Here is a 72,089-nt window from a genome sequence, read left to right on the forward strand (position 1 = left end):
TATAGTAAAAGTTCGGATTTATTCGGGGAGAGCTTAAGTCCCGTTCCGTCAAGGAAGGACCGAGAAACCTCTATAGGGCTTCCTGGAGCGCCTGCTCAACGGCCGCCTCCGAACCTCCCGGGCACCGAATTGTGATATTGTCAGAGCGTAGAGCGCATGTTCCACATTCGTTACAGCTGATAATGTCTTAGAAAGCCTGTGCATCGCAATGTTGAATAGAAGGGGAAATTATCGCACCCTGAGGGGGTTCCTCTACGTCCGAGCTGAAATGGTTATGATTTTGATTGTCCTACTCTGATAGCCGCCGTCCTGCCCCTGAGGAAGGATTCCACAAAGGTAAAGAATCTGCCCCCTAGGTTTAGCGCAGAGATTTCTTTGAGAAGGAAGTCGTGAGCCACTGTTTCAAATGCTTTAGACAAATCTAAGGTCAATATGTCTCTTACATCCCTGCTTCTATTGTCAATAACCCGAGTCTTGAGCAGAAGCATTACATCCTGTGCGTAGAGTGAAGGCCTAAGACCAACCATGTTCTACGGGAACAACTCTTCATGCTCTCAAGCACCATTTTTTTCTATAATCACCTGCAGGGGCAAAAGAAAGACCTAAAGTTTTTGCATAAATGTGGCTGTTTTCTCTTACTCTTCCATAGTAATCCAGAATATGAAAAAGTACACTGTTAAGCCACATACTAAGTTGAATTTGGTAGAGTGGAATGATGTTTACTTGCAGTGTTTATGTAATTGTTGGTGCACAGGGAGTGGCCCGATTGTGTAATCGGGAGAGACTAAACCACTGCACGCACATGCCAACTTCATTGCTCTAGCCTTCATATAATGAAAATTTGCCGTGTAAGGCTAGTTTCACAATGAAAGAGGAAGCAATTGCATTCTCATTATTATTTTACAAGCACTAGTCTATAACGTGCTTAGTGTCTGTGTCAAGTTAGATAACCAATTGTTCCGGAACTTGCCAGTACCTGGGACTATTTACCCATTTTGCAATTACAGGAACTGTGTCCGCCATAGCACCTATGCATTATGTGACCAGAATCCTCGAACGTCAAAGCAGGACAAAAAGGGGAGGGGGTTACTTCAGAGATAGGAGCAAGATTCTGCATTTATTCCAAGTTTTGTGTATATGAAAGGAAACTTTTTTTCAAGCTATTCAGGAAATTTTCACTTTGTGTTTTGGCATTATTCCATCTGCTTCCAACACCACATGCATGACAAGCAAGACGACTTGAGGCACTTTGGCTTCTACCACTCGTTAGCCAGTGCACAAGAAGCTTATTGCAGCAGTCATAAGTGGCAGTGCATTCTTGGAGGGGCGAATTCTTAACAGTTCAGAAGGCTTGCCCCTTGTGTCTGCTACATGGCAGCAGTGTTACATTTGAGCTTGGCCTGTTGTGCTGAAGGCCAGTCAGAGTGCTGCGTACATGTGCAGATTTTTGGAAGGTATATGTTTTTTATCGCTTAGTTTTTAATAAAGACATTACAAACAGCATGAACTGTAAAAAAGGAAAATTTTTGTTAAAGGCCTTCTTCACAGCTTAGTGCTGCATTCACCGGGACTTGGAGACAATTTTTATCAGATGCACAACACAAGAATACAATGGACATATTGACTTGGTTGCCACAAGTATGTTAAATTTTAAATTCTGAGGTTTTACATGCCAAAACAACAATCTGATCATGAGGCACGCTGTAGCGGCTGGCTTCGGATTAAATCTGACTACCTGGGGTTTTTTGTGCACCCAGTGCACGGAACACTAGTGTTTTCGCATTTCACCCCCATTGAGATGCGGCTGCCGTGGCCGGGATTCTATCCCACACCGTCTGGCTTTGTAGTGCAATGCCATAGCCACTACACCACCACAGGGGGTCACAAGTATGTAACTTAAAAAGAATATGCACCCTCAGTTTTGGGTTATTGGCCAGTGTACAAAAAGTACTTGGCGAGTATTGACAAAAAATTTTTCGATATTAAAGCAACCAGGATAAAAATAGCATTTCTTAAGAAGCTGAAAATTTAATGCAATTTCTAAAGCGAAATTGCGATTTCATTGCAAGAACTGTCACCGACACTCCTAATCATTGTGATGTTTGAAACAGGAATCCAAAGTGTTTTATGAAAAGCATACAAGAAAATGATTAAAACCCACAATGCCCAAAAAGATATGAACTCTGCACCAACAGATTGCCTATTCAAGTTTTTTACTGCCTGTTAGACGCTGTGCAAGAACATTTTCACACTAAAAACCCAAAATAGATAAGTATCATTTTTAAAATTCAGTCATCGCTTGTCTGGTTTCGCCACTTTAAATTCTTTCGAAGTTAATTTCATTACGGTACAAACTATGTGCCAGGGCAGATGACACGAAAGTAGATCTCAGATTCTCTGCTAATGCTACAGCAGAAAATACTTCATATGGAAGGCATGGTTGCATCTATTTTCGACTAATCCCATGTTTTTCATATGTAGAGCATTAGCAGAAGGGTGAAGTTGTGAATGTTGCAAGGCACACTTCAGCGTTCGAGCGAGATCAAGGAGTTGGGCACGGCAGGGCTTGATGTGAACTGTTGGAGTACTTGTACTCCGTAGCAGTCGTAAAGGGGCATGGCAGCGAAATTGAGGGAGATGCGGAGTAATGAGTCGTATTGATTGACCCTTGAGATGGTCGTGGAGCCTCGAGAAGAATGGTGTCACGCACTCAAGGCAGATCAGTAGGCACGGTGCCACCAGTGTCAAGGGCTGTGGCATCGGGCACCAGAGCGAGTATCCTGCACGGCTGGCATCTTGTGTTTTAGAGAACAGCAGGAAAGTGGTCAAGAGAAGAGGTTGAGCATTTAGTTCTGAAGAGCAGACTGGCAGTCAGCAAGGTCACTGGAGTGTTGTATAGCAGCAGCAGCAGGAGGTTAAATGCATCAAACTTGCAGGATGGTTGCCCACAAGGTGTCTAATGGTCAATGTTAAAGCAGAAGGAGGAGGTGCAAATGTTTTGGCAGCATCTGCCACAACAGAGTGTTAAGGGCTGCACAATAATGCCATTGAAGTAAACTCCTGATCAAAGAAATGACACCAGCGGATCTGTGAAAAAAACTAAATTTTATTGATCTTCGACATTGAACCTGAAACTGAAGAGTGTATTTGAGACTTGGCATTGCAAACATTGCAGCACATTCATCAATTTCGTGTTATGAGTTGGAGTTGTCAAGAAATTCCTTTTTCCACAGAACACTTGGTCTGCCTAATTTTGGTCACAGGTGTATGTTACCTCCAAGCTGTTCCAACAAGGTGTCAAGAGTGCTAGGACAAAACCATGCAAGGTGAGGGCTGAAATACGGTCCAGCAAGCCCTCCAAAGTGCTTGTGGCAGGCAAAGTTGTTTCAGCTGTGCTTTCAGAATGTGTTGCGGAGGGTCAGGGTCCCCCAGGAATCATTGGCACTGCAAGTTGTATAAAATAACTGTGCACAACTTGGCTGCAGAGAGAGGCCATTATGTGCAGGAGCCACAAACCATTTAAGAGAGCCATGCGACAACACAAGCACCCCGCTTTATGTAACCTTTTCTCTTGGCTAGAGCTGTGTTCCTAGTGCAAGGAATGCTCTTTGCATTCTATGCAAGGATATTTGTCTGCAGTGCCCAAGATTGCACTAAATACTTGACCTTTGCAGATAATTTTAATGTGTTTGCCTTACTAATATAGATTGATCACGCAATTGAATTACAGCAAAAGTTTGTGCAACAAATGTTACTGATACCGTACCTCTGCCTTGTCGCTGTGAATGGTAGGTGGAAAAACAAGTGCAGTAGCTGTTAAATGGTGAACTTGTGGCAGGATATAGCAGTACCCGACTAGGCACAGAATTGAAAGTAGCAACTTGCATAGCTGGAAGTGTCAGCTATACAATACAAATTAAGAGACCTGTACCATTAAATATTTTGGAGACTGGCCTTAACACTTAGCATTCAGGCCAGCTCTTCCAGGTTGAGGAAAGAACGAATGACGGATAAAAAGCTGTACAAATACAAAACGGGTATGTTTACTTCATCAAATTTCGCTTCCAATAAAGCACCTACATCGACCAGAAGCTGCAGTAACAATGATGACAAAGTTGCAGCCAGTCAGAAGAGCAGGGTCAGCAAAATCGTGGAAACAGTGAACACGACTCCACTAGAATCATGATCTAGTCCTACCTCGACTGCAATTTTTTTTCCTTTTATGCCACTAAGTGTTGCTGTTTGAGACTGAGTTACTCTTTGTGCAATGCCTTTGTCAACAGCCGAGCACGCAAATAAATATGAACTTGTACAACGTAGTACGAATCTTCCTGCAGACCTTTCACGGCACTCTGGCGCCATCGAATTATACAAAAATAGGTTCAGTCTTCAAAACTCGATATTTTGTTTGCATCTGAAAATGATGGTACAGGTCCTGCGCAAGGGCGAAACCCATGCAAACGAGAACGTGCCCGCACAACCAACTATCTGCACTTAATACATGAGGAATACAAGGTAAAGACAGCGGCAGGGGGGGGGGGGCACACTTGTTCAGAATTTCACTATGTGCACTAAACACTCTTAAAACGTGTGCATTAATTGGGGCTTATCTTGTCCCACCACCATAATCGTAGCACCTAACACTCAAATTATGCGTTTCAATACATCAAAACGGTAACCCATTAATCGCGAGCATGATGTTGCGGTATGGCGATATGGTCTAAGCTAGAGACGGTACACATTCACAAGGGACTGTTCGGCTGAGAATCACAAGCGACGCTTTGGCCCCAGGAATGCTGACAACACACTGCGTCGTTAATTTGAAACGCTTTACTCACCACTTTGCGATTATCAGTTTTTCATATGCCCCCATTGAGACAGAGAAAACACGTCTCACGACTGTAGAGCACGGCAGCGCAACAAATGCAGCAGGCGTGTCAACATTGCGGCTGTGTTTCAAGTTGCGCAGCCGTGCAGCCAGCGTAGCTAGGGGCGAATGGACCTAGTGGCGTATCCGGCGAGGTACCTAGGCAAAGGCGATCCTTATGGAGCAAAAGTGCCCAGATCCGAGGCGCCGCCATGTTTCAAGTTCTCCCGAGCGGCGGCGCCACAGTCGAGGGCCCAGCTGCCCCGGAAAATGAATTACGCCGCTCCGCTACAAAGCCGACTAAGCGGAGCGCGACAGCGTGTTTACTTGGCCTCTTCGTCCTTTTGCAGCCGAGTTGATAGTGCGTCGCTCGCGTCTCGGCAGGACTAGGCAAGACGCGCTTATCAAATGCGAAATCTACGCAGTTCCCTGCAGTATCTCAGAACGTGAAATCTGAGCGGAGCGGAGCGTAAGCGGCGCTCTGCTAAAACTAGACCATAAACGTCACGATCTCATAGGGATTCTTTATCAGTAAACGTCCAATCCATGATGTAGATCACAGGACCAATGCGCTGCAGTGCTTTTTATTGGTTAAGGGTGATGCTACTAGAAAAAATATTGTTTGTACCAGAGGTTTAGAAATTGAGCCAATTAGAGAGTTCGTCAAGCAGATATCGACTATGTTATGAATTTTGTCTAGTTGGCTATATTTATTGAGTTATGTCCTACACAACGGCAAATATAGTGATCCTTGCGGGTGCTTTCTTGTGTATTATACCTTCAAAAAATCTTCGTGCTGTAGCTTATTTAGCTCTTTGTAGAGTGCGAAGTGCCGATATCTATCCTAGCAGGATGTATAATTAGTGGAATTATTAAAAAAAGACTAGTACAGTTCAACCAATTTTTTTCACAGCCCCATGAGAATAACTTTGTGCCCTTGTAATTTTCCTATACTCGCGATATTTAACATACGTACTCCAAGATATGTAGAATGGTAATATCTACTCGAAATCGAAATATTTTCGGCACTCGTCGCGAAAGTATGTTAGGTAATATTTCGTGGGATTGTGAAAAAATTTGTGAAAAAATTGTAGAAATTTTATTGCATAGTTTCAATAATTGTGCATGCTGTTTCGATAGATATCGGCAATTCGCGAGCTACCACGCGCTAAATAAGCTACAGAACGACGCTTTTTGTGAAAATTTCATACAAAAAGAAGTGGCTGCAAAGTTCACTATATTTTGCAGTTGCGTAGGAAATAACTAAAAAAAATATAGCAGCTACACAAAGACTAATGACGTAATTGAAATCTACATAAAAACACAAAGAATGCCAGTATCACTAGCACAATAATAAGAAAAAAGTTCTTTCCTAGAGCATCTCCAGTTAATATGCAAAGTTTACAAGGCGCCTACGTTGCGGTAACCTTTACATCTGCCTATTTTGGTTTTTGTAATCTATACCCGGACAAAGTGTACGTAAAACATTAAAATCTAGCATGGAATATTTGTTGTATAGGTTACTCGTGTTTACAAATTACCATAAAAGTTAACGTTGCAAGCATAGTTCGCTGCTCTGAAGTCACTAATATGCTCGTGTAGGGCCATAAACAGAAGTTGATGAAGGGTACACTATATGTAAACACCTTTCAGAGGACTTTACAGTGAGCTTAATGTACTCTGAATATATATATAACTCCTACCAGGAGTTTTTTTACTGATGGTACCAGCTTAACCCAACAGTTCCATTAGTTCATTGCTCTGAAGATCCTGGGCCTGTGACGAAATACTAAAAAATATATATAACCATCGGTAAGTCAAAAGGTGATTTGGATGCCACAAATGTCTTAGTGGATTTGCCGTGATTATGATTTTGCTACGTGATAATGATTTTGCTATATAATAACATTATTAAGTTTGCTTCGATATTTCAAGAAAGTACTTAGCCTACGCAATCATGAGCGCAACTTGTGCTATGCGGATAACTTATTTCCTTGTTTCGTTAGAGTTCATTTTGCATTGTGCTTACATTTGGCAATACAGAAACACCTATATGTGCTATGCTGAAGTCAGCAACAAGTGATAGACACATCGACGTATGCTATTATTCTTATGTATACATACCTGTCTTCCCTGTAAATCGCAGGGTTATAATTGTCGTGAAGTAAATTTCACAGCTATATGACTCATGTTTTACGGCCACAGCTATAAACTAAAGTGTAGGGCATTGAACTTGATGTTTCCACTCACGTATTAGTTGTTTATAAACGTCACTGTTTAGATAGTAGTCCGTGATTGCTAAAGCTCGGTGCTTGCAAGGGTTAGTCACGTATCATGCTCAAAAACGTTTGATGACAATTAAGGAGGGATCTCTCATATACGTGTGGTTTTCAAATACTGCCAACAATCAGTCTATTGTATATACTTATTGTATACAGACTTGTTCTATATGGTTTTGAAATACTGCCAACAATCAGTCTATTGTATATACTTATTGTATATACAGACTTGTTCTATATATACTTCATATGCATATATAGCAGCAGCGCTGCATGTTAACACAGCTCCGTTACAACTAAACAAACTACAATTACGTTTCACAATAGTACAATTTCCTAACAGGCTAATTTTAGAAGGAGTGATATACAGTAAGCATATTTTAACAGAATATGCAAACTACCCTGCCCACCGCAAAGGTCAAACCCAGCATATAGTGTGCGCACGTGTTCTACAAGCTTTTTTTCTCATTCTGCCGTCTATGTCTTTTCTTTTGTGCCTTTTGGTTTGTGGTGCTCCACTCAGCGAGATAGTTTGTGCCCAACTAAGCGAAGCATAAATGATTTCAAACTGACATAGAAAATTGAGTTCTTGTGTAACATTTAGCAAATCTGATGGCTGATTGTCCATTTCCCGAATGGCATAGCTTGCTGTTTCAGGAGGCAGTCCTTTGATATCAAGTGGGATGAAATTATTAGTTTTTTGCTTGTGTGTCTTATCGACATTCGAACTACACTCTTGCTATTTGACGCGAAAAGGACGAAGTTTCACACATGCACATTCTCCCCTAAAGGGCCCCTCACCAGTACAATAGGCAAATTTGGTTATACGCCTGGAAGAGGTTACATGCACTCTAGGTAGCGTCCTACCGCAATAATTTTCAATTCATTCATCGATAGCCGACATAGAAACCTTTTCAGTGCCGGGAATCCATTATTTCGGGAGGCGAGCCTCACCACCGACATAACACTCTATTCACTTACCCCGTCTAGCCTCCGCAAGCGAAATTCCTTCCTGCGTTCTCCATACCGGAACTCGAGGGTCGCTTGAAGCATAAGTCCACGGGCCGCGCCTTCTTTTTAAATGCGAAGCATTTCTTGGCGAACATGTGCCACTTTTACAGTATTCTATCTATCTATCTATCTATCTATCTATCTATCTATCTATCTATCTATCTATCCTATCTATCTATCTATCTATCTATCTAGCTATCTATCTATCTATCTATCTATATTCTATCTATCTATCTATCTATATCTATCTATCTATCTATCTATCTATCTATCTATCTCGCCGCCTACCTCTTGGTGCTCTCATGGTCGTATCGTTAACTTGGTATTTGCCAAAATTGGCAGTATGACAACACTGTATGACGAACCTAATGATAGGTCATGACATGAATGTCATGATATGCATGCTATTTAGGTCATAAAACAGCCGCCTAAAATGACAATGATGCAGCGAAAAAATATTAACACTCAAAAACCAATTAAATGGCTTCGGACGTGGGTGCTAATGAAGGCAACACTAAAGGATATGGTAGATCATAGTCATGAGCATAACTCAATAAAAACAAAAAAATGACAATGACTCAGCGAAAGCAGATTAGCACTCAGAAACCACTCAATAGGTTCAGACGTGGATACTAAGTGAAGGAAACACTAAAGGATGGTGGATAAGCATAGTCATGACCATGACCAGAAAAATACCATGACTCAGCGAAAAACATTACCACTCAAAAACTAATGGAATGCGTTCGGATGTGGTACTAAGTGAAGGAAAAGGCTAAAGGTTAATGGTTGAAGTCATAGTCATGAGCATGGCTGAGGATTTCGCCTTAAGGTCTCCTAGGCGTTGCTAAAGGGACTCCTGAGGACTCATCACGTGAATGTCATGACATGCGCGTCATGTAGGTCATGAAAGAGCCGCCTACGTCTCGGTTCTCTCATGGTCGTTTCGATAACATGGTAGGCTCCCCGCACACTGCTTCGCATAACATCGATCCCACAGGGCGTGGGATCTGCCGGCTTTTTTTTTAATAGCTTTTTTGCGGCGTGGCACTACTTCCGCTTCCGGAGTTGTGCGCGGGCAGTCTCGTTTCGAGCAGCGCACTATTTTGCGCGCTGTGCAGGAGAACACGGTATAAGTCTGTACTACACGAACACTGAGGCAGACAAGCGTTTCACAGAGCATGATCACGCCGAAACATGGCAAAAAATGACTATTTTCGTCATGCGAAAAGGACTTATTTTCGTCTGCTTGCTCCCAAGTCGTGCGACTGCACGACGTGGCAGCAAGCAGTCACCAGAGCTAGGAGCAATACCAGTCACCAGAGCTAGGAGCCTGGTGACTGGTATTCAAGAAAACCGAGGAAAAATGTTCCGCAAATGCATTGGCGAAATTGTCACAGCTTCTAAGAATGTCACGAAAAGGATGATTTATGTCTATAATTTCGGCCCACTGAGAACTGTAATTTCTTACATAGGCCCAGATACGTTTGGATCGCATGTTACGCGCTCTTTGACAAACTTAATGTATGCATAACTGTCTCTGCGCATTACGCCTTTCACCTCGCTTCGCCAGACACAGAATATTCGTACCACCCTGATGATTGTTTTCTTGACTTTCCTATGGTACCGTAGCTTTTTACGAAGTAAACCGCGCAATTACTTAGAAAACTATGTAGGATAGCGCGCAGGGCCAAACTCTTTGCAGGGAATGAAGGCTTCCAAAGCACATTTTACATTATCAGTCAGCATGCGAACTGCTTTGTTGACGTCTGTGGCACGATACAATTCAGACCAGATGGCATCATTCAAATAGTGGTAAAGACCTAGACAGACACCGTTCGGAAAAACAAATGAGCGAACAGGCTCGCTCGACACATGAATCGCCTCTAGAAGATTGCGAATTCGAGTGGTACATGGCAAATGGTCCAACAGGAAATAAACCGCTAACAGCAACAGAAAACTCAGCAACACAGAAATTAGCCAGAATCAGATCTAAAACATTTCCAGCGGCATTTGGGACCTTGGTAAACTGCGTTAATCCAAGAAAATTCTATAAGAAGAACGGCGCATCACAGCGAGGGGATGATAAAGATACGGATGTCGCGCGTGAAGAATTCCCAGCGATAGACAGAACATTGAAATAGCCAGCTATCGGGATATTATATTTTGCTACATCAATAACTTCAACTAAGTCATTCATGTGCTCAGAAAACTGCACGTTACTTATTTAGGAGGGAAGTAGGCTGCGCAGAGAAACAAATTTTTTGCCGCTTTAGCAGGAATTTCAACCCATACAGATTATAGTTTAATCCCAAGGTCCGCACCCTTTAAAACGCTGAGATTGTTCCACACGGCAATTAGCACACCACCGCTGTATTTAACGCGCGCATCACAACGGCCGGTCACATTTGTGAACTGTGTATTCCGGTGGAAAGTAATTCTTAGTAAGTCGTTGCAAAGCCAAGTTTCAGTTTAGCGTGTAAACATGGTATGAGCAGGCTAGCGCCTTCTCGTAGAAACAGGAGGATTTCGTGCCTAGACCACCAACGTTTTGGTAAAAACGGAGCAATTCATTAATGAGGTTAGAAACAAGTGCGTTATTTGTCGCTGGCGTCCCTGTATGCATCTTGCTGCCGTAGAAAGGCCTGAACAGGGCAATCCTTCGGCCAAATGTTTTCCCGAGTTGATTTCTTAATGACGGATTATTTGGGGTTTATTGGCGCAAGGGCCAGATGTGGCCAAAGAGCGCCAATGTTGTGATATAGGCTGCTATTAGTGGATGAATAATTAATATTAAAGACGTGGATAAAAGATGGCTGTATAGAGGCCTACAAGATGCGTTGAAATGTCCGCAATTATATATGCATTCAAAGTTGACGATGGTACATGTTATGAAGAAACGATGTATTAGAAAGAGTTAGCACTAGTTGCCTCACCAGGGCCCTTAAGCACAAGGACCAGGAGGCATGTGCCATACAGGTCACAACTATCGTGCAGCAGCCTCCGTTAGAGGACGCGCTACGAATCACGTGGGCTTATTACGCCCAATAAGTCGACATCTTGTAAAAATGGTGAACTGATTTATGGTCAAAAATTGGTTCTGCTCCATAGAAAAAAACATACCGGATGACGGGAATGTGGCATCGGTGTCGCTAAAGGAAAGTGCTTATTTCGTTCAGCCTTATTCCCGACACTCCACCAAGACGTGGAGAACGGTCAGCCTCTCACCACACCTTACCTCAAGTGGAGGTTCACCACCAGTCAGCAGGTAAGAATGAGTGCCGTACACATGTCCGATCGCACTCGACAAAGCACACATCAGTTTGTCGCGATTTTGTTACCGAAGGCCAGTTTCGTAGGTGCGGCTTGATAAATGAAGTTTATTGGAGATTTCATGGTCCCAGATGGATTGCCAAAGTTTCTCAGCTTATTACGCAAGAAAGGCTTCAAGTCTGGGGAGGGATTGCTACGGTAGAGTTGCAGGCTCTCGTAGTTATGGATGTGGCAAGTTCGTCTGCAAGCGTATTGCCACTATGCCTCTGGGCCTGGCACCCAACATATTACGATAATTGGTTAGATGCGTACATATTACACAGAGATGAGTAAAGGTAATTGATTATTGGATTTTTATGTTTCCGTAGAGACACTAAAGCTCTTACTACGCTTAGAGAGTCTGTAATATGACAGCTTTTCTGAGTTTAATGCCTTATTTGTTTTACAAGCCGACATTAATGCGTATGCCTCCGCGGAAAGATACTTGTTTCGGGGTGCAATACATCAGATTCTGAGAAAGATGGACCAATTGCTGCATAAGACACGCCGGCATCGGACTTTGATGCATCAGTATAAAATTCTGGGCATGAGTATTTTAATTGAAGTTCTCGGAAGGCATTCTGATGTGTTCCACTGGAGCGCGCTTTGGTACTTCGACAAATGACGTGTCGCATTTTATAATTTGCCACAGCCACGGTGGCAACAGCCTTGCTGGAGCCATCAGTGGGTGCAAATCTAGGTGGCATTCATATCCTCGCTCAACTCCCTCACGTGTAGCGTAAAAGTTTTCCTCATTGAAGGTCGGCTTTGAAATAGCATGGCAGATGTGAAATCGTTACGGTTTATAACACAGGTGTTCAGGATTAGATCGCACTTGGAGGAAATATGTGAAGCTTATATATGTTCTTTGCAGGTGGAGTGACCACTCATTAGGACTCTACGTATAAACTCTGTATAGGGCTTGTCCTGAAGGCGCCTGTGGCCAGCGAATGCCTAAATGGTGAACGGAATCCGAAATCTCAATGCATGTGGAGCGGCAGAGTGATAAACCACAGACCCGTAGTCCAGACGTGACCATATGAGGCTCCTGTACAGGTTCATTAAGCAGCCCCTTTCACTGCCCCATGTCCGTGTGCGCAAGAATTTTAAGAATGTTCATTGTTTTCAAACATTTGGTTTTAAATACTTTATATGTGGAATGAATGTAAGTGTAAAGTCAAGCAAGACACCAAGAAATTTATACTGTGTGTTCAGAGGTAAGCGCTGACCATGGAGCTGGATACTGGGCTCTGGGACAGGGCCCCTCTTCCTTGTAAGAGGATGCAGGAGCTTTTCTGTGGATTGAGCTTGAAGCCGTTCTGATTTGCCCATGTTGAGACTTTGTTCAATCCAAGCTGAACGTGTCGCTCGCAGACTGCGATGTTACATGATTTAAATCCAATCTGCACATCATCAACATATACTGAGTAAAACATACTTTGTGGTATAAACCGAACGTAAAGAGTTCATTTTAACAATAAAAAGGGTACAGCTAAGTACGCCACCCTGCGGTACCCCAGTTTCCTGTGTAAATGGCCTAGAGAGGGCATTACCAATTCTAACTCGGAAAGTTCGGTGTGAGAGATAGCTTTCAATTGTGCTAAGCATGTTGCCACGGATACCCATTCCTGATAAGTCTCTGATAATGCCATAGGGCCCTGTGGTGTCATAGGCCTTTTCCATGTCGAGAAAAACTGACAAGAAGTATTGTTTATGAGCAAATGAATCACGTATGTTTGCTTCAATGCGCACAAGATGTTCGGTTGTGGACCGGCCTTCTCGAAATCCACACTAGTAGGGATCAAGCATGTTGTTTGATTCTAGGAAATGCAAAAGACGGCGATTTATCATTTTTCCAAAAGCTTACATAAGCAGCTTGTAAGTGCTATCGGACGGTAGCTTGTTACCAAGGATGGGTCTTTACCCTGTTTCAAACTGGGACAACGATAGCTTCCTTCCATGCCGCTGGAAGATGTCCGGCTGCCCAAATGTGATTAAGAAGTGCGAGCAATGTTATCTGTGTGTCCGTGTGCATGTTTTGATCATGTCATACATAATACTGTCTGCGCCCGGCGCAGAGCTTTGCAGGCGTTCATGCTGCTTTAAGATCGGCAATGTTGAATGGACGGTTGTATAGTTCCTTTCCTTTGCATTGCGGTCCAGTGTCTTCCGTCTTCTATTTCTTTGTAATTAGGAATGCATGTGTACTAGTGCGCTGAACTAGATACATACTGAAAATGTGTTCCGAGAGCGTCCTGCCTGGTCTTCCAACTTGTTTCCTTGATTATTTACCAAAGGCAGCGGATGCGGTTCCTGTCCCTTTAACCTTTTGAGCGCTTCCATACCTTTCTTTTCTTGGGTATACGACGTATTCCCGACAGAAACCTCTCCCAGCTTGCTCTCCTAGCCTGCCGTCGCGTGCGCCTTCCCTGTGATTTAGATTGTTTGAATTGAAGAAGGTTTTCTGCAGTTGGGTATCGGCGCAGAATGCCCAGGCTTTGTTTTGCTTTTTCCGAGCTTGCATGCAGTCCTCGTTCCACCAGGAACTCGTCTTCCGCATGAACACCCTTTTGTTTGACGGATGACTTTTCTGCAAGCGTCAATAATAAAGCGGTAAAATATAATACAGCATGATCTATACTAAAATTACTTATAAAATATCGTGATAAGTATGCGGATTCTTTAAAACACTTCCAGTCAGCTGCGGCTGGTTTCCAGCGAGGGTCATGCGGAGGGGAGTCATGTTGTTTCAACAAGTCCAGTGCCACTGGGAAGTGGTCACTTCCAAGTGGATCTTTAAGCAGACGCCATTTTAAATCGGGGAAAAGAGAGGGAGAGCCAATTGACAGGTCTATTGAAGAGCAAGAATTATGATAAGATTGTAATATGTTGGTTCCTTTCCATTGAAGAGACACGCACCAGAGTTCAGAAGAAAGTTTTTTGTAAGACGACCTCTTGGGTTGCTTCGGGAATCTCCCCACAACGTGTTATGAGCGTTTAAAATCACCCACAAGTATGTAGGGTTCTGGAAGCTGATGAACAAGATTATAAAACTCAGTTTTTCCGAGAATATAGTGTGGGGGTATGTATATAGAACATACAGTGACCAATTTATTAAAAAGAATTGCCCGAATTGACACTGCCTCAAGGGCCGTCTGAAGGGGTACATGTTGACAAGCTACGGACTTGTCTACAACTATTGCTACACCACCGGACGACGCAAGAGCATCGTCTCGGGCTTTCCTGAAAATGGCGTATTGCCGGAGAAAAGTTAGATTGTGTAGATTAAGGTATGTCTCTTGAACACACAGCGCCTTAGGATTAAACCTGTGTAGAATTTCTTTGACGTCATCGAGGTTGTGTAGGAGTCCTCTGACGTTCCAGTGTATTATTTGTGTATTCATGTTGAAAGCGTTTTTTTGCGCTGCGCGCTCAAGAGACTAACTTAACTTGCAGAGCCCTTGTCGGGCCCTGTGATGCGGGCTTTTTCTTTTTTGGAGCAATCGCGAGATTCTCGTGGCTCCTTAGGCACTGAAGGCGCCGTCTGGCCGGTTGTTGTGTCCATCGCCTCTTGCGAGGCGCTGGACACGCGCTCTTGCGAGCGGTTGGTTTGACGGGAAGGCCTCGCCTCGAGGGACGAGGCCCTGGAGGCCACCAGCCCAAAGGTCGATGGCCCCTTCTTGTGAGTTGGTGGAGCAGCGCTAGCTGCAGCCGCCGAGGGGGCGGATGGCGTCACTGCCGGCTCGCTGCTTGCGGGCCGGGCAGGCGCCGGAAGCCGTTGTGTCGCTGCCTCCTGACGCGCCACATCAGCAAAGGTGTTCTTGGGCAGGTATGATACCCGCCTACGTGCCTCCTTGAATGTGATATTTTCTTTTGACTTTAATAGTAACAATTTCTTTCTCTTTCTTCCATGACAGGCATGACCGTGAGTATGCGGCGTGCTCACCATCACAGTTGACACAATGTGGAGTGTTATTGCAGGTTCGGAGGAATGTTCTTTGGCACTGTACTTAGCACAAGTTTGCCGGCCTCGGCAGTTCTGTGAACTGTGCCCGAATCGCTGGCACTTGAAACACCTCAGAGGATTTGGCACGTATGGCCTAACACGAAGTTTGATGCACCCGGCCTCGATGGACTCGGGCAGGACACTTGAACCGAAAGTAAGTGCTAGGTGCTTGGTCTTAATTTCTTTGCCGTCCGCGCCTCATTTGAATTCTTTTAACGCTTATCACATTCTGCTCACTGAAGCCCTCCAAGAGTTCAGCCTCGGTTAGCTCCATTAAGTCATCTGAGACAACGCCACGGATGGTGTCATAGTACGATGTGGGGCTACTGTCACTTGGGCGTCCCCAAATGATACTAGATTGGGCAGTTTCTCATATTGCTTCACATCACGGAGCTCCAAGAGGGGATCCCCGCCTGCCATCCTGGATGATTTATAGCCTGGTCCAAAATATTAGTCAAAGACTTTGAGACAAGGAAAGGTGACATTGTTCGTACCGATTTGTCTGAGGTTTCAGAGTGAATAACATGAAATCGGGGGAAGTTCTGCGTTTCGCATCCAAAAAACTGGAAGACATCTTCGGTGCGCCCTCGTTTCAGACGGCGATCAGGGAGTGGGGGGAATGAACGTTCCATAAGTATAGGTGAATGTTTCGGCAGCAGCGCCAGCCACCCACCATGGAGCCCAACGAGGGGACGCTGCAATACCTGGAAAAGATAGGTCCTGGAAACGCCAGCTGTACACCGCCACTATAACCAAATATGAGATATCCAAGGTTGGCTACCCACACAAGGTTAACCCTAGCTGCCTGGGAAATTGGAAGTAAAAGGAAGTGAAAAGAAGACAGGATAGATTGAAAGTGAGAGAGAAAGACGAAGATTAAAGAGGAGGACAGGAAAAGGCAACTGCCGATTTCCCCTGGGTGGGTCAGCCCAGGGGTGCCGTCTACGTGAAGCAGAGGCCGAAGAGGTATGTTGCCTCTGCCGGGGGGCCTTAAAGGTCCGAACACCCGGCATCGGCTCAACCCCCAGGATCCCCCTTTCCCCAGACACGGCTCAGCCGCGCAAGGCTACACGCGGGAGGGTCCAACCCTCATGTGCTCGGGTCCGTGGTGGCGCAACTCACCAAACGCCTGCTTGCGCAGACGCCCCTGCGGGGGAGTTGATTTCTTGGAAGACGTTCTCGTTCACTGTGACCCGGAAGGAAGCGTAGCTATCGTGCTTCGCTTTGAGCTTTAGGCAGTCGACATTGCTGCTGTCAACAACTTTTTCCAGCGTAGCACAGATTTCCTCGCAAGCCTGTCGAAGGGGCCAAGTGCGACACGAAAATCGAACGCCTTTCCGGCGCAGAAACCAGCGTGCTGGAAGTACTTGCCCCCAGCGACGGCTTCGTCCTCGTCCTGGGCCGGAACGGAGTTGCTTGTAAGCCAGGTCGTGCATTTGCTTCCCGCCAGGGCCCACCCGCAGGAGCAAGTGCCGATTTGACGCTGGGCTGTTGTTCACGTGCCGATGCGAAGCCGGTGGAGATGACCGGTTGACTTGCGACGTGTGACCGAAGGGTCGTTAGTGAGACGCCAAGGAGGCCACTCGTTTCGTCACCTTGCTGCTGCATGGATTTGCGCAATAGCTCTGTGTTGCTCTTATATACCTGTCAGACGGGACACTTTTCACCGAGGCTGAGCCTGGCCGTGGTCGAATTTCTTAACCATGAGTGGCTCTGTTTCACAGTTAGCACAAAGGAGCGAGTTGAGAATTTGGAATCCAACCAGGATATTTTGTGATTATAAATACCTTGTGTAACACTTTCCTTTTACGAATATTTTACTTTGCTATGGTCTTGTAAATTATGAATTCTAGACAAAATCATTGCTTCAGTGTTTTTATACCACTCCAGTCTTCTTCACCAAGCTAAAGTCTCTGGCAGCCTAGGTAACGTTTTGTAGTTCATAAAACAGGCACGATAAGCTAGTGGCACTCAATGGGGTGCTCTTACTGAATATTGCCCAATTCATTTATAATGACGCCTGGTTGTGTCCAGAGGTCTCATATGCTACGTGACAGATACAACATCGTCAAGTGGTCTGCAGCTGCTGAGCGTTGAAGGTCAGTGGTTACGTGGAGATTAATGTGGCACACAATGCTCATAATCTTCATTCCGTAACCTTCAATATAAGTGCCAGGCTTTGACTTGTGTTGTTTGATAACACTAACCTTTTAGACCTGTCACGTCTGGCCGTGGTGTTATTGAACAAGCGCTTATATGCCCTTTGCGCGGGCACATTTAAAAACTTTTCGGATACGATCCTAAGTTGTCCTTTTTCTGTCTTTCAGGCAACGCAAAAGTAGCGGGACACGTTGACACAGTAGAAGCACAGCAGTATCTGAAGGAGACTCGAAAATAATGCGACTCCACGCATTGCTCAGTTTCATTACTTTGAGCTCAACTCAATTTTCATTAGAGGTAGGTGTAAATCTTTTAACTAGGAACTATACTTGCCAACACAACCTATCAGAAAAGGTCTAAAACTGAAAAAGAGATATGCTCCTATGCCGTGAATTCGCAAATTCTTTCTTACCAAAAATTGAGTAAACGTTACGCCAGAGCCCAGCTCACGTTGACTGTCAACGGTAATGTCATTAGCATTCAAGCAATGTAGTGACGCATCGTATTGCTGAAGTGAAGTTTATTAAAAATTCTCTAGTGGTTATTCTGGGAATGGCCTTGCTTCGGCTATATGCAACATTTACTGTCTTCTGCATCAGCTTACTGTGGCACAGCATTCGCTCACGAAGGTCGCGCTTAAGCTTGGCGGAATAACGAAGAGTGAATAGCGTCGATGGAACGCTGAAGGCATCGTGAGGACGATGGGACAAGGAGAATGAGACAGGGTTTCTCAAGTTATGGTGATGGTAACACAACATCGGCATGACGACGACACGAAGACAACGGCGTGGCGGCAATAGCGGGAAAACGACGACCTGACTACCGTGGGATGACACCGTAAGGTTGCATGACTGTTGTACGACAAGGAATGCATGACCACGCCGTAGTGACAGTGATGGCATGACAACTGTATGAGGTCAATGGGATGACGACGACTGTCTCACCAAAACTGTCAGACGACTATGGCGTGACAACAAGGGTGTGACGACCAACAACATGACGAGAGTGGGATGGTGAAACTAAAGTGATGGCGGTAGAATGGCCAAGAATGCATGTCAGGTGACATTATGACTACAATGGTGGCCACGACGACATGACAACGGCGTGTTGACCATGGACAATAACATGACAATGGTGGCATAATCACGATTGAACGATAAATGTATGATTGCGCCAGTATGGCGAAGAAGGAATGAGGTCAATGAAACCATGAAGCCAGTAGAAAGATGACATCATGATAACAATGTGATGAAGTTTCTGAAGCGAGTAAGATGGTAAAACGGCAGCGTCACCACAACGGCATGACGAAAATAATATGACGCCGACTTCGCGACGACGCCAGCATGACGAGATCGTGATGAGGAAGCTTTAATGACGGCAATGGTACGACCACTACCATAATACGACGACGCTATGACAACGAACGCATGATGACATGCTATGACGACGATGACATGACAACTGTAAGAGGACAATGGGACGACTACGAGTGTATTGCGACGATGGCGTGACCACGACGGCATGATGATAGTAGGATGACAAAGCAGGAATGACGATGATTGAACGGCAACGAGGGTATGAGAACTTCATGGCACAAACTATTAGACACCCTAGGCCCCTGGGTGACGACGGCATGACAACAGTCAGAAGCCAAAGCTGTAATAACGAAGATGGAACGACCATGACTACATATTTAGTAGCTCAAGCTGGTAGACAACTTGGGTCACTGGGTTCGCGTAGGAGGCTAGACAGACAGACAGCTATACAGATAGATACATAGATAGATATGTAGCACCCACCGACGCCGCGAATGCGGGGACGTCGGCGGTCTCAGTAGGCGCCGTGGACGTCATCATCATAATCATCAGACCATATTTATGTCTACTGCAGCACGAATTGTTTCCTTGCGATATCCAATCATCCCCGTCTTGCGCTGGCTGATTCCAACTTGCGTCTGCAAATTTCCTAACTTCATCACCTCACCTAGTTTTCTGCCGTCCTCGACTGCGCTTCCCTTCTCTTGGTATCCATCCTGTTGCTCTAATGGTCCATCGGTTATCCTTTATACGCGTTACATGGCCGGCCCAGCTCCATTTTTTTATCCTAATGTCAATTAGAATATCGGCTATCCCCATTTGCGCTCCGATCCACACCGCTCTCTTCCTGTCGCTTAACGTTAGGCCTAACATTTATCGTTCCACCACTCTTTGTGCGGTCCTTAACTTGTTTTCGAGCTTTTTTGTTAACCTCCAAGTTTCTGCCCCATATATTAGCACCGGTGGAATGCAATGATTCTACAATTTTTTTTCAACGATAGTGGTAAGCTACCAGTCAGGATTTGGCAATGTCTGCTGTATGCACTATAACACAATATTATTCTTCTGTAAATGTCCTTCTAGTAATGACATGAGTATGATCCATCGTAGAATATCTCTTCCTGAAGCGAGCTTGTTATCTTGGTTGACTGAATTCAAGTGTTCACCTTATTCTATTGGAAATTATCTTTGTGAATATTTTATACAATACTGAATGCAAGCTAATGGGTCTTTATTCTTTATCGAAGAATTACCCCGCATTGCCCGAATGCGTTATAGTAGGGGGGTTACAGGAGGGGAAAAAAGAAATCTTCACTCGTACAGCACACTTGCCCTTCACACAGCTCATTCCACTGCAAAATAGTTTTGACAAAAAAGCAATCCACAAGCAAGTTTGTCCTGGCACGGTACTCGCGGATTTTAAAAGAATGGTCATTACGCCTAGAAACCTAATGTGGTTGCTTCAAATATCATTCACAGCTAATTCCAGTCTTATTCTTAAATATGAGATGTAAAAACTTCAGTCTCAACTTTTTCCGTCGAGAGGAAAGCAGTTCTCAATTCAATTCGTGTTTCATTTCAGTACAACTTTCTCTTCGCCCATACAGCCCCAGGACGAACCTAGCAGCTCGGTTTTGTATTCTTTCCAGTTGATGAATCAAGTTTATTTGCGCGGGGTCCCAGATGGCACAGATGTATTCTAAAATCGGTCTCACAGATGTTAAGTAAGCAGTTTTCTTTAGTTTGGCTGTGAACATTTCAAATTCCTCTGAATCTAATTGAGTGCACGACCAGCTTTTACAATGACATCGTCCACATGAGCAGACCATGAGTAGTCAGATGACAACGTGACACCTAGATACTTGTATGTAGGTGTATGTAGGTGCATGTATATGTACTTGCACATAGATTAAATAAAGGAACATCGAGATAGTTGTAGCACACCGCTTTAGTACACGTGGAGATATACCACCTGGAGCGTTTGCTCTGTTTTCATCTATGTTCTTTAGGAGTGCTTCGATGCCTCTAACGCTTAATTCAACTTGTTCCATTAAAGAAAGTGTGTTGCATGGGGTGTAGGGCTATGGTTGCATTCAGGTAGGAAGACAGATTGAAAGTATGTATTCAAGTATGTATCCAAGCACGTTGTCTTTTCGGTATCGTCTGTACTTAGTTGTTACCCGCCGTGGTTGCTCAGTGGCTATGGAGTTGGGCTGCTGAGCATGAAGTCGCGGGGTCGAATCCCGGCCATGGCGGCCGCATTTCGATGGGGACGAAATGCGGAAACACCCATGTCCTTAGGTTTAGGGGCACGTTAAAGAACCCCAGGTGCTCCAAATTTCCGGAGTCCCCCACTACGGCATGCCTCATAATCAGATCGTGGTTTTGGCACGTAAAACCCCATAATGAAAAAAATGTACTTAGTTGTTGATTACAAACAATTTCCTTTATTCCTACAAAATCTGATCCGCATTCTTTTAACTTCCAAAAATGTTTAGGATTAGTTTTCATTCTGTCATTCAGTGTCTTAAAGTACTCTTTCTTCGTATTTTTTATAGCAAACGTACACTCCCGTGTTACCTCAGATAACTTATTTATGTGATTAATACTTGTAGTTATGTTGTATCCATTAAATGCTCTCTTTATTTTTTAATTATTCTGAGAATACGCGAATTCAGCCAGGGTAGGGTTTCTTACGTTTTTTGAGACTGCTGAAATCGATTCTCGGAACACATTTGTCCGTGAGCTCAAGCAGTTTATCTTTAAATAGCCGGCATAATTCATTAATGTCGTAATCCTCAGCAAGACATTCAAAAACCGGCAAGTGATCGAGGAGCTCCTGAGATGTACTAGAATAATCACCTTTTTCGAAGGAAAAAACTCCCTTGATGTGGGTGATGTTGATCTGTTAATATCTGTTTGAATGTTTGCGACGATAGCATGATGATCGCTTATTCCTGGTATTATATGAACCGAGGTAATAAAGTTAGGTGAGCTGCAGAACAAAAGGTCCAGAATGTTACTATTCCAAGTTGAAGCATTGACATACTGCAATAGTCCGAAGGTGTTTACAATGTTTTTCATTTCTAAGTTATTACGGCTGTCAACTTTGCATACACAATTGCCTTCTAGCCATTCCAGGTCAGGTAAGCTAAAATCACCCGCAAACAAAATAGGCTGCCGAGATGCCTCCGAAACAATGTCATAATAATATTGTAACGGTTTTAAATCTGCATTCGGTGGTCGGTAGAATGATCCAAGAGCGTACGAGGAGTTATCAGGTAGGGTGACTGAGCACCAAATTGATTCAACATCGTCGGTATCAATATCTAGCATAAATGACTTAAGAGAAGAGTGAATGAACAAAAACACCCCTCCACCGAGGAGAGGGTTGTCCTTCCGATAAGCAATGAATTCTTTCGGGAATACTTGACTATCCGCGATATACGGGTTCAGCCACGATTCTGTGCCCAAAACGATGTCAGCCTTAACGGACTCTATCAAACCAGCGAATTCATCGACTTTGTTGATTATACTTCCAAAGCTTACTACGACAACAACGAGGTCACGGCATATTGCTTCTTTTTATTTCTATTGCATCAATTTTTCCTGAATGGAACAACTTCATTATTTTGTTTTGTCCCACGTGAAGGTCTTTCAGTTAATAACGAGTTTGTCGAAGTTTAGCTTTACGTTGTTATTGCTGTCCGCTTCTTTAACTTTTGCGTATTCCCACAGACGCTTCCGTATATCTCAGATCTCGGATGAATAATCCTGATCCACACTGTAGGGTGCCCCCTTGAACTAATTAGAACTTGACAGGACGTCCTGTTTATCCTTATATGAAGCACAATTTACTAGGACTGGCCTTTTGAACCTATCGTTCTAACGACCCACATGGTGTGCCCTTTGTATCGAATTCAGTTCGATCCCCAGGTCAGCGTTGCATATCATCATCACCAGCCTATATTTATTTCCACTGCAGGACGAAGGCCTCTCCCTGTGATCTCCAATTACCCATGTCTTGCGCTAGGTGATTCCCATTTGTGCCTGCAAATTGCCTTTGCAAATACTTTTAACCAAGTTTTCTGATTGAAACCACGTTGCAGAATGGTTTCCGTCGCCTATTCCATAGAAGACAAGATTAAGCCTGCGACTTCTGTTTCAGAGATCGACGTTTTAAAGACGATAGTCTTTCTTGGGGAACTTAAACGCTGAAAATTTGGTCTGTCCGTCTGTCTGTCTGTCTGTTTGTCTGTCTGTCACCCGATTTAGCCACCCGGCCAAAGTTGGACCACTTGCTTACCGCCCACACTACTTAAACTGGTACGGCTGTGCATACTTGTGAACGTTATCGATCACAAAGTAAATATTACGCATATCTGAGGCGCAACATCACTAGGTAAGTATTAGGAGGTGTGTTCCTTTAATATAAAATACATAGATACGTAACTCTAAAGACCCTAGTTTCTTAAGCTGCGCTGAAAATGCCATGCTATGCGCGCCTACGAACGACGTTCCCCGACTGCGCGCCGACGAGCGTCCTCTGCCATGGAGAGAGAGAGAGAGAGAGAGAAACACTTTATTTTCATGTTGGGTGGGGTGGTGAAAAAGCCCTCAGTCCAGAGCCTCGCTTGCGGCATTCTTCAGTGCAGCACCGATAAACGCCGCAAGGTACCGTTGGTCGTCGGTGCTGGTGGCTTCTGTCAGCCACCCGGCATGGGGTTTAAGGGAAATATTTGTAGGGGCAGGCAGGGGAGGTGGGGGCGGTCCACAGGACCAGAGGATATGGGATGTGTTCGGGTGTTCGCCACAGTGTCGGCAGGGTGGGGATCCTCAGGTAATAGCCCGCGGAGGAGGTGCATTCGAGCTGGCGTAGGGAGTGTTTCACTCTGGGCCTGACGGATGAGTACACCCTGATCACGGGTGAGCTCTTTGCTAAGCTTAGGAAACTTTCGCCTTGCATCTTGATAAGGCCGCAGAAGCAGAGGAGCCCACCTTGTCGTCTGGGCTGGTTGCGGAATGTCGGGCGCCTGGTTCAGAGTGTCGCAGGCGAGCTGATTAGCTCTTTCATTTCCCGGCATCCCGTCGTGACCAGGTATCCAGATGATTTCTAAAGGCTCCTGTAGGTGCTCTTGCATAAGTGCGGAAATGTACGCCGGGACATCGTTGTGCAACAATTTTCTGCAAGCCGCCATGGAGTCGGTAAATATGATTCGTGGGTAGGCTGAGTTGCTAGGGGGCATATGTTTGATCGCTATTGCGATGGCCGTCAGCTCCGCTAAGGTCGTATCTGTCTCTGGAAGTACCGCCGTCTGTATAGTTTGGAGGTTATTATTCACGACTGCTATAGCGGAGCCATATTCCCCAACGCTAGCATCAGCGTAGAAGTAGATGCCCTCAGTGTATCTTGCCGTATACTTCTTGAAGTAGGCAACTCTCTGGCGTCTCCTCTCCTTGTCTCGTTCGGGATTCATGTGGCGAGGCAGTGGAGCTATGGTAAGGAGTTCCAGTTGTTTTGGTGGTATTGGGCGCGTGTCCACAGTACGCGAAGCTCGTGGATGGTGACCGATGCTATGGAGGATGTGCCTGCCTTGACTTGTGTGCTGCAAACGGAGTTCTTGGCGACGGCGATGAATACTGATTAGTTCCGCCACCGTGTTATGGGCACCCATGTCAAGGAGGAGCTTAGTGCTGGCACTAAACGGTATGCCGATGGCCAGCTTTGTCGCCTTTCGGATGAGAGCATCAAGCCGATTGATATCTTGTTGGCGGAGATTGGTATAGGGCAGATGGTACCGCAGGCGCGACATAATTAGTGCGTTTCGTAGTTGCAGCATATCAGCCTCCTTCACTCCATTGGTTCGGTTGGAGACCCTACGCATCATGTGCAGCACCCGCTCTCCCTGCCTGAGCAAGTGCTGCACCGTCGCAGCCGGACCTCCATCTTTCTGGATATGGAGACCGAGTATTTTAATGCAGTTCGGTTGAGAAATCGACACGCCGTCGTTTACAATTTGTATTGTGGGCGGCTGCCATCTTTTTTGGTAAACCAGTAGCAACTGAGATTTTTCCGGCGCACATCTAAGGCCAATGGTCTGAGCAGCCTCATGTACCCTGTTCATTGCTTGTTGGAGAGTTTCTTGGATGTGTCCTGGCGAGCCCCTCTTGATCCAGATGGTAATGTCATCTGCGTAGATCGCATATTTGATGTCGGGGATGTCTTGCAGTGCTCTATGGATCACGCACATGGCAAGATTAAAGAGTGTGGGCGAGATCACTGAACCCTGCGGGATACCTCTCTGCGGATGGGGATACTGTTGTGAGGTGGTGTCGCCTACTTGTTGTTGTGAGGTGGTGTCGCCTACTGCTTTGTTGACGTCTGTGGCACGATACAATTCAGACCAGATGGCATCATTCAAATAGTGGTAAAGACCTAGACAGACACCGTTCGGAAAAACAAATGAGCGAACAGGCTCGCTCGACACATGAATCGCCTCTAGAAAGATTGCGAATTCGAGTGGTACATGCAAATGGTCAACAGGAAATAAACCGCTAACAGCAACAGAAAACTCAGCAACACAGAAATTAGCCAGAATCAGATCTAAAACATTTCCAGCGGCATTTGGGACCTTGGTAAACTGCGTTAATCCAAGAAATTCTATAAAGAAGAACGGCGCATCACAGCGAGGGGATGATAAAGATACGGATGTCGCGCGTGAAGAATTCCCAGCGATAGACAGAACATTGAAATAGCCAGCTATCGGGATATTATATTTTGCTACATCAATAACTTCAACTAAGTCATTCATGTGCTCAGAAAACTGCACGTTACTTATGTTAGGAGGGAAGTAGGCTGCGCAGAGAAACAAATTTTTGCCGCTTTTAGCAGGAATTTCAACCCATACAGATTATAGTTTAATCCCAAGGTCCGCACCCTTTAAAACGCTGAGATTGTTCCACACGGCAATTAGCACACCACCGCTGTATTTAACGCGCGCATCACACACGCGGTCACATTTGTGAACTGTGTATTCCGGTGGAAAGTAATTCTTAGTAAGTCGTTGCAAAGCCAAGTTTCAGTTTAGCGTGTAACATGGTATGAGCAGGCTAGCGCCTTCTCGTAGAAACAGGAGGATTTCGTGCCTAGACCACCAACGTTTTGGTAAAAAACGGAGCAATTCATTAATGAGGTTAGAAAACAAGTTGCGTTATTTTGTCGCTGGCGTCCCTGTATGCATCTTGCCTGCCGTAGAAAGGCCTGAACAGGCAATCCTTCGGCCAAATGTTTTCCCGAGTTGATTTCTTAATGACGATGATTATTGGGGTTTATTGGCGCAAGGGCCAGATGTGGCCAAAGAGCGCCAATGTTGTGATAATAGGCTGCTATTAGTGGATGAATAATTAATATTAAGACGTGGATAAAAGATGGCTGTATAGAGGCCTAAAAGATGCGTTGAAATGTCCGCAATTATATATGCATTCAAAGTTGACGATGGTACATGTTATGAAGAAACGATGTATTAGAAAGAGTTAGCACTAGTGCCTCACCAGGGCCCTTAAGCACAAGGACCAGGAGGCATGTGCCATACAGGTCACAACTATCGTAGCAGCAGCCTCCGTTAAGAGGACGCGCTACGAATCACGTGGGCTTATAACGCCCAATAAGTCGACATCTTGTAAAAATGGTGAAACTGATTTATGGTCAAAAATTGGTTCTGCTCCAAGAAACAATACCGGATGAAGGGGAATGTGGCATCGGTGTGCTAAAGGAAAGTGCTTATTTCGTTCAGCCTCTATTTCCCGACACTCCACCAAGACGTGGAGAACGGTCAGCCTCTCACCACACCTACCTCAGAGTGGAGGTTCACCACCAGTCAGCAGGTAAGAATGAGTGCCGTACACATGTCCTATTCGCACTCGACAAAGCACAACATCAGTTTGTCGCGATTTTGTTACCGAAGGCCAGTTTCGTAGGTGCGGCTTGATTAAATGAAGTTTATTGGAGATTTCATGGTCCCAGATGGATTGCCAAAAGTTTCTCAGCTTATTACGCAAGAAAGGCTTCAAGTCTGTGGGAGGGATTGCTACGGTAGAGTTGCAGGCTCTCGTAGTTATGGATGTGGCAAGTTCGTCTGCAAGCGTATTGCCCACTATGCCTCTGTGCCCTGGCACCCAACATATTACGATATATTGGTTAGATGCGTACATATTACACAGAGATGAGTAAAGGTAATTGATTATTGGATTTTTATGTTTCCGTAGAGACACTAAAGCTCTTACTACGCTTAGAGAGTCTGTAAATATGACAGCTTTTCTGAGTTTTAATGCCTTTATTTGTTTTACAGCCGACATTAATGCGTATGCCTCCGCGGAAAAGATACTTGTTTCGGGGTGCAATACATCAGATTCTGAGAAAGATGGACCAATTGCTGCATAAGACACGCCGGCATCGGACTTTGATGCATCAGTATAAAATTCTGGGCATGAGTATTTTAATTGAAGTTCTCGGAAGTGCATTCTGATGTGTTCCACTGGAGCGCGCTTTGTAACTTCGACAAATGACGTGTCGCATTTTATAATTTGCCACAGCCACGGTGGCAACAGCCTTGCTGGAGCCATCAGTGGGTGCAAATCTAGGGTGGCATTCATATCCTCGCTCAACTCCCTCACGTGTAGCGTAAAAGGTTTTCTCATTGAAGGTCGGCTTTGAAATAGCATGGCAGATGTGAAATCGTTAACGGTTTTATAACACAGGTGTTCAGGATTAGATCGCACTTGGAGGAAATATGTGAAGCTTATATATGTTCTTTGCAGGTGGAGTGACCACTCATTAGACTCTACGTATAAACTCTGTATAGGGCTTGTCCTGAAGGCGCCTGTGGCCAGGCGAATGCCTAAATGGTGAACGGAATCCGAAATCTTCAATGCATTTGGAGCGGCAGAGTGATAAACCACAGACCCGTAGTCCAGACGTGACCATATGAGGCTCCTGTACAGGTTCATTAAGCAGCCCCTTTCACTGCCCCATGTCGTGTGCGCAAGAATTTTAAGAATGTTCATTGTTTTCAAACATTTGGTTTTTAAATACTTTATATGTGGAATGAATGTAAGTGTAAAGTCAAGCAAGACACCAAGAAATTTATACTGTGTGTTCAGAGGTAAGCGCTGACCATGGAGCTGGATACTGGGCTCTGGGACAGGGCCCCTCTTCCTTGTAAAGAGGATGCAGGAGCTTTTCTGTGGATTGAGCTTGAAGCCGTTCTGATTTGCCCATGTTGAGACTTTGTTCAATCCAAGCTGAACGTGTCGCTCGCAGACTGCGATGTTACATGATTTAAATCCAATCTGCACATCATCAACATATACTGAGTAAAACATACTTTGTGGTATAACCGAACGTAAAGAGTTCATTTTAACAATAAAAAGGGTACAGCTAAGTACGCCACCCTGCGGTACCCCAGTTTCCTGTGTAAATGGCCTAGAGAGGGCATTACCAATTCTAACTCGGAAAGTTCGGTGTGAGAGATAGCTTTCAATTGTGCTAAGCATGTTGCCACGGATACCCATTCCTGATAAGTCTCTGATAATGCCATAGGGCCCTGTGGTGTCATAGGCCTTTTCCATGTCGAGAAAAACTGACAAGAAGTATTGTTTATGAGCAAATGAATCACGTATGTTTGCTTCAATGCGCACAAGATGTTCGGTTGTGGACCGGCCTTCTCGAAATCCACACTAGTAGGGATCAAGCATGTTGTTTGATTCTAGGAAATGCAAAAGACGGCGATTTATCATTTTTTCCAAAAGCTTACATAAGCAGCTTGTAAGTGCTATCGGACGGTAGCTTGTTACCAAGGATGGGTCTTTACCCTGTTTCAAAACTGGGACAACGATAGCTTCCTTCCATGCCGCTGGAAGATGTCCGGCTGCCCAAATGTGATTAAGAAGTGCGAGCAATGTTATCTGTGTGTCCGTGTGCATGTTTTGATCATGTCATACATAATCCTGTCTGCGCCCGGCGCAGAGCTTTTGCAGGCGTTCAATGCTGCTTTAAGATCGGCAATGTTGAATGGACGGTTGTATAGTTCCTTTCCTTTGCATTTGCGGTCCAGTGTCTTCCGTTCTTCTATTTCTTTGTAATTAAGGAATGCATGTGTATAGTGCGCGGAACTAGATACATACTGAAAATGTGTTCCGAGAGCGTCTGCCTGGTCTTCCAACTTGTTTCCTTGATTATTTACCAAAGGCAGCGGATGCGGTTCCTGTCCCTTTAACCTTTTGAGCGCATTCCATACTTTCTTTTCTTGGGTATACGAACTTATTCCCGACAGAAACCTCTCCCAGCTTGCTCTCCTAGCCTGCCGTCGCGTGCGCCTTCCCTGTGATTTAGATTGTTTGAATTGAAGAAGGTTTTCTGCAGTTGGGTATCGGCGCAGAATGCCCCAGGCTTTGTTTTGCTTTTTCCGAGCTTGCATGCAGTCCTCGTTCCACCAGGGAACTCGTCTTCCGCATGAACACCCTTTTGTTTGACGGATGAACTTTTCTGCAGCGTCAATAATAAAAGCGGTAAAATATAATACAGCATGATCTATACTAAAATTACTTATAAAATATCGTGATAAGTATGCGGATTCTTTAAAACACTTCCAGTCAGCTGCGGCTGGTTTCCAGCGAGGGTCATGCGGAGGGGAGTCATGTTGTTTCAACAAGTCCAGTGCCACTGGGAAGTGGTCACTTCCAAGTGGATCTTTAAGCAGACGCCATTTTAAATCGGGGAAAAGAGAGGGAGAGCCAATTGACAGGTCTATTGAAGAGCAAGAATTATGATAAAGATTGTAATATGTTGGTTCCTTTCCATTGAAGAGACACGCACCAGAGTTCAGAAGAAAGTTTTTTGTAAGACGACCTCTTGGGTTGCTTCGGGAATCTCCCCACAACGTGTTATGAGCGTTAAAATCACCCACAAGTATGTAGGGTTCTGGAAGCTGATGAACAAGATTATAAAACTCAGTTTTTCCGAGAATATAGTGTGGGGGTATGTATATAGAACATACAGTGACCAATTTATTAAAAAGAATTGCCCGAATTGACACTGCCTCAAGGGCCGTCTGAAGGGGTACATGTTGACAAGCTACGGACTTGTCTACAACTATTGCTACACCACCGGACGACGCAAGAGCATCGTCTCGGGCTTTCCTGAAAATGGCGTATTGCCGGAGAAAGTTAGATTGTGTAGATTTAAGGTATGTCTCTTGAACACACAGCGCCTTAGGATTAAACCTGTGTAGAATTTCTTTGACGTCATCGAGGTTGTGTAGGAGTCCTCTGACGTTCCAGTGTATTATTTGTGTATTCATGTTGAAAGCGTTTTTTTGCGCTGCGCGCTCAAGAGACTAACTTAACTTGCAGAGCCCTTGTCGGGCCCTGTGATGCGGGCTTTTTCTTTTTTGGAGCAATCGCGAGATTCTCGTGGCTCCTTAGGCACTGAAGGCGCCGTCTGGCCGGTTGTTGTGTCCATCGCCTCTTGCGAGGCGCTGGACGCGCGCTCTTGCGAGCGGTTGGTTTGACGGGAAGGCCTCGCCTCGAGGGACGAGGCCCTGGAGGCCACCAGCCCAAAGGTCGATGGCCCCTTCTTGTGAGTTGGTGGAGCAGCGCTAGCTGCAGCCGCCGAGGGGGCGGATGGCGTCACTGCCGGCTCGCTGCTTGCGGGCCGGGCAGGCGCCGGAAGCCGTTGTGTCGCTGCCTCCTGACGCGCCACATCAGCAAAGGTGTTCTTGGGCAGGTATGATACCCGCCTACGTGCCTCCTTGAATGTGATATTTTCTTTTGACTTTAATAGTAACAATTTCTTTCTCTTTCTTCCATGACAGGCATGACCGTGAGTATGCGGCGTGCTCACCATCACAGTTGACACAATGTGGAGTGTTATTGCAGGTTTCGGAGGAATGTTCTTTGGCACTGTACTTAGCACAAGTTTGCCGGCCTCGGCAGTTCTGTGAACTGTGCCCGAATCGCTGGCACTTGAAACACCTCAGAGGATTTGGCACGTATGGCCTAACACGAAGTTTGATGCACCCGGCCTCGATGGACTCGGGCAGGACACTTGAACCGAAAGTAAGTGCTAGGTGCTTGGTCTTAATTTCTTTGCCGTCGCGCCTCATTTGAATTCTTTTAACGCTTATCACATTCTGCTCACTGAAGCCCTCCAAGAGTTCAGCCTCGGTTAGCTCCATTAAGTCATCTGAGACAACGCCACGGATGGTGTTCATAGTACGATGTGGGGCTACTGTCACTTGGGCGTCCCCAAATGATACTAGATTGGGCAGTTTCTCATATTGCTTCACATCACGGAGCTCCAAGAGGGGATCCCCGCCTGCCATCCTGGATGATTTATAGCCTGGTCCAAAAATATTAGTCAAAGACTTTGAGACAAGGAAAGGTGACATTGTTCGTACCGATTTGTCTGAGGTTTCAGAGTGAATAACATGAAATCGGGGGAAGTTCTGCGTTTCGCATCCAAAAAACTGGAAGACATCTTCGGTGCGCCCTCGTTTCAGACGGCGATCAGGGAGTGGGGGGAATGAACGTTCCATAAGTATAGGTGAATGTTTCGGCAGCAGCGCCAGCCACCCACCATGGAGCCCAACGAGGGGACGCTGCAATACCTGGAAAAGATAGGTCCTGGAAACGCCAGCTGTACACCGCCACTATAACCAAATATGAGATATCCAAGGTTGGCTACCCACACAAGGTTAACCCTAGCTGCCTGGGAAATTGGAAGTAAAAGGAAGTGAAAAGAAGACAGGATAGATTGAAAGTGAGAGAGAAAGACGAAGATTAAAGAGGAGGACAGGAAAAGGCAACTGCCGATTTCCCCTGGGTGGGTCAGCCCAGGGGTGCCGTCTACGTGAAGCAGAGGCCGAAGAGGTATGTTGCCTCTGCCGGGGGGCCTTAAAGGTCCGAACACCCGGCATCGGCTCAACCCCCAGGATCCCCCTTTCCCCAGACACGGCTCAGCCGCGCAAGGCTACACGCGGGAGGGTCCAACCCTCATGTGCTCGGGTCCGTGGTGGCGCAACTCACCAAACGCCTGCTTGCGCAGACGCCCCTGCGGGGGAGTTGATTTCTTGGAAGACGTTCTCGTTCACTGTGACCCGGAAGGAAGCGTAGCTATCGTGCTTCGCTTTGAGCTTTAGGCAGTCGACATTGCTGCTGTCAACAACTTTTTCCAGCGTAGCACAGATTTCCTCGCAAGCCTGTCGAAGGGGCCAAGTGCGACACGAAAATCGAACGCCTTTCCGGCGCAGAAACCAGCGTGCTGGAAGTACTTGCCCCCAGCGACGGCTTCGTCCTCGTCCTGGGCCGGAACGGAGTTGCTTGTAAGCCAGGTCGTGCATTTGCTTCCCGCCAGGGCCCACCCGCAGGAGCAAGTGCCGATTTGACGCTGGGCTGTTGTTCACGTGCCGATGCGAAGCCGGTGGAGATGACCGGTTGACTTGCGACGTGTGACCGAAGGGTCGTTAGTGAAGACGCCAAAGGAGGCCACTCGTTTCGTCACCTTGCTGCTGCATGGATTTGCGCAATAGCTCTGTGTTGCTCTTATATACCTGTCAGACGGGACACTTTTCACCGAGGCTGAGCCTGGCCGTGGTCGAATTTCTTAACCATGAGTGGCTCTGTTTCACAGTTAGCACAAAGGAGCGAGTTGAGAATTTGGAATCCAACCAGGATATTTTGTGATTATAAATACCTTGTGTAACACTTTCCTTTTACGAATATTTTACTTTGCTATGGTCTTGTAAATTATGAATTCTAGACAAAATCATTGCTTCAGTGTTTTTATACCACTCCAGTCTTCTTCACCAAGCTAAAGTCTCTGGCAGCCTAGGTAACGTTTTGTAGTTCATAAAACAGGCACGATAAGCTAGTGGCACTCAATGGGGTGCTCTTACTGAATATTGCCCAATTCATTTATAATGACGCCTGGTTGTGTCCAGAGGTCTCATATGCTACGTGACAGATACAACATCGTCAAGTGGTCTGCAGCTGCTGAGCGTTGAAGGTCAGTGGTTACGTGGAGATTAATGTGGCACACAATGCTCATAATCTTCATTCCGTAACCTTCAATATAAGTGCCAGGCTTTGACTTGTGTTTGTTTGATAACACTAACCTTTTAGACCTGTCACGTCTGGCCGTGGTGTTATTGAACAAGCGCTTATATGCCCTTTGCGCGGGCACATTTAAAAACTTTTCGGATACGATCCTAAGTTGTCCCTCTTTTTCTTTCTTTCAGGCAACGCAAAAGTAGCGGGACACGTTGACACAGTAGAAGCACAGCAGTATCTGAAGGAGACTCGAAAATAATGCGACTCCACGCATTGCTCAGTTTCATTACTTTGAGCTCAACTCAATTTTTCATTAGAGGTAGGTGTAAATCTTTTAACTAGGAACTATACTTGCCAACACAACCTATCAGAAAAGGTCTAAAACTGAAAAAGAGATATGCTCCTATGCCGTGAATTCGCAAATTCTTTCTTACCAAAAATTGAGTAAACGTTACGCCAGAGCCCAGCTCACGTTGACTGTCAACGGTAATGTCATTAGCATTCAAGCAATGTAGTGACGCATCGTATTGCTGAAGTGAAGTTTATTAAAATTCTCTAGTGGTTATTCTGGGAATGGCCTTGCTTCGGCTATATGCAACATTTACTGTCTTCTGCATCAGCTTACTGTGGCACAGCATTCGCTCACGAAGGTCGCGCTTAAGCTTGGCGGAATAACGAAGAGTGAATAGCGTCGATGGAACGCTGAAGGCATCGTGAGGACGATGGGACAAGGAGAATGAGACAGGGTTTCTCAAGTTATGGTGATGGTAACACAACATCGGCATGACGACGACACGAAGACAACGGCGTGGCGGCAATAGCGGGAAAACGACGACCTGACTACCGTGGGATGACACCGTAAGGTTGCATGACTGTTGTACGACAAGGAATGCATGACCACGCCGTAGTGACAGTGATGGCATGACAACTGTATGAGGTCAATGGGATGACGACGACTGTCTCACCAAAACTGTCAGACGACTATGGCGTGACAACAAGGGTGTGACGACAACAACATGACGAGAGTGGGATGGTGAAACTAAAGTGATGGCGGTAGAATGGCCAAGAATGCATGTCAGGTGACATTATGACTACAATGGTGGCCACGACGACATGACAACGGCGTGTTGACCATGGACAATAACATGACAATGGTGGCATAATCACGATTGAACGATAAATGTATGATTGCGCCAGTATGGCGAAGAAGGAATGAGGTCAATGAAACCATGAAGCCAGTAGAAAGATGACATCATGATAACAATGTGATGAAGTTTCTGAAGCGAGTAAGATGGTAAAACGGCAGCGTCACCACAACGGCATGACGAAAATAATATGACGCCGACTTCGCGACGACGCCAGCATGACGAGATCGTGATGAGGAAGCTTTAATGACGGCAATGGTACGACCACTACCATAATACGACGACGCTATGACAACGAACGCATGATGACATGCTATGACGACGATGACATGACAACTGTAAGAGGACAATGGGACGACTACGAGTGTATTGCGACGATGGCGTGACCACGACGGCATGATGATAGTAGGATGACAAAGCAGGAATGACGATGATTGAACGGCAACGAGGGTATGAGAACTTCATGGCACAAACTATTAGACACCCTAGGCCCCTGGGTGACGACGGCATGACAACAGTCAGAAGCCAAAGCTGTAATAACGAAGATGGAACGACCATGACTACATATTTAGTAGCTCAAGCTGGTAGACAACTTGGGTCACTGGGTTCGCGTAGGAGGCTAGACAGACAGACAGCTATACAGATAGATACATAGATAGATATGTAGCACCCACCGACGCCGCGAATGCGGGGACGTCGGCGGTCTCAGTAGGCGCCGTGGACGTCATCATCATAATCATCAGACCATATTTATGTCTACTGCAGCACGAATTGTTTCCTTGCGATATCCAATCATCCCCGTCTTGCGCTGGCTGATTCCAACTTGCGTCTGCAAATTTCCTAACTTCATCACCTCACCTAGTTTTCTGCCGTCCTCGACTGCGCTTCCCTTCTCTTGGTATCCATCCTGTTGCTCTAATGGTCCATCGGTTATCCTTTATACGCGTTACATGGCCGGCCCAGCTCCATTTTTTTATCCTAATGTCAATTAGAATATCGGCTATCCCCATTTGCGCTCCGATCCACACCGCTCTCTTCCTGTCGCTTAACGTTAGGCCTAACATTTATCGTTCCACCACTCTTTGTGCGGTCCTTAACTTGTTTTCGAGCTTTTTTGTTAACCTCCAAGTTTCTGCCCCATATATTAGCACCGGTGGAATGCAATGATTCTACAATTTTTTTTCAACGATAGTGGTAAGCTACCAGTCAGGATTTGGCAATGTCTGCTGTATGCACTATAACACAATATTATTCTTCTGTAAATGTCCTTCTAGTAATGACATGAGTATGATCCATCGTAGAATATCTCTTCCTGAAGCGAGCTTGTTATCTTGGTTGACTGAATTCAAGTGTTCACCTTATTCTATTGGAAATTATCTTTGTGAATATTTTATACAATACTGAATGCAAGCTAATGGGTCTTTATTCTTTATCGAAGAATTACCCCGCATTGCCCGAATGCGTTATAGTAGGGGGGTTACAGGAGGGGAAAAAAGAAATCTTCACTCGTACAGCACACTTGCCCTTCACACAGCTCATTCCACTGCAAAATAGTTTTGACAAAAAAGCAATCCACAAGCAAGTTTGTCCTGGCACGGTACTCGCGGATTTTAAAAGAATGGTCATTACGCCTAGAAACCTAATGTGGTTGCTTCAAATATCATTCACAGCTAATTCCAGTCTTATTCTTAAATATGAGATGTAAAAACTTCAGTCTCAACTTTTTCCGTCGAGAGGAAAGCAGTTCTCAATTCAATTCGTGTTTCATTTCAGTACAACTTTCTCTTCGCCCATACAGCCCCAGGACGAACCTAGCAGCTCGGTTTTGTATTCTTTCCAGTTGATGAATCAAGTTTATTTGCGCGGGGTCCCAGATGGCACAGATGTATTCTAAAATCGGTCTCACAGATGTTAAGTAAGCAGTTTTCTTTAGTTTGGCTGTGAACATTTCAAATTCCTCTGAATCTAATTGAGTGCACGACCAGCTTTTACAATGACATCGTCCACATGAGCAGACCATGAGTAGTCAGATGACAACGTGACACCTAGATACTTGTATGTAGGTGTATGTAGGTGCATGTATATGTACTTGCACATAGATTAAATAAAGGAACATCGAGATAGTTGTAGCACACCGCTTTAGTACACGTGGAGATATACCACCTGGAGCGTTTGCTCTGTTTTCATCTATGTTCTTTAGGAGTGCTTCGATGCCTCTAACGCTTAATTCAACTTGTTCCATTAAAGAAAGTGTGTTGCATGGGGTGTAGGGCTATGGTTGCATTCAGGTAGGAAGACAGATTGAAAGTATGTATTCAAGTATGTATCCAAGCACGTTGTCTTTTCGGTATCGTCTGTACTTAGTTGTTACCCGCCGTGGTTGCTCAGTGGCTATGGAGTTGGGCTGCTGAGCATGAAGTCGCGGGGTCGAATCCCGGCCATGGCGGCCGCATTTCGATGGGGACGAAATGCGGAAACACCCATGTCCTTAGGTTTAGGGGCACGTTAAAGAACCCCAGGTGCTCCAAATTTCCGGAGTCCCCCACTACGGCATGCCTCATAATCAGATCGTGGTTTTGGCACGTAAAACCCCATAATGAAAAAAATGTACTTAGTTGTTGATTACAAACAATTTCCTTTATTCCTACAAAATCTGATCCGCATTCTTTTAACTTCCAAAAATGTTTAGGATTAGTTTTCATTCTGTCATTCAGTGTCTTAAAGTACTCTTTCTTCGTATTTTTTATAGCAAACGTACACTCCCGTGTTACCTCAGATAACTTATTTATGTGATTAATACTTGTAGTTATGTTGTATCCATTAAATGCTCTCTTTATTTTTTAATTATTCTGAGAATACGCGAATTCAGCCAGGGTAGGGTTTCTTACGTTTTTTGAGACTGCTGAAATCGATTCTCGGAACACATTTGTCCGTGAGCTCAAGCAGTTTATCTTTAAATAGCCGGCATAATTCATTAATGTCGTAATCCTCAGCAAGACATTCAAAAACCGGCAAGTGATCGAGGAGCTCCTGAGATGTACTAGAATAATCACCTTTTTCGAAGGAAAAAACTCCCTTGATGTGGGTGATGTTGATCTGTTAATATCTGTTTGAATGTTTGCGACGATAGCATGATGATCGCTTATTCCTGGTATTATATGAACCGAGGTAATAAAGTTAGGTGAGCTGCAGAACAAAAGGTCCAGAATGTTACTATTCCAAGTTGAAGCATTGACATACTGCAATAGTCCGAAGGTGTTTACAATGTTTTTCATTTCTAAGTTATTACGGCTGTCAACTTTGCATACACAATTGCCTTCTAGCCATTCCAGGTCAGGTAAGCTAAATCACCCGCAAACAAAATAGGCTGCCGAGATGCCTCCGAAACAATGTCATAATAATATTGTAACGGTTTTAAATCTGCATTCGGTGGTCGGTAGAATGATCCAAGAGCGTACGAGGAGTTATCAGGTAGGGTGACTGAGCACCAAATTGATTCAACATCGTCGGTATCAATATCTAGCATAAATGACTTAAGAGAAGAGTGAATGAACAAAAACACCCCTCCACCGAGGAGAGGGTTGTCCTTCCGATAAGCAATGAATTCTTTCGGGAATACTTGACTATCCGCGATATACGGGTTCAGCCACGATTCTGTGCCCAAAACGATGTCAGCCTTAACGGACTCTATCAAACCAGCGAATTCATCGACTTTGTTGATTATACTTCCAAAGCTTACTACGACAACAACGAGGTCACGGCATATTGCTTCTTTTTATTTCTATTGCATCAATTTTTCCTGAATGGAACAACTTCATTATTTTGTTTTGTCCCACGTGAAGGTCTTTCAGTTAATAACGAGTTTGTCGAAGTTTAGCTTTACGTTGTTATTGCTGTCCGCTTCTTTAACTTTTGCGTATTCCCACAGACGCTTCCGTATATCTCAGATCTCGGATGAATAATCCTGATCCACACTGTAGGGTGCCCCTTGAACTAATTAGAACTTGACAGGACGTCCTGTTTATCCTTATATGAAGCACAATTTACTAGGACTGGCCTTTTGAACCTATCGTTCTAACGACCACATGGTGTGCCCTTTGTATCGAATTCAGTTCGATCCCCAGGTCAGCGTTGCATATCATCATCACCAGCCTATATTTATTTCCACTGCAGGACGAAGGCCTCTCCCTGTGATCTCCAATTACCCATGTCTTGCGCTAGGTGATTCCCATTTGTGCCTGCAAATTGCCTTTGCAAATACTTTTAACCAAGTTTTCTGATTGAAACCACGTTGCAGAATGGTTTCCGTCGCCTATTCCATAGAAGACAAGATTAAGCCTGCGACTTCTGTTTCAGAGATCGACGTTTTAAAGACGATAGTCTTTCTTGGGGAACTTAAACGCTGAAAATTTGGTCTGTCCGTCTGTCTGTCTGTCTGTTTGTCTGTCTGTCACCCGATTTAGCCACCCGGCCAAAGTTGGACCACTTGCTTACCGCCCACACTACTTAAACTGGTACGGCTGTGCATACTTGTGAACGTTATCGATCACAAAGTAAATATTACGCATATCTGAGGCGCAACATCACTAGGTAAGTATTAGGAGGTGTGTTCCTTTAATATAAAATACATAGATACGTAACTCTAAAGACCCTAGTTTCTTAAGCTGCGCTGAAAATGCCATGCTATGCGCGCCTACGAACGACGTTCCCCGACTGCGCGCCGACGAGCGTCCTCTGCCATGGAGAGAGAGAGAGAGAGAAACACTTTATTTTCATGTTGGGTGGGGTGGTGAAAAAGCCCTCAGTCCAGAGCCTCGCTTGCGGCATTCTTCAGTGCAGCACCGATAAACGCCGCAAGGTACCGTTGGTCGTCGGTGCTGGTGGCTTCTGTCAGCCACCCGGCATGGGGTTTAAGGGAAATATTTGTAGGGGCAGGCAGGGGAGGTGGGGGCGGTCCACAGGACCAGAGGATATGGGATGTGTTCGGGTGTTCGCCACAGTGTCGGCAGGGTGGGGATCCTCAGGTAATAGCCCGCGGAGGAGGTGCATTCGAGCTGGCGTAGGGAGTGTTTCACTCTGGGCCTGACGGATGAGTACACCCTGATCACGGGTGAGCTCTTTGCTAAGCTTAGGAAACTTTCGCCTTGCATCTTGATAAGGCCGCAGAAGCAGAGGAGCCCACCTTGTCGTCTGGGCTGGTTGCGGAATGTCGGGCGCCTGGTTCAGAGTGTCGCAGGCGAGCTGATTAGCTCTTTCATTTCCCGGCATCCCGTCGTGACCAGGTATCCAGATGATTTCTAAAGGCTCCTGTAGGTGCTCTTGCATAAGTGCGGAAATGTACGCCGGGACATCGTTGTGCAACAATTTTCTGCAAGCCGCCATGGAGTCGGTAAATATGATTCGTGGGTAGGCTGAGTTGCTAGGGGGCATATGTTTGATCGCTATTGCGATGGCCGTCAGCTCCGCTAAGGTCGTATCTGTCTCTGGAAGTACCGCCGTCTGTATAGTTTGGAGGTTATTATTCACGACTGCTATAGCGGAGCCATATTCCCCAACGCTAGCATCAGCGTAGAAGTAGATGCCCTCAGTGTATCTTGCCGTATACTTCTTGAAGTAGGCAACTCTCTGGCGTCTCCTCTCCTTGTCTCGTTCGGGATTCATGTGGCGAGGCAGTGGAGCTATGGTAAGGAGTTCCAGTTGTTTTGGTGGTATTGGGCGCGTGTCCACAGTACGCGAAGCTCGTGGATGGTGACCGATGCTATGGAGGATGTGCCTGCCTTGACTTGTGTGCTGCAAACGGAGTTCTTGGCGACGGCGATGAATACTGATTAGTTCCGCCACCGTGTTATGGGCACCCATGTCAAGGAGGAGCTTAGTGCTGGCACTAAACGGTATGCCGATGGCCAGCTTTGTCGCCTTTCGGATGAGAGCATCAAGCCGATTGATATCTTGTTGGCGGAGATTGGTATAGGGCAGATGGTACCGCAGGCGCGACATAATTAGTGCGTTTCGTAGTTGCAGCATATCAGCCTCCTTCACTCCATTGGTTCGGTTGGAGACCCTACGCATCATGTGCAGCACCCGCTCTCCCTGCCTGAGCAAGTGCTGCACCGTCGCAGCCGGACCTCCATCTTTCTGGATATGGAGACCGAGTATTTTAATGCAGTTCGGTTGAGAAATCGACACGCCGTCGTTTACAATTTGTATTGTGGGCGGCTGCCATCTTTTTTGGTAAACCAGTAGCAACTGAGATTTTTCCGGCGCACATCTAAGGCCAATGGTCTGAGCAGCCTCATGTACCCTGTTCATTGCTTGTTGGAGAGTTTCTTGGATGTGTCCTGGCGAGCCCCTCTTGATCCAGATGGTAATGTCATCTGCGTAGATCGCATATTTGATGTCGGGGATGTCTTGCAGTGCTCTATGGATCACGCACATGGCAAGATTAAAGAGTGTGGGCGAGATCACTGAACCCTGCGGGATACCTCTCTGCGGATGGGGATACTGTTGTGAGGTGGTGTCGCCTACTCGTAGCGTGTATGTGCGACTCCGTAGGAAGTCCCTTATATAATTATAAAGCTTTGTCCCGCAGCCAGTAGCTTCGAGCTCTTGCAGTATAGCATCGTGGTCAACATAATCAAAAGCTTTCTTGAGATCGATAGCAAGAATGGCTTTAAGTTGAGCGCTGCTTGTTTCCTTCGTGATTTCTTCGTGGAGCTGCAGCAGGACATCTTGAGTAGATAAGTGATGCCTGTATCCAATCAAATTATAGGGTAGGTGTTGGCGTTTCTCAAGGTGACTAAGAAGTCTGTTAAGCACGATACGCTCCATCAGCTTACCGACGCATGATGTTAGCGATATTGGACGCAGATTCGCTATGGCTTGGGGCTTGCCAGGCTTTGGAATGAAAATGATGCTGGCTGTCTTCCATTCTTCTGGCAAGCAGCCCGTGTCCCATATATTGTTCATTTGCTGAAGTAAGTACGCATGATCGGCTTCTGTAAGGTTGCGAAGCTGTGTTGTCGTAATTAGATCTGGTCCTGGTGCTTTATTCGGCTTTGCTTCTGCTAGGGCACGCTGTAATTCCGCCATTGTGATGGGGCCAATGAGGCTCTCATTTTCTGGCTCTGCGCTTGCGTAGTCTGCATATTGTGGTTGAGCTCGATCCGCAACGTGTGTTGCTCTAAGCTCGTCGAATAGTTCGTCGGTCTGCTCAAATGTTTCTAGCAGCTTGCGGAGCTTATGGGACGTTTCCGTTTTTGTCTGGGTTGGGTCAATGAGTGATCGGATGAGGTTCCATGTGGAGCTCATATTCAGTGTGCCGTTGAGCTTGTTGCACGTATCGTGCCACTGCTCACGAGTGAGGTGTTCAGTGTAGTCGACGATCTCCTCGTTGACCTTATTAATGCGTGAGCGTAGTTTCCGATTGAGCTTATTTCTTTTCCATCTCTTAATGAGGGCATGCCGTGCTTCCCAGAGATGAAGGAGATGTTTATCCGTGCTGGGTTGTTCCCATTTCTCTATGATCTCCTTCGTGTGAGTCTGGATTCGTTGCCGGAGCATCTCTACCCAATCTTTCAGGTTCATGTCTTGGAAGTCTTCATGTTGCTTGCGGAACTCATCCCAGTCCGTGAGGCGATGTTTGCGCTGGCGCTTTGGGAATCCTTTGACTTGCAGAAATATCTGTATGAGGGTGTGGTCACTCGTTAACGTATCGTGCGTGTTAACCCATTGCGCTGACAGTCGTCCTTTAATGAAGGCGAGATCGGGCATGGTATCTCTTTCTACGGAGTTTCCGTGCCGCGTTGGGGAGTCGGTCTCGTTAAGTAGAGTTAGCTGGGCCTGTTGCATGTGGTGTAGTAGCGCGGATCCTTTGGGGAGTTTTTGTGTATCCCCATGACGTGTGTGGTGCGTTGAAATCGCCTGCTATTAGATGATCGAAATATTTCGTTGGCCGCAGATTCGCAACCTCCTTGAAGAAGTCTACTTTCTGTTTGGGCGGGCTATAGATATTCGTGATAAATAGCTGGGGGTGTGCCTTCCTCTTGTCTATCTTAGTTGGGAAGACGCGTACCGTGAGGCTCTGTTCCGTGCTGTGGACAATATTTGCCGCTATATCTTTGCGAATCAGAATGGCCAGTGTCGAATTATGGCTATACGTCGTATAGCCTGTAACGTGAGGTGGTTGGTTAGTTTCTTGGAGAAGGAGAATGTCTGGTCGACGATCTTGAGCGGCAATGTACTGCGTGAGAAGGCCGCGTTTTCGAGGAATCCCTCTACAGTTCCACTGCCACACCACCAGATTTTGCGCCATTGTTCTATTGATGATTCTGCGGAGTGCCCGCTGTAGGGTAAGGAGTGGGTCGCGTTACGCTGGTAGATCGACGTGCTTTGGGTCGATCGCACTCTTCAGGGCGCGGTAATGCGGCCATCGCAGCATGTACTTGTTTGGAGACCATTGCCTCAGCCTGGTTGCTTAGTAGCTCGTTGAACAGGGATCGCATTTGGCTCATTATTTGTTGAGTATATGTTTTTAGCGCCGCTTCAACTTGGGCAGCAACCTGTTCAGCTATCTTGGCCTCTAGATTGGTTTGCATTTCTTTCATTTCGTCCTTTAGTTGCTGAAATTGGGCTTCAAGGTTTTGTAAGGCTGTGCTATGGTATTTAGCCTTTTTCATCGCTGGTTGCAGGGACGCTGGCTCTACTTGTGCAAGGGGTTGTGCTGTGTCACTTAATAGTGTGGCTTCAGGTGGGTGTGCTTCTGCTTGCATGTCCATTTCCTCGGTAGGCTCTAGTGATTGTGAAGCTAGTGTTGACGTTCGAATTGATCTGCGAGTTGAAGTAGGGCGTTCTTATAATCCCTGGCTACTTTCTGAGCTCGTGACTGAACTTTAGATGCAGAGGTGAGGGTGAGGGAAGGGAAGGTGCCGGATGACTGACTCACGTTTTGCTGGATTGTGGGTTGCTCTTGTTGTTGGCCTCGGGTCTGGCTGTGATCCGGAGACTGGTTGCGTCCTCCGGGCCTGCTGCGGTCCCCGGACTGGACGCGGCTCCCGGACTTGCTGTAGTTCCCAGACTGGCTGGGGACCCCGAACTGGCCGTGGCCCCTGGATAGGCTGCGGCCCCTGGATCGGCTGCGGCCCCTGGATGGACTGCGGCCCCTGGATGGACAGCGGCCCCGGGACTGTTGACGGCTTCTGTCTGTCGATATGTTGTCGGAGTTCCGTTTTGGGCTTGGGCTTCGGCTTGCGATGGTGACTGTGTTCGTTTGTTTGTCGTCCTCACGTTGTTGTAAACGCTTCAGGTAGGCCGCCTCTCTGACCGCTTTATCAGCTGCTTGTCGCACTTCACAAGTCGGGTCGTCGGCCTTGTGGTCCTTGCCACAATTAGGGCAGCCGGGTTTGCAGTCATGATCATCTACAGGATCCCCGACCGTTTTTCCACATGTTCTGCACCTTGGTTTTCCACTGTCACGGCAGACGTCTGATCTGTGGCCTATAGCAAAGCATGTTGAGCAAAATTGCGCCTTGGGTCGGTGAGGGACGCAGCGGTATACACCTCCGCCGAAGATGACCTGGCGTGGTACATGCGAGCCCTTGAAAGTTATGATTGCAGTGGATGTTTTACCCATCATACGAGCCGCAATAATTTCATAATTGGGGGCTCGGAGTTCTCGCATCAGTTCTTCGGTTGGGGTGTTCAGTTCCACGTTGTGAATTACTCCTCTGGACGAGTTGTGGGGCGATGCGATATAGATGTGGACTGGGTAAGTTTTGCCATTAAGGGTGGTTTCGTTAATACGCTGGAGCTTTTCCGTCGCCGAAGGGTCATCACTGCTTATTATAGCCAAGTTCTTTTCATTTTTGATGTCTACTGTAGCGGCGCGAGCCTCTGTAGCGGTCAGGGCCGCTGAGACGCTCAGCGCGTCGTGAAGCGTTCGTGGGCTCCATTGAGGTAGGAAAAGGCCAGTTGGCGGACGCAAAATAAGCGTTGCAACGTGCTGCGTACCTTGGGAACGTTTTGATGCTCGGGTAGTCCATCCATCAGCGTCGGTGACAAATTTTGGAGCCATTGTTGCCTGCAGGAGTCCGGGCCTTTGGCTTACTTGACGGAAGGCGTACACTCCCAGCGTTTAGGGCTAGCTGGGCGCCCTGCCAGGTCCGTGACAAAACTACTGAAACTCACAATATGTTGGTCCGATCAGAACAGAAATTGGCCAGGAGGTTCGGATAACGTACTAGACGAGCTGACCTGTGTCTGAGAGCTGGGCCTTGTTGAATAATTTGGCATTCAGGTCTTTCCTCCGGAGCGATGCGAAGGCACGTCAAAGGGCGCGAGGGCGCGTCGCTTCGAAGCCCTCTGCCATGGAGGAAGGAAACCCTCTGCACAAGCTCATGTTTCCCGATGTATTGCCAGATGGCGTCCATGTCTCACGCAGCGCCTCCTCAATTTTATCAATGCCAGCCAGATGCGGCCGATTCAACATAAGGGAAGCGCTGTCTGAGGCAGGGCAAAACATAAATGGCCGCTTGATGAAATAATGCGGTAAAATGAAATCTGTTCAAACAAACCTCCATTGCATTTATCATGCCAGGACGGAAATGGTACGAGAACAGCATCACGGGTGGCCGCGGATCAGACCAGCACTCATGTAGTACAGCCGGCAGAAGACTATCGTCTTTCGACGACATTTGCAGCGAAGCACGCAGATACGCGGCAATTTTTTGTTTCGCACGTCATATACTTGTTGTTCAAGTAATGTTATTCAATTTGCTCGATCCGACACTAATTTAATTATTGTTTCAACCCCTTCCTCGGTTACACCATGCCCACTGTCGCGGCCGCTGGATAAAAAAAAAAAAAAAAAAAAAAAAAAAAAAGGTGCGGCCTGTCACGCGCATCGAAAAAGGTGTGATCCGCCGCGGCGCCACACGCCGGGGTCTGTTGTCTGGCATCGTCATGGCAAATGCGTTAGGAACGCGCTTGGAACGCCGTCGCGCGTGCAAGCCGAAGCGTTCCATCCCCCTCAGCTAGCGCCGTTCGGCGCAACCAAGCGGCCGACAATCCAACTACGGCCGTCACGTTCGCTCCCATAGCAGCGCGCCCGACGCGGCAGGCCGCACTTTTTTTTTTATCCAGCGGCCGTGCCACTGTTTACTTCCCCCAGCATGACCTCGTGTTTGGCTAACCTGGTATCGATGGTATCAAGCTTGGTCATGATTGTTACCTGACCAGTCTGTATACCTTTAAGAACCTCAATTGGTGCTTCGGTGAGAGGTCCAGTATTAAGCTCGACATCGCCCGATAGTTACAAAAGACGAATCAAGTAGAACACTCGATTCACAAAGAGGCGGAAATTTCGACACGACAATCGTGCGCACATTCGTCTGCGATGATGCGCAGTAGCACTTATCATGGGGGGAGCCGGCAACGCACATAGCGGACCATGAAGTTGCATTGGATAGTAAGTACTAACCCGCATAACCAACAGTGGTGTTAGCTGCATGTCAGCCAGCGTGCCGGCTCCGAATCGCGTGAAGCCAAAGTGCTGCGCGTTTAAGTAGGTTAGGCTGATGTCACTTGGTCCTCGATGCTCAACAATGACTGGTAGGTCGTCGTCGACGAGCGCCTCATCCAAACGGTGATGTAAACAGGTGATAACTGGCAATCCGCTGTTGAACTTGGTTGTCGCCGTGGCCCATATCATTTCGCTTGATGAAGACGGTTTCGGCGATAGCGGGAGGAGTGCCAACACCACCTAGATAGCACAAGGCCTAAGCACTCTCCAATCCATGAAGTCATGCTACCTAGCCTGTCTGCCATAGAATCTAATGGGGATGCTCCCGCATAAGCAACAGTGATTTTGACGTCACCGTTTTTGTCACACCATCCTTGGCAAGGGAAATTTCGGGCCAGGTAGCATGACATCATTGATCGGAGTGTGCAGGCCTTGTGCTATCCGGGTGGTGTTGGCAGTGCCCGCTCGCCATCTGCGTCGAGCAGGATCGTTGATCCGATTGCGATAAGGACCTGCAAAACCAACAGTGGTGTTAGCTGCATTTCAGCCAGCGTGCCGGATCCGAATATATAATGCTTCAATTCTTTAACGTTTCCTCTCTAATGGATTAGTATAGTGTTGGCGTTCTTCGAGCTCTCTGCATGGCACTCTTGAAGTCGTGAGGCATTGCGTATAAAGGGCCGCAAGTTTTTCAAGCGTGATCTCACCTCCATATTTGATTAAATCGACTGTTATTCCATCTTATCCAGCACCTGTTCCACGGGTCATGTCTTGCAAGGCCCTTCTAACTTTATCGCTAGTTATCGAAGAGCCGCTGTATCTTTTTCATCTACTTCGAATGAAAGTAGCTTGGCTGCACTGAATACTGTACAACCCGTATATAATTCTTGGTACTGGATGGCACCAAGAATTGGTACCATCTTAGTACCGGCTGCAAAAGACCAGGCGAATAAAGATGGGCGGCGCATGCTCGATACACAAGCATAACCAACAGTGGTGTTAGCTGCATGTCAGCCAGCGCGCCGGCTCCGAATCCCACGAAGCCAAAATGCTGCGCGCTTAAGTAGGTTTGGCTGATGTCACGTGGTCCTCGATGCTCAACAATGAGCAGCCGCTGTCCGGTTCTATAAGCCTGCAACGCTGGACCTCTTCTCCTGGTGCTCAGCTGTGACCATTAGGTTCCCGCTGAATGGTGACTCCGGACTAAGAGATGGCAGACCCCAGCAACCTACCGCCCTCAGGCAACCTTCCGCCTGACGCTGCTTCACGCCCACAAGACATCGCAACCCTCTAACTCTACCTGCTCACGTTCTGGCGCAAAAACTTGGAGGTTTAGTTCGCCCAGGTGGAAGCCTTCTTCGATCTGCACTACATTACCTCGGAGACTTCTCGGTTTCGCCACTTACTTTGCGTGTCCCCAGCTGGCTCGTTGGCGCCCCTAAGGTTTCTCTCATGCTCGCGCTCGGCACGCGCTCGCGCCACTGCTCCCGCGTTCGTCGTCTTCTTCCAGAGCAAGCTGCGTTGCCGCTCATCATTCCAGCGCAGAATTTCACTTCCCTTCTGTCGTCGTAATGGTGAGGCCGCGTTATGAGCCATTGCTTAAGGGGGTATGAGCCATTCCTTTCCATCCGTTACGGACATGTTTAATTTTGAAGCAATTTAATTTCGAAGAATCGCAAGCGGCAATGGGCGGGCGAACGCTGCTAACCACGCCGCCGCGCAAACTCGAGACATCGAACGCAAGCGGCAACGGTAGTCTGCGGGCATACCGTTAGTGACTTTGTGCTCTCTGTCGCAGCCGAACGTGTGTGTAACCTCATTAAGAAACACAAAGACGTAAATAATATTTCAGAAATACTTTAATGAACCGTCGGGATTAACCCAGCCAGATACACCGAGGCCGCACGTTTGAGCGTCGCTGGTTAGCGGTGATTTTTTTTTTTCGTGAGTTCTCCGCTGTATTTTTTTAATGACTATGCTTCAAGATTGTCACGTCCTGTAGTTTCTTTCCTCCATGCCGGCATGCCAGCCCGCAGGGGAACGATGACGTCAAGATCGCAGCGCCACTCGAGGGACTTCTCGAAAATTTTTAGTCCTCACGTGACTCGCATTCGTCATGACCCTTTCGACCAATCCTGGTTTTCAATAATTGACTAGCACCAAAATTGCAGTTAGACGTGTATGGAGTATGCCTGGTGCTCCCTGAAAAAAATTGTCTAGGAGCGTTTTTTGGGATTATTTTTACCTCCAGATAACACGCAGCCGGCGATGTTCAAGTTAATATAATATACGTAGTTCGAGGTGTTTTAAATTGCTCACTTTATTTCACCTCAGGATTATGACACTGTATTTTATTTAAAAATCAAATGCAGTGTTAATGCAACAACACGTTCCAATGTTCGAAGTGTAACTGGAACGCGTTCCTTTCGCATTAAAGGAACTTGTAACGGGAACTCGTTTCAAAATTGTGTAGGAACGAGGAACGAGCTTGCGTTCCTGTTTTAGAGGAACGTGCACAACACTGACGTCGGGACATATCAGTACATAAGTATTCAAGAAAACCTACACATTCCAGCGTGCAGGTTAGTGAATATAGCGACTATGTTTTCAAAGCAAAAACAGAAATAGTCCATCGAAAGTTTCTAAAAAGAAAAGCAAGGCTAATAATAATTTTATTCTTGTATTCAATGAGTACAGTAATTTGAGCAGCTTGAAAACCTGTGGTGATAGGTAAACGTTTCCTCCTGCTTCATTCATTTTTCGGAAAGCGGCAATCGTTCTTAAGGTTGGGGATAATAAAACGCTCCGGGTTGTGACAACCATGAACAAACTTGTGATCGCATGGCCAGTTCCAGTTTCCTAAAGCCCATATTGGCACCCAGTAAGTACATCGTGGTTTGCCTAAAAGTGCAACGGAGGAGGTGTATGAGAATTGGCAAGAAATGCATATGATATATAGCCGTACACGTATGGTAGGTAACATAACATGAAATTAAAATATTGGATCTCGCATAATTTGGTCGGTGACCATTTTTCACCATACTATCCCTCTTATATAGTTATCGTTCGGCGCATCACGCGCCTACGTTACACAACGATTGTTGAGTGTTGTCACCAATTCTTGGTAGAAAAAACACCTAATGATTGCCCGCGCAACACCAGGACGGTCGCATATTATGAAATGTAAGTGATTGCCTAATTGTTGTAGCATGTACCGTGATACCTGCATAAATAACGGACGGACTGGACCCGTCCGTTACCCGCCGCATTGGCTGGGTTAGCTAAGGCATTGCGCTGTTGAGCACGAGGTTACCGGATGGAATCCCGGCCGCGGTGGCCGCATTTCGATGGAGGCGAAATGCAAAAACGCCCGTGTGCTTGTGTTGTACCCAGGTGGTGTAAATTATTCCGGAGCCCTCCACTACGGAGTGCCTCATAATCAGAACTGCTTTTGGCACGTAAAACCCCAGAATGAAGAGAGAATGACCAGTCCGTTCAGATTAAGACTGGCTACTGTGCCTGTCACTATCGTAGTTTCTCTGTGTGTGGCTTGAATCTGTGGGCAGAAGTTTCTTCAATAAAATGTTGTATTCTAAAATCACCATTTCACAGTGCTTGTTTATTTACAGTCACGACAACGCGACAATACTCGTTCATCGATAATGTGATAATGTCAGAGTTTTTTATCGATAATGGCTGGACTCAGAGATGCCTAGACGAAGAAGAATCGACCTGACCTCCTGACTGCTCATCTCGACGCCGTTCAGGACGCGCACGCCACGCTCCGCCACCAGCTTGTCGAGCCCGAGGTCAGGGTGCTGCTGTTTGATGTCTGCGATCACGTTGGACAGGTTTTATAAACCGCGGTTCGCCCTTTTCATGTAGTCCACCACGTACGCGGCGCACGAGTACGTGCCCTCAGTGAGCTGAATGTCCATGTTCGATCGTAATACAGAGGCGATCCAGGGGCTGAAGGCGTTCACAAACTTTTGGCACGGCTCCAATTTCAGAAACATGGTCGGCCTGTTGACCTCCGCCTTCAAGACCCTGAGGCAGACCTCTTCGTAGCGGCTGCCGTTGCGGGTCAAAACGTCCTCTAAGGAGTCGTAGTCAACTTCCTCGAGCCATTGGCGCCTGTCCTGGAACACTGCGCGCAGCACCTCAGGATCGATCGTGTTACCAAAGTGCTTCAGCGTGGGCGTGAGCGCGTGCGTCTTCCTTGTTGGCCAAAACAGTGCGTGCAATCCGCACACATTCATGAGCCAATTGCGCTTGTATCAAGTGAAATTGTGTTGAGCAATTTCGCACCACTCCTGCTCGAGGAGATTAGTGTCTAGGATCATGAGCGAATCGACTAAGGTGACTAAATGGGGCACGTTGTCGCCGAGCTCCTCTTTGGGCGCCTCGTAGAGCTAAATGAGCATGTGCGCATGGACCCTCCTTCTGTGCTGAATCTAAATTCGCTTGAAGTAGTCTATGACTCGGTGCTTTCCAGAAGGGCCCAGGTATTTATCAACTGCGGCACCTTTATGATGGTGTCAACCAGCTTATCAAAGTAGAGGGCACACACGACATCGTGGTTGTTCACTATTTCCACTTTGCCGAAAGCGTGCATTTCGGCGAACGCGTGGCGGTGCTCCTCCAGGGGCTCCTTGATGCTCTCGATGACTATCAGGAGGCGCCCGTCGTGCAACTGGAACATGGAAGAGGGTAGGCTGTCCGAGCTGCCGATTCATGGTGAAAATGCCTCGCTTGTTGCGTACAGGTACAGACAGAGTTTGGGTTTCCTCGAAAGAAGGCAAAAACCGATTTCACGCACTCCTCGGCGAAGCGTTCGTGTTTCAGCAGCTTCTACGTTATGTTTATCGTCAAATCGCAGTTCCGGGAGGTGACGGCGAGCCCCGTGCGAATGTGGAACCACAGAACCTTCATCACCATGACAAGGACGTGGCATGGCACGACACCGAGGTGGTCTTTGGCTCTGGGCGATGTCGAAGACCGTAGGGCCACATCCTGACAGATGCGCCGCGGCAGCCCCGGGTACATCGGGGGAAAGAACAGTTCTGTGTATTCGTCGTACAGAAGGCTCTGGCGGGCACCTTGTTCTCACCGGGGCTGATGTCAAGGTAGCGCGTCTCGTTCACATCAACGTCCACTGCTGCAGTGTTTACAGGTGGTTCACTTGTAGGGGATCGTTGATGCAGACCTAGTCTAATCCCTGGGCTCTTTCCGCTTCTTCGGGGTGCGCCAGCTCAATTAGGCATAGGTTGATTGTCCCCTCCAGCATCGTGATATTGTAGGGCACCTACAGGGGCGTCCGGCAGAGGTAATATCCCTTGCGCGCCATACCGGAGACGTAGACGGATTTGAGAATCATCTTCCTTAGATTGATAAAGAGGGAGAGAGATTTATTTGAGGAAAGGCAGAGAGGTCGGTTTGAGCGTTAGTTTGATCTGGCCTGCTACTCTACACTGGGAAAGGGGGGGGGGGGAGAAAAAGAGCCATGAATGATGATGATAAGATAAGCAGGTGCGTATATACATGTCCGTCAGGTTGAGGTCATACTAGAGTCGTGCGTCGAGTACAGCGGCTTGAAGGAAGGCTATAGTCGCTCAGACGACCAAAGCTGCGCTGTTGGCGTCAGGCCAAGGACTTAATACAACCTCGTCAGATATTGGTCTTTTAGCCACTCGTTGAATAGTACAAATAAGGCTCTGCCGTTCTGGCGCGTACGCTGGGCATGAGCGAAATATGTGTTCAAGTTTTTCTGGCGCTTGGCAGTGATCGCAGTTGGGACCAATGTCACTACAGCCGATGATATGCGTATAACGCCTCGTGAGTGCAACGCCAAGACAAATCCGGCGTATCACACTCATTATACTCAACTTCAGTTTATGAGGTATGCGGATGTTCATTTCTGGGTCCCATCTGTGCAATCGACTGTGTCGTCAATCTGGATTGGTCCAGTGCTGAAGCGTAGAGTTGCTCATAACGCACCGAAGCAGAGCATTCGTGTCTGTTTGTGAGAACGCAATGCTTACTTCTCGCGCATTATTTACAGCAATTTTAGCTTCAGCGTCCGCTTGTTAATTTCCTATCATGCCACAGAGTGCAGGTATCCACTGAAAGGTGACATGGTGGCCGCTTTTTGTCGCAATGTCGAGAAGCTTTGCGATTTCGAGAGCTAAAATTTAATAAGGGCCTTGTCCCATAGCAAACTCAATGGCTTGAAGAGCCGGTTTGGCGTGGCAAAATAAAGTCCATGTGCGAGGACGCTCTTCTGCAAGGAATCGTATTGCCTCGCGGATAGCAACAAGTACTGCGGCAGTTGAAGTGGACTTGTGGTGTAATTTAAACCGTCGAGTGATGGTGATTTTCGGGATGACAAAGGCTGCGGCGGAAGCCCATGGGGTAACAGACTGATTGGTATACACGGGTGAAGTACCACCGTATATTGTAAAAATGTGCGATAGGTTAAGTTGCTTAAGGCCAATGAATGAAACACATAACTTCCTCGTAATCCCAGTGATTTGTAGTTTAACAAGTGGTTAGGCAGGACCCACGGAGGTGCTTTAGGAATGCATGGTAAAGAGAATCTAAATGACAGAATGTTCTCATGACGCAGTGTAGTTCTTGAAAAACTGCAGTTTGGGTGTGTGGCAGGGAGTAATGATAGGGGGTGTTGCCTATGTCGGGTCAACAAGCGTGGGTCCACTCGAAGAAGTTCGCAGAGCATATATACATTGATGGGATAAGCCCGAGCTTCCGCGATGGTTGCATTGGTTGAGGTGCAGCGTGGTAGGCCGAAGAATTTGCGCAATCCTTGAGCTTGTATGCTCTCTAACGTCCGCACACAGCTGGGCCTCATGTTCGAGAGCACCGGCATGTTGTATCTTATACAGCCTACGATCACGGCTTGGTACAATTGAAGAAGAGACGATTCCGACGGGCGCTATCTTGCTCCTGCCACCACCCGAATCACACGGACAAAACTCTTCAGCTTTGACTTCAGTGCAGTGACGTGCCTTGACCAGGATAGTTCACGGTCTATGGTTACACCGAGGAACTTGTGGTGTGTTACGTAAGGTATCACTTCCTTTAGCGACTATCGGGTATTTACTCATTTGTTTGCGCGTGAATGCAAGCACTGCACATTTTTTCAATGGAAAAGTGTGAGGCCTTGACGTCCTAAGTACTTGGCTGGGATTTTCACTGCACGTTGCAGACACGCAGGCAGTTGCGGACGCGTAGCACCAGATGCCCATATGCATATGTCGTCGGCATATGCGCTAATCTTTACTGTTTTGGGAAGCTCAGACGAAAGTCCAATCAATGTGACATTGAAGAGAGTCAGACAGAAAACTCCTCATTGGGGAACACCTCGGTGAATATTATGTTGACTGATGTCTCCATCGCTTGTCGACATATATACGGCGGCACGACCATTCAGATAACTAACGATCTAATCATGTAGTCAGCCACCAATGCCTAAGTCTTCTAGCGCATCAATGATCGCCTAATGAAGAACATTGTCATAGGTGCCCTTAATGTCAAGGAAAACTGCCCCCACTAATCTGCATTGACTTGTTTCTTGTTGAACATTGGAGATCAAGTTTACGACACCGTCAATGGCAGATCGGCCTCTTCTAAACCCATGCATAAGTAGGAGAAAGCAGTTATTGCTTTCAAAGAACCACTCTAATCTTGACCGTACCATCCGTTCCATTACTCTGCCGACGTAGTTGGCTAAGGCGATCGGCCTGTAGGAGGAAAGTTTATTAGGTCACTTCCCTGGTTTGAGCAATGCAATATTGCCGCTGCTTTTCCAATTGGCTGGAACATTTCCTGACTCCCACGAGATATTATAATAGGACAACAGGATATGTCGTGCTTCTGTGCCAAGATGACGGAGCGCAGAGTACGTGATTCCGTCTGGACCTGGAGCCGATGAGCGTCGGGAAACAGAAATTGCAGCTTCAAGTTTTCGCGTCGTAAAAGACACCTCGAGACGCTCATCAGGTGACGGGAGCGCAATGCTGGTAAGAGCTTCAATTTCGGTATTAGAGGTAGCCACTACAAGTTTACAGTAGTCATTGGCCACATCCAATTGGCTCCGGCCTTGATGTAGAGCCACGGCACGGAATTGGTGGCTTTGTTGTGGAGTCGTCTGCCGGCTTCGTACTACCAGCTAGTTCTTAGATAAAGGTTGTCTTGGGTCCAGAGAGCCGCAGAACGTCCGCCAGCGCTGCCTGTCAAGCTTGTCCAGATGCCTAAGAACGTGTCGTTATGCTTGGCGACTGGCTGAATGGTTTGACGGAGACTTCGTTTTTCTGTCTCGTCGTTCTGTGCGGTGGCGGATTGCACGAAGAGGCTCGTATTGCGAATCGATCGCTGATCTCCGCATCGGTAGGTCAACTTGTCTCGCTGTGTCACGCAGAGAGGTCTTCAACCTCATATGGTGTAGTCGTGCACTAACATCTACTTTTGATAGATGTCTTGAATAAAGTCCAGTCTGTTTGGTGTGTGCATCGTGAGGCTGAGCGGCGGAACCAGCTAAATTGAATGTATGTTAGGAGGTGGTCACTTCCATGAGTTTCTACATCCGTGGACCAACATGCAGTTGACAGAAGGATTCTGGGCACAAAAGTAAGGACAAGGCAGGTGCTGTAAGAAGTTCCACGAATGAATGTAGGTGACCCGTCATTGAGCACATTTAGTCCCTGATTACACATGAAGTCGGCCATATCTCTGACACAACAGTTCACTGCAGCGCTACCCCATAGGGTATGATGTGCGTTAAAGTCACCAATCACAACATGCGGACCTTGTGCGGCTTGCAGCACAGACATCAGGTAGGAGCAGTCAATCTTTGCTCTTGGGTGGATGTATCCTCCAATTACAGAGATCGTTCGCCTTTTGTGTGTTATAGTGAGGCATACGTAATCATTGGTAGTATGCGGTGTGATGTCATGTTTAAAGTACGTCAGAACGCGGCGTATACAAACCAGTACTCTGCTTGCACGTTGGGTGCTGCGAGACCATTCCTGGATATACCCGAGATACGGAACCTAGCATCCATGTCCGTCGTCTGAGACATTGCAATAGAGACAATTTTGTGCACCTCTACCGGAACACTGACAACTTGTTCCACGATTCCCTGCTGACCACTGTGCATGATGCGGCAGATGCGCATAAAAACGGATACGTGGGGGCACAAGTTGTTCGCGGATGCCGTTTAGCAGAGGCAGGTGTGCCGGCTTCGACGGATGCGTAAACCCATTGAACTGAAATAGGCACAATATCTTGGCCTTAATCAAACTACCAAACCACCTAGCACACAACTCTAACCGGGGACACGTCCTCGTCAGCAAACTCGGGCGCCATAAGAGGAAAGAACTGTTCTTGAACCGGGGACACATCCTACGCGAACCACAGCCGCTCACACACAAGGCACGACGTACGGAACGTGTCATTCAGGAAATGTCGCTCGAAGTAGTAGTCTGCACCGGAGAGAGCAGCGGCCTCGAGATCGGGTCGAGTTGTGACGCCCGGGAACAGGATGTCAGGAGGCCCCGGTCACTGAAGTCTTGGTAGCTGGCATCAGGAACCCGACGGCCCGTCTTCAGCTCCCGGTCCGGTGACCGACCTTCTCCTGGCATCGCTTGCTTGAACTCCCCTCTCTTCTGCCAGTGCGGCTCGCTTTTCTGCCACTCTAGCCGATTTGGATTTCCCTGATTGCCCACTGAAAACACCGTGGTTTCTTTCGATTGTACCCTTTTCCTTTTATTTTGTCTTCTTGCGTGCGCGTTCTTGTGCCTGACGAATTTGATGCCGTAGTCTTTCACCTATAGCACGGAATTAGCCGGCGCGTGCGCACTCTTTGTCGTGTTCTTCTTTTCCTCTCCCGACTACCGCACTGTCCTGCGGGCTACACACACCACAAATATCCATAGAGAGATAGCGGTCTCGACATTCCTTTGCAGGCACTATCACGATGTAGGCTAATCGTGACGGCAGCTATATTGCTGTTACTCATAGCATCTAGATCAGTCGATATGGTGAACTGCTGACTGCATAAGGGGCAGCTATCACGGAATAATTTGGCAATAAGTGTCATATCAGCTGATTTCAAAGAGCATGGTGGAACACAGGGAGTTCTGCGAGAAAAGTAGACAGCATTACCAGTTGACCGCGGCGAGCACAGGAAGAGCAATAACACACACCGTTCTTTCGTTCGTTGGACTTGCTTTTTGAGCCTACAAATTCTGTTACTGAGCGTCTGAGACGCGGGGATATGTACAGCGACGGGATCTCCGCTCGTAAAGTGCACTTAAAGTACTCAGTGCCTGAAGCGAAATATATTGCTGTTAAATATAGCACGTTACCCCGTGGTGGAAAATTCATCATGGAAAACTTAAATTGATTAGCAATGCGGCCTAGAGCACTGCACGGGCCGATTTTTGCAGCCCGGGCCCGGCCCGGGTCCGTTTTTACATTGGGCGGCCCGCCCGAGCCCGATCAAAACTTTTATGGCGAGACCCGGGCCCGGCCCGGGCCAGGAAATAATTTACGTTACCCGCCCGGCCCGGCCCGCCACCCCTTTACCTTAAGCCCGAGCCCGGCCCGAGCCCGGCCCGAGCCCGACTCGAAACCGGTCAGAACCCGGCCCGAGACTGAAAAATACACGTTTTTCAGAGTTGAGAAGCCCGAGAATAACTCGTAGAAAGCCCGAGCCCGGCCCGGGCCCGCGTCAAAAAACCCGAGCCCGGCCCAGGCCCTGGGTCAAAAAGCACACGCCCTGCTCGAGCCCGGCCCGAGCCCGAAAGCCCTGGCCCGTGCAGTGCTCTAATGCGACCTCAAGGCACATTTTCAGTGCCTATTTTTCGAAAGTAGACCTAGGCTCATAGTCTCTACAAAAGGGGACTCCTTGAGTGCCGGATGACTTCTGTTCTGCAGTTGCAACAAACCGTCCAGAACTAAAGCAAATCTTGGGGTTTGACGTGCCAAAGCCACAACATGATTATGAGGCACGCCGTAGTGGAGGACCCCGAATTGTTTTGGCTACCAGGGATCTAATTACACGAACATTTTTTTATGTCGCCCCCATCGATTTGCAGCCGCCGTGGCCGGGATAGAACGCGTGACCTCGAGCTCAGCAGTGCAACGTCATGCCACTAAGCTATCACGCCAGGTGCTGTATAAGTAATTTGGGAAGTTTATTGATGCGAAGGTGCCATATGGCTCATTGAACGAAAAAGCAGGCGTCCACCGTCTGTGGCGGCGAAATGGCACCTAAATTCCCAGTGGCTGCGACGCTACGGCAGCAGATTAGGAGAAAGGGAATACCTGGCGTGGCAGTAGCGCGCATCAGGTGTTGCGTGAGGGGAGAGGGCATCGCCGCGACCCTGTCACCCTCGCTCTCGCTCTCGAAAGCCTGTGTTATCAGCGCCATTCTTGCACGTGCAACTCTCGCCTGCGCTCTAACTGTGCCTCGGTAAGGCGAAATCAAAACAAGCCAAGCGTCTCAAGGCGAGAGCGTGCCTGCGAGGAGTTCATAACTGGTGGGAACACTCAGCGACGTTCATTTGGACATTAATGCTTTCGCATTGACATCTCAAATGAATTGTTTTGATGCCCTCGGATTTTATTGAAAAATGTTATGTGTAATCATATTTTCCTCTGATGGTTCCAAGCCTGTGTTGATTAATCATATAGTCAAATTAAAGCAATGAGGGTCGCTTTTGGCTTTGTTTCATTGCAAGTCTTGTTTTTGATATCGCCGCAGAGCACCCTGACCTTTAGGAAAAGTTGAGATGGCCGGCTCTCGCAACTTGTTAAGTTCAAAAGTAAGGAGTTTAAAGTTGTTGCTTCATTGTAGTTTATTCATATTTCTGGTCATGTTTGATTATTAGGAAACCGTCCAAAGATAAAAACTGTCGTATTCCATAGAAGAAGCCTTATCGGGGACATTTATTAGTCTTCAGTGACTCTTGCCGTCTTTGGGCACTTAGGAGGGAACAGCTGTATCTTGCATGTACACGATACTTCAAGCTATGTATCGAAAGTACAGATACTGATGCATGTCTTTCCGAATGTATCAAGATACAGGTACAAGGTACCGAATAATATCTGAAGATATGCATGTATTTTCGGTACTGCTAGGCCTGGTGCATAGTAAAAGTAGCCATGTCACAGTTGCGTAACCAACAAACTGCCGTAGTGCCGCCTTCTTTCGTGCACCAGGTGGAAGCCGCTGATTTGATATTTAGGTGGTGATCCACCGAGGGGCTGTTTCGGAGACACACTTTTGTGATAGCCTCGCCTTTAAGGGAATAATATTTTAGTAGTCTGAAATGTGCGCTTTGCATCATTGCATAGGTATGATGGGAAACGCACATTGCAACAACGAAAGCATATCTAGAAATCGATACCAGTGACTAAGATTAAAGCTTAGTATCCGAAATTTAAAGCTAGGTTGATTCTGTAAAAGTGGTGTCTAAGCGTATTTTCTACTGCTATAATGTGGAAATATGAAAAAAAGCGTACGTAAATAAATTTCGCTCACGTAACATAAAGTGTGGTAAACGAAATTTCAACTTTTGACTGCCATATTACTTCTTATGCTGAAGACTATCATGCCCTGGGTCGATAGCTTGTGTACTTCGTTGGTATAAATATCAGGGTTTTCCTTCTCGAAAGTTTTCCAGGAATAAAATTATTAAATTGATTTTATTTCAAAAATGTTTTTGACATTTTATGTTTCACTACTTTTCAGACTGGTCATCTGTGCAGGTGAAGAGAAAGCAGTGTGCTCATTTGTTGATAAAGTAAGCGTTTTACGTGAAGTGAAAGAAAGCAATACAAAAATACCTTGTAGTCGACATGTGATTCCTTGTGACATTCACATTAGATTTTTTAGAAAAAATAGTTCTTAAAACCCAATGAGATAATCACGAACTTACCTTCTACCGGGTTTCCATGTCCAATAACAAGACAGAGAGAGTTCGCGTGCAAAACTCGAATGGTTTCGTTCAATGGTCGCAAGATTCCTACCGGTCCTGCGAATTGTAATAAAAATGAAACATAACGAAAACTCTGTTGGCCCCTCCACTGGGGTGGAAGTGAAAGGCCAGTGAAGCTGTACAATGGTGGGAATTGTGTATTTACAATTGTGACTATTAAGATGTGATGGTGTATTTGGTTATTTGAACGATTAAAAAAGGAGAAATATTTATGATCCGGTGGTTTTCATTTATGTAGTGATCACAGGGACCATGGCCTTATGACAACACCGCTTAGAAGTCTTCTAGGTGGTGTTGCTTATGGTCGCTATGGTGCACCGACATAGGGAGTACGGCAAAGGTTGGCCCGTTCTTCATGAACACGTCCCCAACGCCGCGCGCGTTCGATGCGAACGCGGGCAAAACGGCGCCGCCGTCGACAACACTTGTGCGCGTTGTTTGTGTGACCGCACACAACCGCTGTCAAAACGCTGGCTACTTGACGGAACAGCCAAACCCCGTTGTCGACACTATTAGAGGAGAGGCGGGCGAGAGCCCAAAGAGAGTCAGCAGCACAGGCGGCAGAGGCTGGCAGGGCTGCGCGCATGCGCCGCAGTGGGAGAGCGGGCGTGCACATGCACAGTCTAGGGTGCCTAGATGCCCTCCTCGCCCACCGCTCCCTTTCCATTGGGAAGTCGCGTTTACTCTCCACCGTGCATTCGCTCCCGCTCCCAACACCCCTTTCCTGTCCAATCAATAAAATGTTTTTCTCTCTCTCTCTCTCCCGCTGAAAGCACGCGTCCCTCGCCCTCGCGCGCTTTCACTCGCACATAAGTCGCGTTTGCTCTCCGCCGTGCTTACTCGCACATACAGCATACAGCCAATGAGAGTATTTTTTTAGGGGCGAAGCTCCTTAGGGTGTGGGTCTGTCCCTCCTCTGTAGTAGTAGTCGTCGTAGTAGGTAGCCACGTCTACTATTATGAGAAAAAAAAATTCCGAGAGTTGTGGCCGTAGCGGAATCGAACCAGGGACCCCTCGCTTCTGAACGCGTGGCGCTAACCACTACGCCACGAAGCGTACATGGACAGACACACCTAGATGGCAATAAATACCCAACATTAACGAAAGACTGCGCGTTTCTAACGCGTTTGTGCTAGCGCGTTACGGCCCGTGCAAGAAGCTGGTGTAAGACGCTGTGGTCTCTCCGCCTTACCCCCGTATTCATAAACGCTGATGGCGTCGGCAAACGCGGTGCACGTTCCGGCATGTGTAAACGGCTGCGTAAGACGCTGTGGCCTCTTCCCCTTAGAGTACTGCACGTTTCTAACGCGTTTGTGCTAGCGTCCCCTTAAGCGGGAGATGGTGCAATTATAATAAAGGGCGCTGTTATAAAATAGGAATGACGTCACATATGGCGCGTGTCATTGGTGGAAGTCAATCGTTCGATTTAGTGCGGCGAGACTGGGCGAATTACACGGAAGATTCACGGTTTACCGATGATTCCCTCCGGAGCTTCGCCCACTCATCATCATTCACGCCGTGGATATGCGGTGTTTTTTTCTATTGCCGGACGCGACCATCGAAGAGTGAGTCCTTAACACCGTCGCTGCAAATGTCATCAGAGTCACGGAACGGAAATCCTAAAAAAAGGCGTTTTCAGCCAAAGTGACATGACTTCGCAGTCCAAGCTGAGGTGGGCAATTCATGGAAAGGGAATTTAGGGCATTTGCCTCGCAATTAGTCGTTATACCTCGCTTTATCTAAGCAATTACCTAAGTGGCTATCTTCTGCAGCGGTAGGTGTTCCACTGCAGCCAGTATTCTTGCAGGTTGCTTGCTAATGACGAGCGATAAATGGGAATTCGAGCTCGGCCTCTCTGTGGTTATCAGTCACTTGATTACATGCTCAGCCAAATTATAAAAGGGAGGTTCGGAGACTTTAATAAGAATTTTTTCAAGATAATGTAAGACTTTGGGTACAGCTTTGAAACTAATTTCGAAAGCCTTCTTGAGGCAAGAACTGTACGCGCAATGGTAAGTCGGAAAAGTAAGGAGCACATGCACGAGTGACCCGCGTCAACAAGACGAGAGGGACACCGGAGAAATGACTGACAGATCTTATCTATACGTTTACTAGTATGCATTGGCGTCCTCCGCGTTGGTGTCACTGAAGGTCGGAGCTGAACAGACTTGCCGCGCCAGCAGATTTTTACACACGCATTTGCTCCTTTAGTCACTTATGCGCCGTAACTGACTCATCACTTAGGCAGCGGGATCAAAACCCAACCTCTGCAGTCGCACTTTGATAAGGGCAATAAGCAGAAACGTCCGGGTACCGCGCACGTAGTTCCCGTTGAATAGTCCTAGGTGTTCAAAATTATTCCGTAGTTCCTTACTACGGCTCCTTACTACGCATTGTATTATCACTTGGGCACTTAAAGCCACTGTTCTAACCACACAATTGAAGTGTAATAAAATTAATCTGCCAACCTCCACTAGGGCGTCTCTCACAACCAAATATAGTTTCAGGGTACAAAGCACACAGCCTAATTGGATACATATAAAGAAATAATGAGGTACGCCGAGCGCACCGCGCATACAAGGTAAGAAAGATCGTACGCCTCTTGTAATGCATAAAAAGAACCAAATGGCGACATTCTTTCTAGACTTCTTTTGATTTTTTGAGCAAAATCACTGCAGTGTCAGTTATGTAGAGGAAAACACCCCTATAAAGCCACCAGAATTGTACGCGTGCAGCTACCTTATCTACTACTTAAATATGCGTATAATTCACGAAATGTTTGTCAAAGGTGGTGAACCGTTTTACTGCTTCTGTGGTCACGCAATAGTTTTGTGGTCAAAAAATTCGCGGCACGATATTTTTTCGAACGTACAGTTGGGGCAAAAGCGATAAATTCTGAAAATTTACTTTGTAGTATTTTCGGCCTTGCAATTGTTGCGACTTAACAAGATTAGAATAGCGGAAATGTTGAAGAAAATATTAAGCAAGTGTTAAGGGGGGACACTGCATCAAAATATCACTTGCTTATTTCTCAACTGAACTTAGTGAAACTGAGTAAACTTGTCGAGTTTCTTTTGCAGACTCTGAAAATGCAATTAGATTTTTTCTAACTTTTACAGTTAGTCAGATAACTAAAAATCAATTGTCATTGTGTGTGAAAGCAATTAAAAGTTAATCACTTGTTAAAATTTGCTATAGACATGTATTTAGACTCTGTAAAGCATAACGGACACAACAATGCAAGCAGATTTTAGTTTGTGAAATTAGGTCCAATATTAAAGCCCTGAATATGAGTGCCCCATAAGAGGCAATTACCCAGTCGGAAATTGCACCATATAAAATATTTGTAAAAAGGAAATTAAACAACCGGCTTGCATCTTAGTGTGCTCCATTAATTCAGCTTGGCACTGCAAAAAGAATTATTACATTATCTGCAACTGGAGCTGGGATATCGCATTTATGGATACACTGACAGGCGAAAATTTGCATTTTGAGAAAAGTGAGAAAAACAAACAAAAGCTTTGTTTAGACAAGAACATTGAGAAAAATGAACCCATTTGCTCTCGCAAACCACTAATATGCTCCCGGGGCATAATTACTTTGATCACTGCCACCTTTATGGCACTTCTTCCCTGTTTGCTGCACATCGTCGGCAGATGCACGTTTGCGTGCAGACGGAACCGATCGCCGCTGGTCCTTTTCTCTCATGCGTTTAGTGCTTCGTTGGCCAAGATTCATGCTTAGCTCATGTAGGATTGCAGCTGAGGTTCTTTCACGGCCTGCATTGAAGTTCATTACTGCTTCTGACACAGCTGCCTCAATCATGAATAGAGATGCATGCCTCTCTTTTGGAGCGAGTGCCCATATTAGTGAGTGCAGGCTGTCCTTACTGTTCTGAGTTTTGCCGCGCACACACCGCTCTAGAAGCTTCTTATCAGATAGCCGCTCGTAGATAGGCAGCAGCGCTTTGGCCACATAATCGGGAAGGTTGTAACGATGTCTTGGTGCTGGCTCTTCTTTAGCTTTCGCTGTATTTTGCCGGCACCAAGAATTGGGACCAGTGGGGCAAAGGCTAGGGTTGGACAGACTATCATTCGATGTTACATGGTGATATGTCGCCATCACATCCTTGTGCATTCCCTCAATGTCATCACTGTGCGACTTCATTGCCCAGCCGTAATACGAGCTGAGCTTGTTGACAAGGTCACCTGTCAACCTTCCTTTTCCACCTAATGGTTTAGAGTTGCACCCCTTATGTTTTGTCAGCAGATTGCGGAGGGTTGTCCCCATGCGCTTCTGCACATGGTTGACGCATTCCTCTTTCTGAATATCTATATATCGATAGACTTCAGCCTCCTTTAGGGCGAGGAGCGTCCTGCTGTCACCATCTGACAAAACTGTCGTATATCTGAGGTGGTGCTTCTCCCAAGACCTTCTGAACAGAATAAGGCCAGCCTCAACCACCATTTCGCCAGACTTCTTGTCCGTATTTTTTTGCCACACGTGACTAGCCTGCCATTCTTCATAGTGGGGGTCATGAGCTTTCGGTCCGCGTTCGCAACCAGCGCAAAAGTTACTCAGTACAACGTAGTCCAAGACGAGCCCCGAAAAAAGTTCAATAACCGCGCCGACTCCGATGTGGGACAAATGCCCGTGGGTCATCCAAGATCAGTCGTAGGACACGGCACTATTCCCAGGATTTTCTAGGCTGAGCTCGCTTTAAAATTTCCGTACAGATTCTGCGCTCACCTTTTCTTGTTTCTCGGCTGCACGAGCCGCGGCGGGCGTCAACTTCAGCATCTGGTAGGCTTGCCATGTTTTCGTGTGCAGTCCGCGGTGAGAAATATTCATGATGGCGAAAATATCGTTGAGGGCCGTTTGTCTGTTGCCAGTGGCTGGCATGGCACGCACAGCAAAAATGTTTATCGCAAACGGGTTCACTTTTGCGTCGCCGTTCACGTGCGGCGAGCTCTACACCGTAGCTTTGTCACCGCAGTTGGAGCAAACAAGTAACAGCTTCACGGCAAGGCCGTATTCGCGCTCGTCTTGCCAGAGTTGTGCGTTTCCGCCGCATATCTTGCACTGTAGACTTTGAAGAAGCGTGTTCACTATTTCCAAACACACCACGGTGTAACTAGTCTCGTCGAGCGGGCAGCCACCGGAATCGCTCGCGGCCAACAAGTCCGACTTGCGTTGCGTTGCTACAGTCGATGCAAGCTCTCGAACTTTGGCATCGGCTCTCTTCTTACCTTCATTTATGTATGAAGGCGCCCGGATAACTGTATCAACACGAACGCGGCCGACGTCGGGGGGGGGGGGGGGGGGGGGGGTCGGGGGCATTGACGGGGCTCTTAGGTCTAATCCTGTAGTGCGCACCTCGGCGGCTCCGTCGCTCGATGCCTGCTGTCGCTCATCATAGACTTGCAGTTCGTCCTCGGTGCACCTCGATCTTTCAGCAACTCTTCTGACGTTCTGGATCAGCGACTTCCTTCTTTTCTTGCCGTACTTGTGTCGGCACACAAACTGTCTTGTTGACACCGCGGCAAGTCGTACTCGCGTCGGACGACAGGACAAAATGGCGCCCGGCATCCACGTACCGAAGCGAGACGCGCTGCAGACGATGCTCTCAGCCAATCGCGTAGCCAGCTTTCGTCACGTGCCCTAAGCAACCAAAAGCGATGGGCATTTCATGATTTTTTTCGCACCGTTTCTCTACCGGTACCGGTGACTGGAGGGAAGCGCTGGCGCGCGAAAATTGAAGACGAAAAGCTGCTCTTTCAAATGAGACCAACATGGCGGCGAGCGGGGCTGTAGCGCGGAAGATGTGCGTCATTTAAATTGCACCGTTTTCGGTTCGGCATCTACACAAATTGAGCCACCTTTAAGCCTTTGTAAAACGTTAAGGCAAAAAGCTGATTGCACACTTGGCACCCTTTTTATCAAGATTAAGACACGTTTATGAAGAATTGTGGCAACTGTCCATCGGAGCCGCGCGATAGAACTCACCGAAATCGCCGCACCTACTTGTAGTGGGCGAGTGCCGTTCGCGCCTTCCCAGAGGGAAGGGCAATATGGGTACGCTGGCGTGACGAGCGGCGTCGGAGCCAGCTGTGGAAGAAGACAACGACAAACCCGCGAGCGGGGCATGCGCGCTACTCTGTGACCACGTGACGTGTGCAACCGGGCACCCACTAGGCACATCTTTATTAAGCGAGAACTGTGGAGGAGCCATGGCTTCAGGTAAGCGTGCTCGTCTCACACCCCGGTGGTCTGGGTATGATTCCCACCCAGACCGAAATGTACCAAATTTTCTATTCGAAGCCACTAATTTCCTTTGTTTAGAGGAACCTCCCTAAGAAATGTGACGCCTATCCGAGAATTTGTTGACGTGATTTTACTCTTTGCGCCGTCAGCCTTTTTTCGTCACGGCGCAGTTTCACCGAGGTCACCATCAAGGGCACGCCAAAGGCACCGCCGATATAGACACCTAAGGCTTTCGCCTTATTATTCGGCCAGGTACGTTGCATCGCGAGGAAAACCGGCGACGACGGCTCAGCTGCGGCTCTTTGCTCGTGCTGACTTTGCACCCAGCTGACTCATTAGCTGAGTGCAAAGCCAGCTAATGGGTGCAAAGTCAGGTGGGTGCAAAGTCACCACCTCAGATGTCATGTCCTCATCCCACTGTTTTAAAATACGCTTTGGTGAACTTCATGTTCAAGTATCGCAGGTACATGACATTTTTTTTTATTCGCGGTGGGTGCCACATTAATCCCGCCGCTATGCCTGATGGTGAAACGGAGTCTACTCCGGGTCCACAGCGGTGGTCAGGTGTCATCCGCGTAACGTGGGGAGGGCGTTCGTTGGTGGGTAGCGCGGATGTCAAAGCCCGGTTGGTTGGCAGTGTCGACGTGTCAGGAATTACAGAGGTGAGGCGTGACGGTCATCTTCTCAGTGTTATTTTCTCTTGAAAAAGGACGATGCGTTTATTCGAGATGCATGGTGGCAACCTAACAAGTTGCGACAAACATAGAGGCCCGCTTAGCTAAGTCGAAAGGACACCATTGGCTAGGAAACGCGAAGACACCGACGTCAGTGGTCGACCCACTAGTGTGTAGGCTGGGTCGCTCAGAGGCATTTTGTCATACTAGGTGGACAACGCCATTGACTCGGCCGACGACAACCGAGTCGTCGAAGTGACAGGTTTTCATTCAACTGACGTCTACAAAATCAGTCGTTCGGCCAGTGCTCGTGAGATCAGTCACTGAACTTGAGCCTCGGACCGGCAACGCTTCTGCCACGACATCTGCGGTTGTATGTTGTGAGGAAAGGGCACACTTTTATAATTTTTTGTCACGTGTACACCACGACTTCTGGACTCGGTAGAAATCAAGGCTTGAAGAAAACGGAAACCGAGCTGAAGAATACGAGCTCAGTGCAGGTGGCACGGGAGCTGGAGGGAAAATTATCAGTAGCCCCTCCCCTGTCGCGGAGACGGGAGTAAGAGAAGCTTCTCATGTGTTTCTTCGGTGTTCCTCCGAACGAAGTGCACTGACGAGTACCACGTTGTGCTCGAACCACAACCGGTCACACGCACTGCAGCTGGTTCCGAAGTTCCGGTTGAGAAACTCGTGTTGAAACCTGGCCGTCGCACCGGTGAAGTTGGCGCTAGCGTAGCCGAGGCGTGCATCAATGTTTTCGGGTTCCTGGAGGGCTAGTCGACGCTGACGTTTGGCTAAACATCGTGCTCCCGCCACTCGGAGTCCGCGGCTCTTACTGACGTTTGGCCTCAACATCGCGCTCCCGCAACTCGAGGTCCGCGGCTCTTCCCTGACGTTTCGCCTGGCCTTCGGAAGCCCGCACGCAGGAATCGGCACGTCGACGACGAGCCCTTTCCCGAGCGCGTTCGCTGCGACGTTGCTCAAACGCGTTAGGACACGTCGTTAGTTGCTCATGAATGGCTCATGCCCCCGTAAACGCGGCCTGCCCATTACGACGACAGAAGAGAAGTGAAATTCTACGCTTTAATGATTAGCGGCAACGCAGCCAGCTTGGAAGCAAACGACGACGACGAACGCGGAAGCAGTGGCATGCGCGCATGCTAAGCACGAGCAACCTGAGCAGGTCTGAGAGCAGCTCGTTTTTAACAGCGAAGCTGTGTAAGTCAGCCGTAATTTGTGGTTGGTGGTTTTATCCAAGAAAGTTTCATGAAATAAAAAATTAAACTTTCTTGCCGAGGCGGGATTCGAGCCCGCGTACCCACGGTCCGAAGGCATGCGACGTAACCACTAGGCTATACAGCCGCTTTTTTTCTTTATTACGTGGGAGCTGACTCTTCAGCAACACAAGAAACAAGGCGCTACAGGTACATATTCAAAAGTCAGGCAAGCATGTGCACGCGTCCAATAATGGCATCAAGTCCGGCGCTGTTTCTTGAGCAGCGTATACACTACGAACGTAGACAGCAGATTCCCGAAAAGATGACCGAGTGCTTCGCGGTGGTTCAGCGTGCCTGTCACACATTCCACTGCGCCAGAGACTATGTAGACCAAGTACTATGAACATGTCATATGGTGGGTCACAGGGATCTTTAAAAGGTAAGAAACGAATTGTGTATGGTGTGATGTTTAAATCTTTTTTTATTGTTCTTTGGAGAATCTCCCAGAAGAACACGGCACTTGCAGAACATGCATTTATGCGAACCACATCATTGCGGTCTAGCGTCGTCATCTTCGTCCACAGCTGGCGCGTTCGCACGCTCATGCTCTGCGAGGTGAAGAGGTTTTGCGCGCTATACTCGGGAGAGAGATACAGAAAAAAAGATGACACCATCTTCCCGTTGGGGTACCCTGAGTAGTATGCGAAGCAGCCATGGGGTCGATTCAAGGTAGTTTTATCAGCTGTATAAACATGGACATGCAGCAGCACCAGCAACGCGCAGAAGTGTTGTCGACGCCGTGGGCGTTTTGCCCGCGCTCGCACCGAACGCGCGCGGCGTTGGTGACTGTTGCCGGTGCCTCTGGGGCGCCTACCGTCGCGCCTCTAACCTAAGCTGCTTCGCATTATCGCGCGTGGAGCCGCAGGTGTTGCCATTCGTTGCGCAATCCGGAGAGGAGAGGAGGAATGCCGAGAGGAGAGATGAGACAAGGAGAGGAGGACGAGGGATTAGACAAGGAGAGGAGGGGGAGGAGGATGCGCATGCGCAGTACGGGTGTGGACGCCACACGGCCGAGGGAGGGAGGGAGTGACAGCCCCGACCATAAGATGCTTCGCATCTAAAATAGAGTGAGAGAGAGAGATGCATTCACGGAGCGGGTCTGCTGGAACGCGTTGTCGGCATTACAACGTGGTGGAACGCGGTGTCGGCATTGCAACACGTTGCCGGTGTTGCAAGCTGCGCTATGCAACACGCAGTGAAGGCCACGAGTCCGAGACGCATGAAAAGAATTTGTCATTATCATGAGTAATAAGATGAAAATTTCGCGCGAACTTTCGGAAAATGCTGGGCTACGATCACCCAGCTTCACTGTTTCAAGCATTGCACGGCCGAGTGCAAAGTTAAGCCTAAGAAATGCGAAGCATTTCTTGGCGAAATTTGCTACTTTGACCGTATCTATCTATCTAGCCACCTACGACTCATTTTGTGCTCTCATGGTCGTTTCGTTAGCTTGGTACGCACGAAAATTGACATACTATGACAAGAGTATATGACGAACATAAATGATATGTCATAACATGAATATCATGACATGCGTGTCATGTAGGTCATGACAATGACCCAGCGAAAAAAGATAACACTCAAACACCACTGGAATGGGTTCGGACATGGGCACTAAGTGAAGGGAACACTAAAGGACGATGGTAGAAATCATAGTCATGAGAATGACTCAGCAAAAATGACAATGACTTAGCGAAAAAAGTATAGCACTCAAAAAACACTGAAATGGGTTCGGACGTGGGTACTAAGGGAAGCAAACACTAAAGGATACTGGTAGAGGTCATAGTCATGAGCATGACTATGACTATGCCTTAAGGTATCTTAGGTGTAGCTAAAAGGACTTCTGAGGACTCATGACATGAATGTCAGGCGGCTCTTTCATGACCTACATGACACGCATGTCATAAGTATCAGTGCTCTCATGGTCGTTTCGTTAACTTGGTAGGCTATCCGCCCTCTGCTTCGCATAACATCGGTTCCCACAGGGCGTGGGATCTGCCGGCTTTTTTTACAACGGAGCTGTTAAAGTCTCGCTAGGTTGACCTCGTTGTCGTGCGCAGCATCGCCGAGCTGAGAGAGACTGAAAGCAGAGCATAGCCAAGTATAGAAAGGCATGCGCTCGTGCTCGGCACGCGCTCGTGCCACTGCCCTCGCGTTCGTCGTCGTCGTCTTCCACAGCTGGCTGTGTTGCCGCTAATCATTCTAGCGAAGAATTTCACTTCTCTTCTGTTGTCGTAATGGGGAGGCCATGCTTACAGGGGCATGAGCCATTGCTTAAGGGGGTATGAGCAATTCATTATCTCACAGCCCGCAGCTGTGGCCCGCAGTGCGCTAGTGCCATCTGGCGCATAAACCGAGAAACCGAGCGTTAACACGTCGCGCCGGCAGCCTGCGTCGAGTCACCTCCCCTATCTTACAGCATGGTCCCGATACTCGGGGTCGGCTAAGTTTTGCAAAGAATGAGGCAAGCCAAACTTAGTTACGCAAAGGAAAACAAAGACAAATCTAAGAACCAGCCAAGCCAAACCAAGTTAAACAAAGGAAAGCAAAGTGAAAACTAGGGAAGGGCCACCAGCTTCACTGTTTGCCCAGTCTTCGCGCCACTTAGTTTTTTTTTCATCTTGTAGCCATGGCCATAGACGACTGAGTAGCCTTACCAATATATATTTTTAAAAGTGGAGCTGTTCTTAGTCGACCCTGCGCCGTCTGCCGTTGGTGTTACGCAGGTCACATGACATAGCAGGATGAGGGCCGCGATGGAGGGAGGGCAGGTACGTGACCAGGAGATGAGGAGAGGCGCGCTGGAGACCCGCGCGAGCAGGCGTGCGCGGCGCAGAGCGTGACCTCCTCCCCACTCTTGCACAGCACAGCAGAGCGGCTTAATTCTTGATTACAAGCTTTCTCATTCCCATAGTTAATTCCTAGTCTCGTGTAGGATCGCTCTTCTTGCTCGATAGCCTGGGTTTTTGGGCAAGCTACACTCCAGTCATTGATTGCAGAATCTGGTTTCGCCTCGTTCCACTTGGTCATGTTTGTCGTGATACGTTTCTTGGATCTGGGGGCCTGGTCAGTTGCATTGGAAAACAGTCTCTCTAGGTAAGCACCTGTTTCTGCATTCCGCACAGTGACATCTACTCCTAATTTCCACGCACCGTAACTTATGATCCCCGTTCCGTCCTTTCCTTCTGCAGCCGTGAGCAAATTGTGCTTGTGTCCTTCCTCAGCCACTATTTCGCGCGAACCAAGATCAGCATACGTGCTTACATGGTTGGAAGTGTATGGAGTTGATAGTCACGAAGGTGGAAAGGCCAGATAAGTGGCTGCCGTAGTGGTGGACTCCAGATTAAGTTTTACCACCTGAGCATCCTTAACGTGCCCCCAATGCATGGGACACGGGCGTTTTTGCATTTCGCCCCCATGGAAATGCAGCAGCCGGGGCCGGGATTCGATCCCGCTATCTCGTACTTAGCAACGCAACACAATAGCCGCTAAGCCACCACGGCCTGTGATTCTGCATTGATGGTACAACGAACCTACAATGCTCAAGACGGTTTCTACGCGTAATATGTTTACTACAAAGGCCGTATTAGTCAACATAGTTCGAACGACGGCTACATATCACCCATAGCCTGCTCCTAAATTTAAAGAAATATAAACAAAGTGTCTGGTTTACTTCATTGAGGACACTGGCGAAACCTATGACAAACCTTGTATAACGCATAAAAAAGAAATAACTGAGGTTTCAAAATTATTTGCAGAACTTCTAGTCAGACCAGGAACGAAAAAAAAAAAACTCAACACGAAAGGCCATGAACAACTCCCATTTTCACAAAATATTGTGACAGAGCGATGAAGACGTTTTGAGAGCACTTGAAGAAGACGAAGCTCGGGACTTCGCGTGCTTACTATGATCTTGTCAGCCGCTGCCAGTCTTGTAAATGCACTGTAAATACATTTCCTACTTCTTTTCCCCGTAACATTTTTGGTGGAGTTTGCGGGCTCAAGCGCAAGACGGATTTACGCAGCGGGCGCTCCTTGGCTGCATCTACCAGGATGCTTCGGGCTCGTCGGCCCCCACGCCAACCGTCATTCTGGCACAACCGCGCGACCCCGGCACCTTTTCCGGCACTGACAACACGGTTGTTGAAGACTGGGTTCAACTTTATGAGCGGGTGAGCAAGAGCAACCATTGGAACTAGATCGCCATGCTGGCTTATTTGATATTCTATCTCGCGGGAACGGCACGCGTCTGGTTTCAGACCCACGAAGAGGAACTTACCACCTGGGACATTTGTAAACAGAAGCTTACGGATTTGTTTGACAAGCCTGTTGGACGTCAGCGCGCCGCTCAAAAAGACCTCGCTTCGCGTGTCCAGACGTGCACTGAGTCCTACCTCACATACATCCAGGACGTGCTCGCTCTGTGCCGCAAAGTGGATCCGAGAATGTCCGAAGCTGATAAGGTCGCACATGTCATTAAGGGCATAGCAGATGACGCCTTTCACCTCCTCGTCTTTAAAAATTCTTCTACTGTACAAGCCATCATTACCGAATGCAGGTGGTTTGAAGAAGCCAAGAGCCGCCGCATTGCCCACCCGTTTCCTCGCCTCCCCAACACGGCTGCTACGTCCACCTGCGAAGACCTCCGCAGTCTGCCCACGCCCAATCGCTCTGATGACATCGTCCACATCATCCGGCGTAAAATCGAGGCCGCATCTCCTCTCCGAACCCCAACCCTTGGCTCCGACAATTGCCAGTCCACCGTTTCCCTGATCCAGACCGTCGTACGCCAGGAATTGGCCAACGTTGGCGTGACCAATGTCTGCTCCAATAATCGGCCTGACTACGCTTCGTCCACCTCTGCCATGCGCCCTCGCAACATGAATGCCCCTCCGCGGTATCGCAACCCGGCTGAATGGCGCACTCCCGACGACAGGCCAATATGCTTCACTTGTGGCCGTATCGGTCATATTTCACGTCACTGCCGCTCTTCGTGGAATTCGACTCCTTGGCCCTATCTGCCATCCGACCGCCCGCCTCATGCTGCTTCTCGCTTCCCACCGCGCATGCAACCAGTAACTCCTAGCGACACTTCTCGGCCCGCCCGCTCCAGCCGCTCTCCTTCGCCACATCGCCGC

The sequence above is a fragment of the Dermacentor silvarum genome, chromosome 8 (assembly GCF_013339745.2).
Source record: "Dermacentor silvarum isolate Dsil-2018 chromosome 8, BIME_Dsil_1.4, whole genome shotgun sequence".
Lineage (NCBI taxonomy): Eukaryota > Metazoa > Arthropoda > Arachnida > Ixodida > Ixodidae > Dermacentor > Dermacentor silvarum.